General features: G+C 49.7%; 1 protein-coding gene across 1 annotated transcript; it reads right to left on the bottom strand.

Moving 5' to 3' along the window:
• Nucleotides 1–2306: 2306 nt before the first annotated feature.
• Nucleotides 2307–4946, bottom strand: LOC134983395 (oocyte zinc finger protein XlCOF7.1-like; the record flags this gene model as incomplete). The annotated part of the gene is made up of 1 exon (XM_063949092.1): nucleotides 2307–4946. A coding segment is annotated over one exon (1674 nt), but the record flags the coding sequence as incomplete, so codon positions are not given.
• Between the last annotated feature and the right edge of the window lie 56002 nt (nucleotides 4947–60948).

Genomic DNA, 60948 nt, shown 5'->3' with positions numbered 1-60948 from the left:
TGACTGTGCAGCACACTGGGCTGAGCTGAGTGCACACAGACTGAGTCACACTGTGTGACTGACTGTGCTGTGTATCGTTTTTTTTTTCAGGCAGAGAACGGATATAGCAGAGAGAAGTGAACGGATATATTATATTAAATAAAAGTTAACTAGCAACTGCACTGGTCACTGACTGTGGTAAACTAACTCTGTCTGCGACTCTGCACAATCTCTCTCTATCTAATCTATCTATCTCTATTCTAATGGAGAGGACGCCAGACACGTCCTCTCCCTATCAATCTCAATGCACGAGTGAAAATGGCGGCGACGCGCGGCTCCTTATATAGAATCCGAGTCTCGCGATAGAATCCGAGCCTCGCGAGAATCCGACAGCGTCATGATGACGTTCGGGCGCGCTCGGGTTAACCGAGCAAGGCGGGAAGATCCGAGTCGCTCGGACCCGTGGAAAAAAAAGTGAAGTTCGTGCGGGTTCGGATTCAAAGAAACCGAACCCGCTCATCTCTAATAATCACAATCTTGGAAACCCCAAGGGGTCTGAGGGAAGCATACCTCTACAATTGTAATAACACTCCCCCTACTTATATATAAACAAAATATATAAATACCAATACAGGCACCAGGCAATAACAGCTTGTTAATTCTTTTAGCCAGGCATTACCGTTGATGCCGACAGGGCATCGACCGACCGCCGTGTCTCCCCTAGTGTGTTTACTTGTTTTTTTAAGCACACAAAAGTAACCTGTCAATACTTAGTTGTTTGAATCAAGTACCGGCAAGCGTCGGCGAAACCGACAGTTATCCCCACAGGCGCCTTTGACAAAGCCCTCACACCTGTCGACACACGTCGACTAACCAATAGTGGGTAAACAAAACAGGGAAACAGTGTATATATGTATTACAACAAGGATTCTGCGTCCATTATCAATCCTAATGCTGTATGACACCCATACAGCATTAAAACACTCTGTGTACCCCTGTGTCCCCCTTCCTTCTTCTTCCTTCTTAGTATACAGCAAGTCCCGGTGGGGAACTTTGGAAAATGGCGCTGACCCCTCTGTGAGGTCTAAGCTCCGCCCCTTCCCGGCGCACTTAAGCCCTCTCGACAAAAAAATTATATATATATATATATATATATATATATATAAAACCCTATATTGAGCCGGGGGACCCTATACACAGGGAGATTACACCTCTGGGAGGGCAACACAGTCCAAACATTGCGTTTCCCACTGTTTGTTCTTGGCGGGGACAGCAGGGAAAAATGGCGCTGACTCAGTGTGTGAGGCTAAGCTCCGCCCCTCTCGGCGCGCTATAGCCCCCCTGGATCTGAAAACCAAATAGGCCGAGTACTAAATATAGGGTATATATATATATATATATATATATATATATACTCAGCACCATGCTGCTCAGGGCACCCCCCTGCGCGCCGTGCACCCCAGACAACGTTCGGGAAGCGGGAGTTCCGGCGCATCGCGCACCTGCCGCTCTCAGGTGGGTCCTCGTGTGCGGCGCCCGGGAGATCTAACTATCTATGCTGCCCCGGGCGCCACCACATCCCGGCGCCCTGTACCCCATGGCGGCTGACGGGGTCTGTATGTGGAGCCCCCGGCAGCGAGAGTAAGAACTGTTAAAACTGACTCGCTGCCCAGGGCGCCCCCCCCCCCCGCGCGCCCTGCACCCGTATAAGCGGTGGCGGGGAAATAATTAAAGTATACTGGCGGGGGATGAACCACGGTACCTCGGCACCTAAATGCTTTTTTTTTTGCCAGTTGTTCACATTAAGCAGACCAGTAACATGCGCCCAGGGCGCTCCCCCCCCCCCAGCGCCCTGCACCCTGTGAGTGCCGTTGGTGTGTGGGAGCATGAAGAGCAGCACTACCACTGTACTTCCATTACTGAAGTCTTCTGCCGTCTGAAGTCTTCTTTTCTTCCAATACTCACCCGACTTCTTTCTTCTGGCTTCTGTGAGGGGGTGACGGCGCGGCTCCGGGAACAAGCAGCTAGGCGCACCAAGTGATCGAACCCTCTGCAGCTAATGGTGTGCAGTAGCCGAGAAGCAGAGCCTTGAAACTCACAGAAGTAGGTCCTGCTTCTCTCCCCTCAGTCCCACGCTGCAGGGAGCCTGTAGCCAGCAGGTCTCCCTGAAAATAAAAAACCTAACATAAAGTCTTTCAGAGAAACTCAGTAGAGCTCCCCTAGTGTGTGATCCATCACTCCTGGGCACAAAGGCTAACTGAGGTCTGGAGGAGGGGCATAGAGGGAGGAGCCAGTTCACACCCAGTTTAAGTCTTTACAGTGTGCCCAAGCTCCTGCGGATGCGTCTATACCCCATGGTCCTTTTGGAATCCCCAGCATCCTCTAGGACGTATGAGAAATAGAGGTACATTAATGAAAAGCGTGAGTAACAGTCATCAGTCTGCTTGTGAAGGTCTCTAGAGTGGAGGCCTCTTGGACTGTGCAAGGCAGTGAGTTCCATGGTCAGGGCTACAAAGCTAAACATTCAACCCATAAATGAATGACAGGAGATTCTTGGTACTGCTGGTAACAGTCCATCTGTAGAAGCAAGCAAGCAGGGCAGTAAGGAGACAGAAGCTGCTTCTAGTACCTTGGACCATGTAATGTTGAGCTGGGAAAGTCAGTTAGCCAATTATGAAATAGATTTGTCATCTTACAGGCAGCCGGTGAAGGGAGTAGAGAATGGGTGTTATGAGGCAGGAAGGGGCTGGTTAGGTAACAGCTTTGCTGCTGCATTCTGTACTAGCTGCAAGCTCTGTAATTCTTTTGCTGGTAGACCCAGGTAGATGGCATTGCAGTAGTCTATGAACTTCTGAGGGAATCAAGTGCTTGATTCTGGCTATGGTCCACAGATGGAAGAATGAGGATTTGTATGTGGCAGATACCTGATGTCTGTGTCAGCCACATACCAGGACAACACAAAGATTCAGCACATGTTCAGTATTTTCAATTCTGTACACCAAAGCATAAATCCAGATGGTTGGTAAAGTCTTGTCCTTTGTTGGTGAGCTTCTATTATGTTTCACAAAGACTGAGTCACAGCCAACTGGCATCATCCACCCATGGCGCTCAGCTAGACAACCATTTAGGATTGGTATTAGGTTCTCAGTACATGGAGCAAAAAGCAGGTCATCTGCATAGCAGTGGTAGACCAGGCCAATACGTCTGATTATATCACCCAGTGGTAGCATTTATATTGCATAAAGCATAGGAGATAAGGTTGACCCTTGAGGAACATTGCATGACAGTGATAATTATACTCCAGAAGATGTAAATGGTTCCGTATTTGGGTAATGTCTAATATGTTCAACAAGAGCGGATTTATTTCTCTCACAGCATGAAAATGGCTTTTCACCTGTGTGACTCCTCTGATGTGTAACAAGATTTGATTTATATGCAAAACATTTCCCACACACAGAACAGGAATACGGCTTCTCACCTGTATGACTTCTCTGATGTAGAACAAGATGTGATTTCTGTGCAAAACATTTCCCACACTCAGAACAGAAGTATGGCTTCTCACCTGTGTGACTTCTCTGATGTGCAACAAGATCTGATTTCCGTGGAAAACATTTCCTACACTCAGAACAGGAAAATGGCTTCTCACCTGTGTGACTACTCTGATGTGTAACAAGAACTGATTTCTGTGTAAAACATTTCCCACACTCAGAACAGGAATACGGCTTCTCACCTGTGTGACTTCTCTGATGTTTAACAAGATCTGATTTCCGTGCAAAACATTTCCCACACTCAGAACATGGAAATGGCTTCTCACCTGTGTGAGTATGCTGATGAATATCAAAATGTGATTTGAATGCAAAACATTTCCCACACTCAGAACAGGAAAACGGCTTCTCACCTGTGTGACTTCTCTGATGTGTAACAAGATCTGATTTCCGTGCAAAACATTTCCTACACTCAGAACAGGAATACGGCTTCTCATCTGTGTGAGTATGCTGATGAATATCAAGATGTGATTTGAATGCAAAACATTTCCCACACTCAGAACATGGAAATGGCTTCTCACCTGTGTGAGTATGCTGATGAATATCAAAATGTGATTTGAATGCAAAACATTTCCCACACTCAGAACAGGAATACGGCTTCTCACCTGTGTGACTTCTCTGATGTCTAACAAGAACTGATTTAAATGTAAAACATTTCCCACACTCAGAACAGGAATACGGCTTCTCACCTGTGTGACTTCTCTGATGTCTAACAAGAACTGATTTAAATGCGAAACATTTCCTACACTCAGAACAGGAAAATGGCTTCTCACCTGTGTGACTACTCTGATGTGTAACAAGAGCTGATTTCTGTGTAAAACATTTCCCACACTCAGAACAGGAAAACGGCTTCTCACCTGTGTGACGTCTCTGATGTCTAACAAGAACTGATTTACATGCGAAACATTTCCCACACTCAGAACAGGAAAACGGCTTCTCACCTGAGTGACTTCTCTGATGTGCAACAAGAGCTGATTTCCGTGGAAAACATTTCCTACACTCAGAACAGGAAAATGGCTTCTCACCTGTGTGACTACTCTGATGTGTAACAAGAGCTGATTTCTGTGTAAAACATTTCCCACACTCAGAACAGGAATACGGCTTCTCACCTGTGTGACTTCTCTGATGTTTAACAAGATCTGATTTCCGTGCAAAACATTTCCCACACTCAGAACATGGAAATGGCTTCTCACCTGTGTGAGTATGCTGATGAATAACAAAATGTGATTTGAATGCAAAACATTTCCCACACTCAGAACAGGAATACGGCTTCTCACCTGTGTGACTTCTCTGATGTCTAACAAGAACTGATTTAAATGCGAAACATTTCCCACACTCAGAACAGGAAAATGGCTTCTCACCTGTGTGACTACTCTGATGTGTAACAAGAGCTGATTTCTGTGTAAAACATTTCCCACACTCAGAACAGGAAAACGGTTTCTCACCTGTGTGACTTCTCTGATGTGTAACAAGAACTGATTTAAATGCGAAACATTTCCCACATTCAGAACATATCAGTGGCCTCTCACCTGCCTTAGCTGGATGATGGGTAATAAGCTTTGTGTTCTGTGTAAAACATTTGGCATCTACAGAACAGGGAAACTCTGTATCTACTGTCAGAGCTGTAACAGATGCACCAATATCAGAGTGATCAGGAGAACATTCCCCAGGATCAGGGGGATCAGCTGATAGAGCTGGATGTATAATTGGGGTAATGGGGTTATCTCCTGGAGAATCCTGTCTACTGTCATTATCTGTTATTTCAGAATCCTGGGATACCATTAGATGTCCTTCTGAGATATTTCTGCTTGTGTGTCCATCTGCTGGAAATAAAATACATTATGGAAATATAAAATGAGTAGACAAGACCCAGGGTGTTACAGGATACAATATATAATTCTATAACTGACATGTTTTACCTGTAATCATTGCTTTTATGTGTATATAAAAAAAAAAAAAGATAGGATGCTTAGACTGGAGCTTGATCAACACTGAACGCTCATGTGGGATTACTAGAGGCGACATGGACGCTCATGTGGGATTCCTAGAGGTGACATGGACGCTCATGTGGGATTACTAGAGGTGACATGGACGCTCATGTGGGATTACTAGATGTGACATGGACGCTCATGTGGGATTACTAGAGGTGACAAGGACGCTCATGTGGGATTACTAGAGGTGACATGGACGCTCATGTGGGATTCCTAGAGGCGACATGGACGCTCATGTGGGATTCCTAGAGGTGACACGGACGCTCATCTGGGATTACTAGAGGTGACACTGATGCTCATGTGGGATTACTAGAGGCGACATGGACGCTCATGTGGGATTACCAGAGGTGACATGGACGCTCATGTGGGATTACTAGAGGTGACACTGATGCTCATGTGGGATTACTAGAGGCGACATGGACGCTCATGTGGGATTACTAGAGGCGACATGGACGCTCATGTGGGATTACTAGAGGTGACATGGACGCTCATGTGGGATTACTAGAGGCGACATGGACGCTTATGTGGGATTCCTAGAGGTGACACGGACGCTCATGTGGGATTACTAGAGGTGACACTGATGCTCATGTGGGATTACTAGAGGTGACATGGACGCTCATGTGGGATTACTAGAGGTGACACTGATGCTCATGTGGGATTACTAGAGGCGACATGGACGCTCATGTGGGATTACTGGAGGAGACATGGACGCTCATGTGGGATTACCAGGTGACATGGACGCTCATGTGGGATTACTAGAGGTGACACTGATGCTCATGTGGGATTACTAGAGGCGACATGGACGCTCATGTGGGATTACTAGAGGCGACATGGACGCTCATGTGGGATTACTAGAGGTGACATGGACGCTCGTGTGGGATTACTGGAGGAGACATGGACGCTCGTGTGGGATTACTAGAGGTGTCATGGACGCTCATGTGGGATTACTAGAGGTGACATGGTTGTAATAATAAAACACCAAAGAAGAGAAAATGCTGTCCTGCTTGCGCACTAATAAATAATAGGATTTTAATACCTACCAGTAAATCCTTTTCTCTGAGTCCGTAGAGGATGCTGGGGTCATCAATAGAACCATGGGGTATAGACAGGATCCACAGGAGAAATGGGCACTTTAAGACTTTAATAAGAGCGTGAACTGGCTCCTCCCTCTATGCCCCTCTTCCAGACCTCAGTTATAGGAACTGTGCCGAGGGAGACGGACATTAGGTTGGTTTATATGAAAAGAAGAAACCACCTTCGGCAGAAACTGTTGACAAGTTCTCAACTCTGCTCTATCTTCATGGAAGATCAAATAAGGGCTCTTGTGAGACTAGGCCGCCAATTCGGACACCCGCCGTGCAGATGCCAAGGCCAATAAAATTACCACTTTCCAAGTGAGGAATTTCAAATCCACCTTTTGAAAAAGGTTCAAACCAGTGAGATTGAAGGAACTGTAACATCACGTTAAGGTCCCAAGGTGCCACAGGAGGCACAAAAGGAGGTTGGATGTGTAACACCCCTTTTGCAAACGTTTGCACCTCAGGAAGTGAGGCCAATTGTTTCTGAAAGAAAACCGACAATGCAGAAATCTGTACTTTAATGGATCCTAATTTAAGGCCCGCATCCACTCCAGCTTGTAAAAAGTGGAGAAAACGTCCAAGTTAAAAAATATCCGCAGGAGCCTTCTTGGACTCGCACCAGGAAATATATTTCCTCCAAATGTGGTGATAGCGTTTTGCCGTAACATCCTTTCTAGCCTGAATAAGAGTGGGAATGACTTCACTGGGAATTCCCTTCTGGGCTAGAATCTGGCGTTCAACCGCCATGCCGTCAAACGTAGCCGCAGTAAATCTTGATACTGACACGGCCCCTGCTGTAACAGGTCCTCTCGTAGAGGAAGCAGCCAGGGATTTCCTATGCGTAAATCCTGAAGATCGGGATACCAAGCCCTCCTTGGCCAATCTGGAACAATGAGGATCGTCGGAACCTTTCTTCTTCTTATCATTTTTAACACTCTCGGAATGAGAGGAAGTGGAGGGAACACATACCGACTGAAACACCCACGGTGTCACCAGAGCGTCCACCGCTATGGCTTGAGGGTCCCTAATTTTGGAGTTTCTTGTTGAGACGAGACGCCATCATCTCTACTTGGGGAGTACCCCAGCGACTTGTCACTTCTGTGAAGACTTCTGGATGAAGTCCCCACTCTCCTGGATGGAGATCATGTCTGCTGAGGAAGTCTGCTTTCCAGTTGTCCACTCCTGGAATAAAGATAGCTGACAGAGCGCTTAGATGTTTCTCCGCCCAGCGGAGAATCCTTGTGGCTTCTGCCATTGCTGCTCTGCTTTTTGTTCCGCCCCGGCTGTTGATGTAAGTTACTGCTGTTACATTCTCCGACTGGATGAGGACGGGTCGACTTTGAAGAAGGCGTTCCGTTTGTAGAAGGCCGTTGTAAATCGCCCTTAATTCCAGAATGTTTATGTGGAGACAAGTCTCCTGACTTGACCATCTTCCTTGCACCCCAACCCCGGGGACTTGCATCCGTGGTCACTAGAATCCAATCCTGAATACCGAACCTGCGTCCCTCGATGAGGTGAGAACTGTGCAGCCACCACAGCAGTGATATTCTTGTCTTTGAGGACAGGACTATCGTCCGTTGCATGTGTAGGTGGGAACCGGACCACTTGTCCAACAGGTCCCACTGGAATACTCTGGCATGGAATCTGCCAAACTGAATGGCCTCGTAGGCTGCCACCATCTTTCCCAGCAAGCGAGTGCATTGATGTATTGACACTCTGGTTGGTTTTAAGATTTGTTCCCGAGCTTTTTCTACCGGAAGAAAAACTCTCTGTAGTTCTGTGTCCAGATTCATCCCCAGAAACGACAGGCGGGTCGTAGGGATCAACTGAGATTTCAGCAGGTTGAGGAGCCAGCCATGTTGTTGCAACACCTTCAGGGACAGTGCAATGTTCTGTAACAACTTGTCCCTGCATCTGGCTTTCATCAGGAGATCGTCCAAGTATGAGATAATCATGACACCTTGCATGCGAAGAAGAATCATCATCTCCGCCATCACTTTGGTGAAAATCCTCGGAGCCATGGACAGCCCAAACGGCAACGTCTGAAATTGGTAATGACAATCCTGAACCGCAAAGCGCAGGAAGACCTGATGAGGAGGATAAATGGGAACATGTAGGTAGGCATCCTTTATGTCTAAGGAGACCATAAAGTCCCCTTCCTCCAGACTGGAGATCACTGCTCTGAGAGACTCCATCTTGAATTTGAATTTCTGCAGAAAGAAATTTAGGTCTTTAAGGTTGAGGATCGGTCTGACCGAGCCGTCCGGCTTCGGAACCACGAATAAGCTGGAATAAAAGCCTTGTCCCTGTTGCGCAGGGGAACCGTGATAATGACCTGGTTCTGACACAATTTTTGTATTGCGTCGCACACTACCTCTCTGCCGGTCAGAGAAGCTGGCAAGGCTGATTTTAAAAATCGGCGAGGGGGAACGTCTTAAAATTCTAGTTTGTACCCTTCTGACACAATTTTTAAAATCCAAGGTTCCAGGCCCGAGCAAACCCAGACCTGGCTGAAGAGCTTGAGATGTGCCCCAACCGGCGAGGACTCCCGCAGGGAAACCCCAGCGTCATGCAGTGGACTTGGCAGAAGCCGGGGAGGACTTCTGTTCTTGGGAGGCAGAGAAGCCTGGGTTTCTTTTACCTCTTTCCCTGCCTCTAGCAGCAAGGAAGGCAGAGCATCTTCCTCTTCGGTATCTATTGGGCCGAAAGGACTGCATTTGATGATGCGTTTTCTTATGTTTTGGGGGAACATAAGGTAAAAATGACGATTTTCCAGCAGTAGCTGTAGAGACTCGGTCTGTAACCGGTAGGTATTAAAAATAAGATTTTACTCACCGGTAAATCTATTTCTCGTAGTCCGTAGTGGATGCTGGGACTCCGTAAGGACCATGGGGATTAGCGGCTCCGCAGGAGACTGGGCACAAACTAAAGAAAGCTTTAGGACTAACTGGTGTGCACTGGCTCCTCCCATTATGACCCTCCTCCAGACCCCAGTTAGGATACTGTGCCCGGAAGAGCTGACACAATTTAGGAAGGATTTTGAATCCCGGGTAAGACTCATACCAGCCACACCAATCACACCGTACAACTCGTGATACTATACCCAGTTAACAGTATGAAAACAACGAAGCCTCTCAACAGATGGCTTCTCAACAATAACCCGTTAGTTTAACAATAACTATATACAAGTATTGCAGACAATCCGCACTTGGGATGGGCGCCCAGCATCCACTACGGACTACGAGAAATAGATTTACCGGTGAGTAAAATCTTATTTTCTCTGACGTCCTAAGTGGATGCTGGGACTCCGTAAGGACCATGGGGATTATACCAAAGCTCCCAAACGGGCGGGAGAGTGCGGATGACTCTGCAGCACCGAATGAGCGAACTCTAGGTCCTCCTCAGCCAGGGTGTCAAACTTGTAGAATCTTGCAAACGTATTTGACCCCAAACAAGTAGCTGCTCGGCAAAGTTGCAAAGCCGAGACCCCTCGGGCAGCCGCCCAAGAAGAGCCCACCTTCCTCGTGGAATGGGCTTTTACAGATTTAGGATGCGGCAGTCCAGCCGCAGAATGCGCAAGCTGAATTGTGTTACATATCCAGCGAGCAATAGTCTGCTTCGAAGCAGGAGCACCCAGCTTGTTGGGTGCATACAGGATAAATAGCGAGTCAGTTTTCCTGACTCCAGCCGTCCTGGAAACATATATTTTCAAGGCCCTGACTACGTCCAGTAACTTGGAGTCCTCCAAGTCCCTAGTAGCCGCAGGCACCACAATAGGTTGGTTCATGTGAAACGCAGATACCACCTTAGGGAGAAACTGGGGACGAGTCCTCAATTCTGCCCTATCCATATGGAAAATCAGATAAGGGCTTTTACACGACAAAGCCGCCAATTCTGACACACGCCTGGCCGAGGCAAGGCCAACAGCATGACCACTTTCCACGTGAGATATTTTAAATCCACGGTCTTAAGTGGCTCGAACCAATGTGACTTCAGAAAACTCAACACCACGTTGAGATCCCAAGGTGCCACAGGGGGCCCAAAAGGGGGCTGAATATGCAGCACTCCCTTAACAAAAGTCTGAACTTCAGGCAGTGAAGCCAGTTCTTTCTGGAAGAAAATCGACAGAGCCGAAATTTGGACCTTAATGGAACCCAATTTTAGGCCCATAGTCACCCCTGACTGTAAGAAGTGCAGGAATCGACCCAGGTGAAATTCCTCCGTTGGGGCCTTCCTGGCCTCACACCAAGCCACATATTTTCGCCATATGCGGTGATAATGTTTTACTGTAACATCCTTCCTAGCTTTAATCAGCGTAGGAATGACTTCCTCCGGAATGCCTTCCTCCGGAATGCCCTTTTTCCTTTAGGATCCGGTGTTCAAACGCCATGCCGTCAAACGCAGCCACGGTAAGTCTTGGAACAGACAGGGCCCCTGCTGCAGCAGATCCTGTCTGAGCGGCAGAGGCCAAGGGTCCTCTGATATCATCTCTTGCAGTTCTGGGTACCAAGCTCTTCTTGGCCAATCCGGAACCACGAGTATAGTTCTTACTCCTCTCCTTCGTATTATTCTCAGTACCTTTGGTATGAGAGGAAGAGGAGGGAACACATAAACCGACTGGTACACCCACGGTGTCACTAGAGCGTCCACAGCTATCGCCTGAGGGTCCCTTGACCTGGCGCAATATCTTTTTAGCTTTTTGTTGAGGCGGGACGCCATCATGTCCACCTGTGGCCTTTACCAACGATTTACAATCATGTGGAAGACTTCTGGATGAAGTCCCCACTCTCCCGGGTGGAGGTCATGCCTGCTGAGGAAGTCTGCTTCCCAGTTGTCCACTCCCGGAATGAACACTGCTGACAGTGCTAACACGTGATTTTCCGCCCAACGGAGAATCCTTGTGGCTTCTGCCATCGCCATCCTGCTTCTCGTGCCGCCCTGTCGGTTTACATGGGCGACCGCCGTGATGTTGTCTGACTGAATCAGTACCGGCTGGTCCTGAAGCAGGGGTCTTGCTTGACTTAGGGCATTGTAGATGGCCCTTAGTTCCAGGATATTTATGTGTAGGGAAGTCTCCTGACTTGACCACAGCCCTTGGAAGTTTCTTCCCTGTGTGACTGCCCCCCAGCCTCGAAGGCTGGCATCCGTGGTTACCAGGATCCAGTCCTGTATGCCGAATCTGCGGCCCTCTAGAAGATGAGCACTCTGCAGCCACCACAGCAGAGACACCCTGGTCCTTGGAGACAGGGTTATCAACTGATGCATCTGAAGATGCGATCCGGACCACTTGTCCAACAGGTCCCACTGAAAAGTTCTTGCATGGAACCTGCCGAATGGAATTGCTTCGTAGGAAGCTACCATCTTTCCCAGGACTCGCGTGCAGTGATGCACCGACACCTGTCTTGGTTTCAGGAGGCCTCTGACTAGAGATGACAGCTTCTTGGCTTTCTCCTCCGGGAGAAACACTTTTTTCTGGTCCGTGTCCAGAACCATCCCCAGGAACAGTAGACGTGTCGTAGGTGCCAGCTGTGACTTTGGAATATTGAGAATCCAACCGTGCTGTTGTAGCACTTCCTGAGATAGTGCTACCCCGATCAACAACTGCTCCCTGGACCTCGCCCTTATCAGGAGATCGTCCCAGTACGGGATAATTAAAACTCCCTTTTTTCGAAGGAGTATCATCATTTCGGCCATTACCTTGGTAAATACCCTTGGTGCCATGGACCGACCGAACGGCAACGTCTGGAATTGGTAATGACAATCCTGTACCACAAATCTGAGGTACTCCTGGTGAGGATGGTAAATGGGGACATGCAGGTAAGCATCCTTGATGTCCAGTGATACCATGTAATCCCCCTCTTCCAGGCTTGCAATAACCGCCCTGAGCGATTCCATCTTGAACTTGAATTTTTTTATATATGTGTTCAAGGATTTCAAATTTAAAATGGGTCTCACCGAACCGTCCGGTTTCGGTACCACAAACATTGTGGAATAGTAACCCCGTCCTTGTTGGAGAAGGGGCACCTTGACTATCACCTGCTGTGAATACAGCTTGTGTATTGCCTCTAACACAGCCTCCCTGTCTGAGGGAGTCGTTGGTAAGGCAGATTTTAAGAAACGTCGGGGGGGGGGGGGGGGGGAGACGTCTCGAATTCCAGCTTGTACCCCAGAGATACTACTTGAAAGATCCAGGGATCCACCTGTGAGCGAGCCCACTGATCGCTGAAGCTTCTGAGACGGGCCCCCACCGCACCTGGCTCCGCCTGTGGAGCCCCAGCGTCATGCGGCGGACACGGCGGAAGCGGGGGAGGACTTTTGCTCTTGGGAACTGTATGTTGCAGCTTTTTCCCCCTACCTCTGCCTTTGGGCAGAAAGGACGCGCCTTTAACCCGCTTGCCCTTATGGGGCCGAAAGGACTGTACCTGATAATACGGTGCTTTCTTTGGCTGTGAGGGAACCTGGGGTAAAAATGCTGATTTCCCAGCTGTCGCTGTGGAAACTAGGTCAGAGAGACCATCCCCGAACAACTCCTCACCCTTGTAAGGCAAAACTTCCATGTGCCTTTTAGAATCTACATCCCCTGTCCACTGCCGGGTCCATAAACCCATCCTGGCAGAAATGGACTTATTTTAGATGCCAGCCGGCAAATATCCCCCTGTGCATCTCTCATGTATAAGAATGCGTCTTTTATATGCTCTATGGTTAGCAATATAGTGTCCCTGTCTAAGGTATCAATATTTTCTGACAGGGAATCTGACCACGCAGCTGCAGCACTGCACATCCATGCTGAAGCAATAGCTGGTCTCAGTATAATACCTGAGTGTGTATATACAGACTTCAGGATCGCCTCCTGCTTCCTATCAGCAGGCTCCTTTAGGGAGGCCGTATCCGGAGACGGTAGTGCCACCATTTTTGACAAGGTTGTGAGCGCTTTATCCACCCTAGGGGGTGTTTCCCAACGTGACCTATCCTCTGGCGGGAAAGGGTACGTCATTAGTAACCTTTTAGAAATTACCAATTTTTTATAAGGCGAAGCCCACGCTTCTTCACACACTTCATTTAATTCCTCAGATGAGGGAAAAACTACTGGTAGTTTCTTCTCCCCAAACATAATACCCTTTTTTGTGGTACCCGGGGTAATATCAGTAATGTGCAACACATTTTTCATTGCCTCAATCATGTAACGTGTGGCCCTATTGGAAGTTACATTTGTCTCATCGTCGTCGACACTGGAGTCAGTATCCGTATCGACATCTGTGTCTGCCATCTGAGGTAGCGGGCGTTTTAGAGCCCCTGATGGCTTTTGAGACGGCTGGGCAGGCACAGGCTGAGAAGCCGGCTGTCCCATGTCGTCAAACCTTTTATGTAAGGAGTTGACACTTTCATGTAATTCCTTCTAAAGTTCATCCACTCAGGTGTCGACCCTGCAGGGGGTGACATCACATTTACAGGCATCTGCTCCACCTCCACGTAAGCCTCCTCATCATACATGTCGACACAGCCGTACCGACACACCGCACACACAGGGAATGCTCTGACAGAGGACAGGACCCAACAAAGCCCTTTGGGGAGACAGAGAGAGAGTATGCCAGCACACACCAGAGCGCTATATAACACAGGGATCCCACTATAAATGAGTGTTTTTCCCTTATAGCTGCTTATATAATATATACTGCGCCTAAATTTAGTGCCCCCCCTCTCTTTTTTACCCTTTTGTATGCAGGACTGCAGGGGAGAGAGCCAGGTAGCGATCCTTCCAGCGGAGCTGTGAGGGAAAAATGGCGCCAGTGTGCTGAGGGAGATAGCCCCGCCCCTTTTTCGGAGGACTTTCTCCCGCTTTTTCTGGAAATCTGGCAGGGGTTAATTTACACCTATATAGCCTTTTGGACTATATATGGTGTATATTTGCCAGCCAAGGTGTCTTATTGCTGCTCAGGGCGTTCCCCCCAGCGCCCTGCACCCATCAGTGACCGGAGTGTGAGGTGTGCATGAGGAGCAATGGCGCACAGCTGCAGTGCTGTGCGCTACCTTGTTGAAGACTGAGAGTCTTCTGCCGCCGATTTTCTGGACCACTTCTTGCTTCTGGCTCTGTAAGGGGGAAGGCGGCGCGGCTCCGGGACCGGACGATCGAGGTCGGGCCCTGTGTTCAATCCCTCTGGAGCGAATGGTGTCCAGTAGCCTAAGAAGCCCAAGCTAGCTGCAAGCAGGTAGGTTCGCTTCTTCTCCCCTTAGTCCCTCGTAGCAGTGAGTCTGTTGCCAGCAGATCTCACTGAAAATAAAAAACCTAATTCTAACTTTCTTTCTAGCAGGCTCAGGAGAGCCACCTAGTGTGCATCCAGCTCAGCCGGGCACAAAAATCTAACTGAGGTCTGGAGGAGGGTCATAGTGGGCGGAGCCAGTGCACACCAGTTAGTCCTAAAGCTTTCTTTAGTTTGTGCCCAGTCTCCTGCGGAGCCGCTATTCCCCATGGTCCTTACGGAGTCCCAGCATCCACTTAGGACGTCAGAGAAATCCTATTTTCTCATAAGTCCTAAAGGAATCTGGGGATGCTTCAAAACCATGGGGTTTATACCAATGCTCTAGAAAGGGCGGGAGAGTGCAGATGACTCTGCAGCACCGACTGATCAAACAAGAGGTCCTCCTCGGCCAGGGTATCAAACTGGTAAAACTTCACAAAGGTGTTTGAACCCGATCAAGTAGCAGCTCGCCAAAGTTGTAATGCCGAAACCCCTCGGGCAGCCGCCCAGAATGAGTCCACCTTTCTGGTAGAATGAGCTTTCACCGATTTCGGTAACGGTAACCCTGCCGTGGAATGAGCCTGCTGAATCGTATTACAGATCCAGCGCGCAATACTCTGCTTGGAAGCAGGAGCCCCAATCTTGTTGTGAGCACACAGGACAAACAGAGCCTCTGTTTTCCTAATCTGCACCGTTCTGGCGACATAGATTTTCAAAGCTCTGACCACATTGAGACTTCGATTCCGCCAAGGCATCAGTAGCCACTGGCACCACAATAGGCTGGTTTACGTGAAATGAGGAAACCACTTTTAGTAGAAATTGCTGATGAGTTCTCAACTCCGCTCTATCAGCATGGAAGATTAAATAGGGTATTTTGTGAGACAAAGCCGCCAATTCAGAAACTCACCTTACGGACGCCAAGGCCAACAACATGACTACTTTCCAAGTAAGGAATTTTAACTCAACCTTACGTAAAGGTTCAAACCAAGGAGATTGCAGGAACTGCAACACCACATTAAGATCCCATGGTTCCACTGGGGGCCCAAATGGAGGTTGGATGTGCAGCACACCCGACGAAGGTCTGAACTTCCGGAAGGTAGGGCAATTCTTTCTGAAAGAAAATTGATAAGGCCGAAATTTGTTCCGCCCTGGCGGTTTACGTACGCCACTGCTGTTATGTTGTCTGATTGAATCAAGACGGGCAGACCGCGAAGATATTCCGCTTGCAGAATGCCGTTGTAAATGGCCCTTAATTCCAGAATGTTTATGTGCAGACAAGCTTCCTGGCTTGACCATTTTCCCTGAAAGTTTCACCCCTGTGTGACTGCTCCCCAGCCTCGGAGACTTGCATCTGTGGTTACCAGGATCCAATCCTGAATCCCGAACCTGCGTCCCTCCAGAAGGTGAGAACTGTGCAGCCACCACAGAAAGGAGATCCTGGAAGATAGGATTATTTTCCGGTGCATGTCCAGGTGAGACCCGGACCACTTGTCCAGCAGGTCCCACTGAAGCACCCCTGGCATGGAACCTGCCATACAGAATGGCTTCGTAGGCCGCCACCATCTTGCCCAGCAATCGAGTGCATTGAAGAACTGACACTTTTGCCGGTTTCAGAATCTATTTTACCATGTTCTGTATTTCCAGCGCCTTTTCCACTGGAAGAAAAACTCTCCGTAATTCTGTATTCAGAATCATACCCAGGAACAGGGCCGGACTGGGACTAAAAATAGGCCCTGGCATTTTTGAAGCACACAGGCCCACCTCTGTGACTCCTCCCCTTACTATTCCTGACTCCTCCCACTTAGTCGTCTATGTTCTTACAAATATAATTAATATTCTAACAACATACAGGCGTACATCATTCTCTATTAAAATATACTCAACCAGTGGTTGAAGTGGAAATTTGTAAGTGGGGGCAAGGAAATGTGAGGTCTGTAATTAAGCGCGCGCCAAAGGCGCGCGTGCTCCGGAAAAGGGGGCGTGGCCACTGAAAATGGGCGTGGTCACTCAAAAGGGGCGTGGTCTTCCGTGTAGTTTACCACACCATACACCCCTTATACGCATTATGCACCACGATAGTAGGACCCCTTATACGATCTAGTACTGCTGCCCCTTTCACATTATACCACACAGTATGAGCCAAAATTCACATTACAGCACCCGGTATGAGCTGAAATTTACATTATATGCCCCCGATAGTGCAGTGCCAGGTATACAAATGCCCCCACAGTGCCAGGTATACAAATGCCCCCACAGTGCCAGGTATACAAATGCCCCACAGTGCCAGCCAATTGCCCCCACAGTGCCAGGTATACAAATGCCCCACAGTGCCAGCCAATTGCCCCCACAGTGCCAGGTTTACAAATGCCCCACAGTGCCAGATCCACAAATGCCCCCCACAGTGCCAGGTATACAGATGCCCGCACAGTGCCAGGTATACAATTGCCCCCACAGTGCCAGGTATACAATTGCCCCCACAGTGCCAGGTATACAATTGCCCCCACAGTGCAAGGTATACAAATGCCCCCACAGTGCCAGGTATACAGATGCCCCCACAGTGCCATGTATACAGATGCCCCCACACTGCCAGGTATACAGTTGCCCCCACAGTGCCAGGTATACAAATGCCCCACAGTGCCAGCCAATTGCCCCCACAGTGCCAGGTATACAATTGCCCCCACAGTGCCAGGTATACAATTGCCCCCACAGTGCCAGGTATACAATTGCCCCCACAGTGCAAGGTATACAAATGCCCCCACAGTGCCAGGTATACAGATGCCCCCACAGTGCCATGTATACAGATGCCCCCACACTGCCAGGTATACAATTGCCCCCACAGTGCCAGGTATACAAATGCCCCACAGTGCCAGCCAATTGCCCCCACAGTGCCAGGTATACAAATGCCCCACAGTGCCAGCAAATTGCCCCCACAGTGCCAGGTATACAATTGCCCCCACAGTGCCAGGTATACAATTGCCCCCACAGTGCCAGGTATACAGATGCCCCCACAGTGCCATGTATACAGATGCCCCCACACTGCCAGGTATACAATTGCCCCCACACTGCCAGGTATACAAATGCCCCACAGTGCCAGCCAATTGCCCCCACAGTGCCAGGTATACAAATGCCCCACAGTGCCAGCAAATTGCCCCCACAGTGCCAGGTATACAATTGCCCCCACAGTGCCAGGTATACAATTGCCCCCACAGTGCCAGGTATACAATTGCCCCCACAGCAGCCAGTGCTGCAGCTACTTACCGCTGCTGCACTGCTGCTGCTGCTCCTCCTCCTCCTCCGGGCTGTGAGGGACCGGGGTGAGAGCGCCGGGCGCCCGCTAGCACGGCTGTTTCTGGCAGCGTATAGCATTCAAAGCAGCCGCCGGTTCGTGAGCCAATCAGAGCTCGCGGACCGGCGGCTTCTGTTCTGATTGGCTGCCGGTCCGCGAGCTCTGATTGGCTCACGAACCGGCGGCTGCTTTGAAGTCTAATATACGCGCCGCGCCAGACACAGCCGTGCTGGCGGGCGCCCGGCGCTCTCACCCCCGTCCCTCTCCCAACCTGTCAGCTGAGCCTGAGACGCGCTGCCGCCGGTCTGAGCGGCAGCGCGTCTCAGTGACCGCTGGACCGGCCCACGTGGCCATCGGCCCTTCTGGCATCTGCCAGAAGTGCCAGATGGCCAGTCCGGCCCTGCCCAGGAACGACAGGCGTGTTGTCGGATCCAACTGCCGTCACTGAAGTCTTCTGATCTTCCTTTACTCATCCGGCTTCTGTCTTCTGGCTCTGTGAGGGGGGTGACGGCGCGGCTCCGGGAACAAGCAGCTAGGTGCACCAAGTGATCTGAACCTCTGGAGCTAATGGTGTCCAGTAGCCTAAGAAGCAGAGCCCTTAAACGCACAGAAGTAGGTCCTGCTTCTCCCCCCTCACTCCCACGATGCAGAGAGCCTGTAGACAGCAGGTCTCCCTGAAAATTATAAGCCTAAATAAAGTCTTTTTTCGGAGAAACTGTGGAGAGCTCCTAAGTGTATCCAGTCTCGCTGGGCACAGAATCTAACTGGAGTCTGGAGGAGGGGCATAGAGGGTGGAGCCAGTTTACACCCCTTTTAAAGTCTTAAAGTGCCCATGTCTCCTGCGGATCCAGTCTTTACCCCATGGTTCTCAAAGCGTCCCCAGCATACTCTAGGACGTATGAGAAAACTCTCTACATGTGATATTTGTCATGGATAGCCTTGTGTTAGAAACACCCAACTGAGAACAGGGCTGATGACAGAGGAGGCTGTTGGATAAGAGATTGCTGTAGTGACTGAGCAATGAGAATATGTGACTTCTGTAATAATAAGAATTTACTCACCGGTAATTCTATTTCTCGTAGTCCGTAGTGGATGCTGGGAACTCCGTAAGGACCATGGGGAATAGCGGGCTCCGCAGGAGACTGGGCACTCTAAAAGAAAGATTAGGTACTATCTGGTGTGCACTGGCTCCACCCTCTATGCCCCTCCTCCAGACCTCAGTTAGGTACTGTGCCCGGAAGAGCTGACACAATAAGGAAAGGATTTGGAATCCCGGGTAAGACTCATACCAGCCACACCAATCACACCGTACAACTCGTGATACTATACCCAGTTAACAGTATGAATAACAACTGAGCCTCACGAACAGATGGCTCATAACAATAACCCTCCAGCTAGGCAATAACTATATACAAGTATTGCAGACAATCCGCACTTGGGATGGGCGCCCAGCATCCACTACGGACTACGAGAAATAGAATTACCGGTGAGTAAATTCTTATTTTCTCTGACGTCCTAGTGGATGCTGGGAACTCCGTAAGGACCATGGGGATTATACCAAAGCTCCCAAACGGGCGGGAGAGTGCGGATGACTCTGCAGCACCGAATGAGCAAACTCAAGGTCCTCCATAGCCAGGGTATCAAACTTGTAGAATTTTGCAAATGTGTTTGAACCCGACCAAGTAGCAGCTCGGCAAAGTTGTAAAGCCGAGACCCCTCGGGCAGCCGCCCAAGAAGAGCCCATTTCCTCGTGGAATGGGCTCTTACAGATTTAGGATGCGGCAGTTCAGCCGCAGAATGTGCAAGTTGAATCGTGCTACAAATCCAACGAGCAATAGTCTGCTTTGAAGCAGGAGCATGGGTGCATACAGGATAAATAGCGAGTCAGTTTTCCTGACTCTAGCCATCCTGGAAACATAGATTTTTAAGGCCCTGACTACGTCCGGCAACTTGGAATCCTCCAAGTCCCGAGTAGCCGCAGGCACCACAATAGGTTGGTTCAAATGAAACGCTGATACCACCTTAGGAAGAAATTGGGAACGAGTCCTCAATTCCGCCCTATCCATATGAAAAACAGATAAGGCTTTTACATGACAAAGCCGCCAATTCTGATACACGCCTGGCGAAGCCAAGGCCAGAAGCATGACAACTTTCCACGTGAGATATTTTTGCTCTACTGTTTTCAGTGGCTCAAACCAATGCGACTTTAGGAAATCCAACACCACGTTGAGATCCCAAGGTGCCACTGGAGGCACAAAAGGGGGCTGAATATGCAGCACTCCTTTTATCAAAAGTCTGAACTTCAGGCAGTGAAGCCAGTTCTTTTTGGAAGAAAATCGACAGAGCCGAAATCTGGACCTTAATGGAACCCAATTTGAGGCCCATAGTCACCCCTGACTGTAGGAAGTGCAGAAATCGACCCAGCTGAAATTCCTCCGTTGGTGCCTTCCTGGCCTCACACCAAGCAACTTATTTCCGCCATATGCGGTGATAATGTTTTGCGGTCACCTCCTTCGTAGCTTTAATCAGCGTAGGAATGACTTCCTCCGGAATGCCCTTTTCCTTTAGGATACGTTCAACCGCCATGCCGTCAAACGCAGCCGCGGTAAGTCTTGGAACAGACAGGGCCCCTGCAGCAGCAGGTCCCGTCTGAGCGGCAGAGGCCATGGGTCCTCTGAGACCATTTCTTGAAGTTCTGGGTACCAAGCTCTTCTTGGCCAATCCGGAACAATGAGTATAGTTCTTACTCCTCTCCTTATTATCCTCAGTACCTTGGGTATGAGGGTGAGAGGAAGGAACACATAAACCGACTGGTACACCCACGGTGTCACTAGAGCGTCCACAGCTAACGCCTGAGGGTCCCTTGACCTGGCGCAATATCTTTTTAGCTTTTTGTTGAGGCGGGACGCCATCATGTCCACCTGTGGCCGTTTCCAACGGTTCACAATCAGCTGGAAGACTTCTGGATGAAGCCCCCACTCTCCCGGGTGGAGGTCGTGCCTGCTGAGGAAGTCTGCTTCCCAGTTGTCCACTCCCGGAATGAACACTGCTGACAGTGCTATCACGTGATTCTCCGCCCATCGAAGAATCCTTGTGGCTTCTGCCATTGCCACCCTGCTTCTTGTGCCGCCCTGGCGGTTTACATGGGCGACCGCTGTGATGTTGTCTGACTGAATCAGAACCGGTTGGTTTTGAAGCAGGGGTTCTGCTTGACTCAGGGCGTTGTAAACGGCACTTAGTTCCAGAATAGTTATGTGTAGGGAAGTTTCCTGACTCGACCATTGTCCTTGGAAGTTTCTTCCCTGGGTGACTGCCCCCCAACCTCGGAGGCTTGCATCCGTGGTCACCAGGACCAAGTCCTGTATGCCGAATCTGCGGCCTTCGAGCAGAGGAGCACTCTGCAGCCACCACAGCAGAGACACCCTGGCCCTCGGGAACAGGGCGATTAACCCATGCATCTGGAGATGCGATCCGGACCACTTGTCCAACAGATCCCACTGGAAGATCCTTGCATGGAATCTGCCGAAGGGAATTGCTTCGTAAGAAGCTACCATCTTTCCCAGGACTCGCGTGCAGTGATGCACCGACACCTGCTTTGGTTTCAGGAGGTCCCTGACCAGAGATGATAATTCCTGGGCCTTCTCCACCAGGAGAAATATCTTCTTCTGTTCTGTGTCCAGAATCATGCCCAAGAACAGCAGACGCATCGCAGGAATCAGCTGCGACTTTGGGATATTCAGAATCCAGCCGTGCTGATGTAGCACTTCCTGAGATAGGTCTACGCTGACTAGCAACTGCTCTTTGGACCTCGCCTTTATAAGGAGATCGTCCAAGTACGGAATAATCATGACTATCTTCTTTCGGAGGAGCATCATCATTTCGGCCATTACCTTGGTAAATACCCTCGGTGCCTTGGACAAACCAAACGGCAGCGTCTGGAATTGGTAATGACATTCCTGTACCACAAACCTGAGGTACTCCTGGTGGGGTGGATAATTGGGGACATGCAGGTAAGCATCCTTGATGTGCAATGACACCATAAAATCCCCCTCTTCCAGGCTTGCAATAACCGCTCTGAGCGATTCCATCTTGAACTTGAACTTTTTTATATAAATGTTCAAGGATTTTAAATTTAGAAAGGGTCTCACCGAACCCTCTGGTTTCGGTACCACAAACATTGTGGCATAGTAACCCCGTCCCTGTTGAAGGAGGGGTACCTTGATTATCACCTGCTGAAGATACAGCTTGTGAATTGCAGCCAGTACTACCTCCCTTTCTCCGAGGGCAGCAGGTAAGGCTGATTTGAGGTAACGGTGAGGGGGAGTCGCCTCGAACTTCAGCTTGTATCCCTGTGATACTACTTGCAGAACCCAGGGATCCACCTGCGAGCGAGCCCACCGGTCGCTGAAGTTCCGGAGACGCGCCCCCACCACACCTGGCTCCGCCTGTGGAGCCCCAGCGTCATGGGGTGGACTTAGAGGAAGCGGGGGTAGATTTTTGATCCTGGGAACTGGCTGTCTGGTGCATCTTTTTCCCTCTTCCCTTGCCTCTGTGCAGAAAGGAAGCGCCTTTGACCCGCTTGCTTTTCTGTGGCCAAAAAGACTGTTTCTGATAATACGGTGCTTTCTTAGGCTGTGAGGGAACTGAGGTAAAACTTTTTACTTCCCAGCTGTTGCTGTGGATACGAGGTCCGAGAGACCATCCCCAAACAATTCCTCACCCTTATAAGGCAGAATCTCCATGTGCCTTTTAGAATCAGCATCACCTGTCCACTGCCGGGTCCCTAATACCCTCCTGGCAGAAATGGACATTGCATTAAATCTGGATGCCAGCCGGCAAATATCCCTCTGTGCATCCCTCATATATAAGACGACGTCTTTAATATGCTCTATGGTTAGCAAAATAATATCCCTGTCGAGGGTAACAATATTATCTTACAGGGTATCAGACCACCCATACTGAGGCAATTGCAGGTCTCAGTATAGTACCTGAGTGTGTATATACAGACTTCAGGATAGCCTCCTGCTTTCTATCAGCAGGCTCCTTCAAGGTGGCCGTATCCTGAGATGGCAGTGCCACCTTTTTTTGACAAACGTGTGAGCGCCTTATCCACCCTAGGGGATATCTCCCAACGTGACCTATCCTCTGGCGGGAAAGGGTACGCCATCAGTAACTTTTTAGAAATTACCAGTTTCTTATTGGGGGAACCCCACGCTTCTTCACACACTCCATTCAACTCATCTGATGGGGGTACAAAACACTGGCTGCTTTTTCTCCCCAAACATAAAACCCCTTTTTAGTGGTACTTGGGTTAATGTCAGAAATGTGTAACACATTTTTCATTGCCGAAATCATGCAACGGATGCCCCTAGTGGATTGTGTATATGTCTCAACCTCGTCGACACTGGAGTCAGACTCCGTGTCGACATCTGTGTCTGCCATCTGAGGTAGCGGGCGTTTTTGAGCCCCTGATGGCCTTTGAGACGCCTGGGCAGGCGCCGGCTGAGAAGCCGGCTGTCCCACGGCTGTTACGTCATCCAGCCTTTTATGTAAGGAGTTGACACTGTCGGTTAATACCTTCCACATATCCACCCACTCTGGTGTCGGCCCTGCAGGGGGTGACATCACATTTATCGGCACCTGCTCCGCCTCCACATAAGTCTCCTCATCAAACAAGTCGACACAGCCGTACCGACACACTGCACACACACAGGGAATGCTCTGACTGAGGACAGGACCCCACAAAGTCCTTTGGGGAGACAAAGAGAGAGTATGCCAGCACACACCACAGCGCTATTTAATCAGGGAGTTACACTAACAGAACGTGATTTATCCCTATAGCTGCTTTTTATATACAGTTTGCGCATAAATTTAGTGCCCCCCCTCTCTTTTTAACCCTTTGAGCCTGGAAGCTGCAGGGGAGAGCCTGGAGAGCTGTCTTCCAGCTGCACTGTAAAGAGAAAATGGCGCCAGTGTGCTGAGGGAGATAGGCCCGCCCCTTTTTCGGCTGACTTCTCCCGCTCTCATAAGTGTATTATGGCAGGGGATTTTTACACATATATAGCTTATTAGGCTATATTATGTGTTGTTTGCCAAAGTCAAAGTACTCTAATTGCAGCCCAGGGCGCCCCCCCCCCCCCCCCCCCCAGCGCCCTGCACCCATCAGTGACCGGAGTATGTGGCGTGCATAGGGACCAATGGCGCACAGCTACAGTGCTGTGCGCTACCTTAATGAAGACTGGAGTCTTTAGCCGCCGATTTCCAGGACGTTCTTCTTGCTTCTGGCTCTGCAAGGGGGACGGCGGCGCGGCTCCGGGACCGGACGACCGAGGCTGGGCCTGTGTTCGATCCCTCTGGAGCTAATGGTGTCCAGTAGCCTAGAAGCCCAAGCTAGCTGCAAGCAGGTAGGTTCGCTTCTCTCCACTAAGTCCCTCGTAGCAGTAAGTCTGTTGTCAGCAGATCTCACTGAAAATAAAAAACCTAATAAATACTTTCTTTACTAGAAGCTCAGGAGAGCCCCTAGTGTGCAACCAGCTCGAGCCGGGCACAGATTCTAACTTAGGTCTGGAGGAGGGGCATAAAGGGAGGAGCCAGTGCACACCAGATAGTACCTAATCTTTCTTTTAGAGTGCCCAGTCTCCTGCGGAGTCCGCTATTCCCCATGGTCCTTACGGAGTTCCCAGCATCCACTAGGACGTTCGAGAAAATAAGAATTTACTTACCGATAATTCTATTTCTCGTAGTCCGTAGTGGATGCTGGGATTCCGTAAGGACCAAGGGAATAGCGGCTCCGCAGGAGACAGGGCACAAAAAGTAAAAGCTTTAAGACTAGCTGGTGTGCACTGGCTCCTCCCCCTATGACCCTCCTCCAAGCCTCAGTTAGGATACTGTGCCCAGACGAGCGTACACAATAAGGAAGGATTTTGAATCCCGGGTAAGACTCATACCAGCCACACCAATCACACTGTACAACCTGTGATCTGAACCCAGTTAACAGCATGATAACAGAGGAGCCTCTGCAAAGATGGCTCTCAACAATACAAAACCCGATTTTTGTAACAATAACTATGTACAAGTATTGCAGACAATCCGCACTTGGGATGGGCGCCCAGCATCCACTACGGACTACGAGAAATAGAATTATCGGTTAATAAATTCTTATTTTCTCTGACGTCCTAAGTGGATGCTGGGACTCTGTAAGGACCATGGGGATTATACCAAAGCTCCCAAACCGGCGGGAGAGTGCGGATGACTCTGCAGCACCGAATGAGAGAACTCCAGGTCCTCCTCAGCCAGGGTATCAAATTTGTAGAATTTTGCAAACGTGTTTGCCCCTGACCAAGTAGCTGCTCGGCAAAGTTGTAAAGCCGAGACCCCTCGGGCAGCCGCCCAAGATGAGCCCCCCTTCCTTGTGGAGTGGGCATTTACAGATTTTGGCTGTGGCAGGCCTGCCACAGAATGTGCAAGCTGAATTGTACTACAAATCCAACGAGCAATCGTATGCTTAGAAGCAGGAGCACCCAGCTTGTTGGGTGCATACAGTATAAATAGCGAGTCAGTTTTCCTGACTCCAGCCGTCCTTGAATATATATTTTTAGGGCTCTGACAACGTCTAGCAACTTGGAGTCCTCCAAGTCCCTAGTAGCCGCAGGCACCACAATAGGTTGGTTCAGGTGAAACGCTGACACCACCTTAGGGAGAAACTGGGGACGGGTCCGCAGTTCTGCCCTGTCCGAATGGAAAATCAGATATGGGCTTTTGTAAGATAAAGCCGCCAATTCTGTCACTCGCCTGGCCGAGGCCAGGGCCAACAGCATGGTCACTTTCCATGTGAGATATTTCAAATCCACAGATTTGAGCGGTTCAAACCAATGTGATTTGAGGAATCCCAGAACTACATTGAGATCCCACGGTGCCACTGGAGGCACAAAGGGGTGCTGTATATGCAGTACTCCCTTGACAAACGTCTGGACTTCAGGAACTGAAGCCAATTCTTTCTGGAAGAAAATTGACAGGGCCGAAATTTGAACCTTAATGGACCCCAATTTGAGGCCCATAGATACTCCTGTTTGCAGGAAATGCAGGAATCGACCCAGTTGAAATTCCTCCGTCGGGGCCCTCCTGGCCTCACACCACGCAACATATTTTCGCCAAATACGGTGATAATGTTGTGCGGTCACCTCCTTCCTGGCTTTGATCAGGGTAGGGATGACTTCCTCCGGAATGCCTTTTTCCTTCAGGATCCGGCGTTCAACCGCCATGCCGTCAAACGCAGCCGCGGTAAGTCTTGGAACAGACAGGGTCCTTGCTGAAGCAGGTCCCTTCTTAGTGGCAGAGGCCATGGGTCCTCTGTGAGCATCTCTTGAAGTTCCGGGTACCAAGTCTTTCTTGGCCAATCCGGAGCCACGAGTATAGTTCTTACTCCTCTCCGTCTTATAATTCTCAGTACCTTGGGTATGAGAGGCAGAGGAGGGAACACATACACTGACTGGAACACCCAAGGTGTTACCAGAGCGTCCACAGCTATTGCCTGAGGGTCCCTTGACCTGGCGCAATACCTTTCTAGTTTTTTGTTGAGGCGGGACGCCATCATGTCCACCTTTGGTTTTTCCCAACGGTTCACAAACATGTGGAAGACTTCCGGATGAAGTCCCCACTCTCCCGGGTGGAGGTCGTGCCTGCTGAGGAAGTCTGCTTCCCAGTTGTCCACTCCCGGAATGAACACTGCTGACAGTGCTATCACATGATTTTCCGCCCAGCGAAGAATCCTTGCAGCTTCCGCCATTGCCCTCCTGCTTCTTGTGCCGCCCTGTCTGTTTATGTGGGTGACTGCCGTGATGTTGTCCGACTGGATCAACACCGGCTGACCATGAAGCAGAGGACTTGCTAGGCTTAGAGCATTGTAAATTGCCCTTAGCTCCAGTATATTTATGTGAAATGAAGTCTCTAGGCTTGACCACACTCCCTGGAAATTTCTTCCCTGTGTGACTGCTCCCCAGCCTCGAAGGCTGGCATCCGTGGTCACCAGGACCCAGTCCTGAATGCCAAATCTGCGGCCCTCTAGAAGATGAGCACTCTGCAACCACCACAGAAGAGACACCCTTGTCCTTGGAGACAGGGTTATCCGCTGATGCATCTGAAGATGCGATCCGGACCATTTGTCCAGCAGATCCCACTGAAAAGTTCTTGCGTGGAATCTGCCGAATGGAATCGCTTCGTAAGAAGCCACCATTTTTCCCAGTACCCTTGTGCATTGATGCACTGACACTTGGCCTGGTTTTAGGAGGTTCCTGACTAGCTCGGATAACTCCCTGGCTTTCTCCTCCGGGAGAAACACTTTTTTCTGGACTGTGTCCAGAATCATCCCTAGGAACAGCAGACGTGTCGTCGGACTCAGCTGCGATTTTGGAATATTTAGAATCCACCCGTGCTGTCGTAGTACTACTTGAGATAGTGCTATTCCGACCTCTAACTGTTCTCTGGACCTTGCCCTTATCAGGAGATCGTCCAAGTAAGGGATAATTAAGACGCCTTTTCTTCGAAGAAGAATCATCATTTCGGCCATTACCTTGGTAAAGACCCGGGGTGCCGTGGACAATCCAAACGGCAGCGTTTGAAACTGATAGTGACAGTTCTGTACCACGAACCTGAGGTACCCTTGGTGAGAAGGGCAAATTGGGACATGGAGGTAAGCATCCTTGATGTCCAGAGACACCATATAGTCCCCTTCTTCCAGGTTCGCTATCACTGCTCTGAGTGACTCCATTTTGAATTTGAACCTTTGTATGTAAGTGTTCAAGGACTTTAGATTTAGAATAGGTCTCACCGAGCCGTCCGGCTTCGGTACCACAAACAGTGTGGAATAATACCCCTTTCCCTGTTGTAGGAGGGGTACTTTGATTATCACCTGCTGGGAATACAGCTTGTGAATGGCTTCCAATACCACCTCCCTGTCGGAGGGAGACGTTGGTAAAGCAGACTTCAGGAACCGGCGAGGGGGAGATGTCTCGAATTCCAATCTGTACCCCTGAGATACTACCTGCAGGATCCAGGGGTCCACTTACGAGTGAGCCCACTGCGCGCTGAAACTCTTGAGACGACCCCCCACCGTACCTGAGTCCGCTTGTAAAGGCCCCAGCGTCATGCTGAGGACTTGGCAGAAGCGGGGGAGGGCTTCTGTTCCTGGGAAGAGGCTGCCTGCTGCAGTCTTTTCCCCCTTCCTCTACCCCGGGGCAGATATGAGTGGCCTTTTACCCGCTTGCCCTTATGGGGACGAAAGGACTGAGGTTGAAAAGACGGTGTCTTTTTCTGCTGAGAGGTGACCTGGGGTAAAAAGGTGGATTTCCCAGCTGTTGCCGTGGCCACCAGGTCCGATAGACCGACCCCAAATAACTCCTCTCCTTTATACGGCAATACTTACATGTGCCGTTTGGAATCCGCATCACCTGACCACTGTCGTGTCCATAAACTTCTTCTGGCAGAAATGGACAGCGCACTTACTCTTGATGCCAGGGTGCAAATATCCCTCTGTGCATCTCGCATATATAGAAATGCATCTTTTAAATGCTCTATAGTCAATAATATATTGTCCCTGTCCAGGGTATCAATATTTTCAACAACACAAGACAGAGAAAGATTGTCTCTTTGTTGGCGCACTCGAGGGAAGAAGAATAAATTTGTTTGTATTTATAATATTGTTAAAAGATAACTTTTATTAACATCATTTTAAAATAATGCAATTGAGAAAAATAAATGTGAGCAAATATGTGCAAAAATCTGTGGTTTCCGTGAAATAATTCACAAATATAAAGAAAAAAATGATTGAAATAAATGAAAAAGAAATTTATATATAATCTATAATAAAAAACTGTTACACAATGCTTGGTTTTTGTTTTTATAATAAAAAACTGTTACACAATGCTTGATTTTTGTTAACTTAATTGGATATACATTTCTGGATCGTGAGTGAATAGGTGGTAATTATATGTGGGTTAAGGTTATTTATGTATCGTTTTCCCAGGTTGATTCTGGATATAAATAATCAATTATATGTAATTTTCATAATTCCGTGGCTCCTGAATTCCCCACTGATTTCATATAATTAATTATACCCACTTTGTAGTCCACTTTATCATACAAATGAGGTATTTACATTCACTCACGTGTGGATGGGGGAGAGTTCGAGTTATAGGTAATAAACCTATCTGATCAAATATTGACTGCACATAAGATTTATTGGAGAGTATTCATATCTCTATCCATAATTTAGTGCAATCAATAGGCAGCAGTCTGTGATACGGACTCTAAATTTGGCAATGTGCACCATCTGTGTCTGACATGTATTCATCAAACTCAGGGTGTGTATTTCGGTAGCAAGCTCTGTAGTTGGCAATATTCAACAAATCAGAAAATTAGTATCAGAGCTGCAGTAAATATAGAGCTTACACTAAGTTCCCATTTGGATTATATCCAGGGAACATTCCATATCATGCCGTATATCTATTAATGAATGGTCCCTGTGCATGTATCACTGTGAGTCATATTCCACTGTTATTAGTGGGAGTGCATTTTGGATTTACTAGGGGTCATTCATGTCTCTATCTGTAGTTAAGTACAATCATGGACAGCAGTCTGTGATGCAGACTTTATGTTAAACAATGTGCACCCTCTGTGTCTAAATTATATTCTTTAAACACGGCGTGTGTATTCAGGCTGCAAACTCCGTGATTAACAGTGTTAATACAATCATAGACAACAGTCTATGATGCAGACTTTATGTTTAACCATGTGCACCCTCTGTATCTTAATGGTATTCATTAAACACAGTGTGTGTATTCAGGCTGTAAGCTCCGTGATTGACAGTGTTGCCCCGATCAAGAATTGGTAACTGGAACTACAGTGGATATACAGCTTGCCCAAAGATGCCATTTAGATTGTATCAAGGGAACATTCCATATAATTATTGTTTCCCACGATAATCATATGGTTTACCAGGGTACTATTTGTCGGTCAATTTGTATAATATTACTGCCGGTCTAAGTATTTCTGGTTGTACGGGAATCAATATATCCCGTGCTATATATCAGTTAATGAGTGGTTCCTGTGTTTAAATCACTGTGAGCCATACCCCATTATTGCTGGTGAGTGAAAGCTCTAAAAAAAGGGGCTTAATGCCTGATGTAAGGATCATAGATTGTAACAAATTAATTAGATAAGCATGAAGTTTTAACCCACACCGGTGGAGATAAATGACACGGATCCTATGATATATTCAGATAGGGTTAATTCATGCCTAGCATATGTATTCAGATAGAGACGCCTTTAACATCGGTTAGTGTTTGATCCAGATAGATTTGGATCGGCTAATCACCGTCTCAGACACTCAATACTCCCAAAATGCTCCCTGGATTCTATGGCTCTAACTGCACTGTTCTGTCTGTAGCATGATTCCTACTTAACATTGCCCTATGTTCTATGACTATTGACTGCGCTGATAGGTATATTATATTATAACATCCCTACTTAACATTGCCTATCTAATATTTCTAACTCCTTCGCTCTCCTATCCCCATTTTCCTATATTGAGATCAAGCCATTGTCATTTGTGTGAACAGTTGGATGAGCATGTTAGCAACGCTCAGAAACGCTGACGTGCACGTTTCGCAATTGCTTTAACTAGGCGAACCCGATTGTCCAGTCCCGGGTCCTTTTAACAGTGCCAACAGCCTATCCCGAATTACTTCCCCCATCACATGATCTATGATGTATCGCGGGCTGCAATGAGCCGCATACGTCATGTGGAAGGAATCCCGGTGAACCGCATGATCCATCGTCATGATATCACGTGGTGAGTATACCCCGATCGCTCGTTCTTACGGGCGCTCTGTTCCACGCGAGGGACATCCCCTATTCTCAGTAAATGTATTGACTGTCACTGCTAAATTCCATTGTGATAAGGGCAATACATTTGGAAATTTTCGCCAGTGACATGGTAAAATTTTTTTTATATATATATATATAAATTATTGATAGGGTGAGAGTGAAATTAAAAGAGAGTGTACAAATGAAACTGAATAAATATAATAACGAAGATGAATAAAATAAAAATAAAATGAAAATAAATAAAATAAGTTAAATAATTGGATGGAAATGTCGTGACGTGTGAAAAAATGTCATTGGTGACTCTTGGGTTACAGAGTGATAAATGATGATATTGCAGTAAAAAAATAATAAATAGAGGGAATCCATTATAATAATGTGAATGTTGAGTGATAGTGAATAGATGTGACATATTGAGGTGCAATGAGAGAAAATGAAAAACTGTTTGTGAGTACAAATATTAAATACATGTGAAGCACACGAAAACTAATAAAACTGATAAAAATAGTGAACCAAAGTGTATCCATTACTCAAAAATGTGTTGTGCATCTTTAATATTAATCTAATTATTATATAGATTGTGTCTTTTAAATACTCACAAGATTGAAAATTAAAAAGGAAAAAATTGTAACAAAACTTGTTATTTGCTATAATAGTGGATCCCGAATCCACTAATAAAATTTGTACAGAGGTCGCGTTAAGGTGTCACCGGGACAGTAAATATTCCAAATATATAACAATGGTATATGGTTAGGAAAACATGGTAAAAAGGAGGGGGAAGAAAGAGAAAAATTGGGAAGGGCTGATGGGGTTACTGCTGGATGCGTGTAATCGTAGACATAATGTCATGTTTTTGGACCTAGATGGGTACGATATTAAATATAGAGACCTATCAATGGTCGCACACATATTTGTTGATTATTCTAATGTATATGTTTATTTTCACTGGTGTATGAATACACTGGACAGTTGTTGAGCTATTTTCCCCCTAGCAGCTAAAGATGGCTGCATATTATATGGAGGGAGAGATAAGGAGAAAACAAACAAGCTCGGGAGGAGAAAGAGAAGGAAGAGGATGGATACAGTTACACTAGAGTCAGTGTCAACTACTTGATATATAGTTGAATTATTTAATTTTACAAATTACACATAAAACGGGTAATTAATCATAATGAGTAAGAGAATTGAAAAATATTTCATTCCGAAGTAAATGAATAAAAGGAACAAGGAAGATTATTGAGATCATCCCCCTAAAATGCATTTTATATAGAGGGTACACGTCACTTCTCTTTCTCCTTAGACACCTTAACGCGACCTCTGTACATTCCCAACAAATTTTATTAGTGGATTCGGGATCCACTATTATAGCAAATAACAAGTTTTGTTACAATTTTTTCCTTTTTAATTTTCAATCTTGTGAGTATTTAAAAGACACAATCTATATAATAATTAGATTAATATTAAAGATGCACAACACATTTTTGAGTAATGGATACACTTTGGTTCACTATTTTTATCAGTTTTATTAGTTTTCGTGTGCTTCACATGTATTTAATATTTGTACTCACAAACAGTTTTTCATTTTCTCTCATTGCACCTCAATATGTCACATCTATTCACTATCACTCAACATTCACATTATTATAATGGATTCCCTCTATTTATTATTTTTTTACTGCAATATCATCATTTATCACTCTGTAACCCAAGAGTCACCAATGACATTTTTTCACACGTCACGACATTTCCATCCAATTATTTAACTTATTTTATTTATTTTCATTTTATTTTTATTTTATTCATCTTCGTTATTATATTTATTCAGTTTCATTTGTACACTCTCTTTTAATTTCACTCTCACCCTATCAATAATTTATATATATATAAAAAAAATTTACCATGTCACTGGCGAAAATTTCCAAATGTATTGCCCTTATCACAATGGAATTTAGCAGTGACAGTCAATACATTTACTGAGAATAGGGGATGTCCCTCGCGTGGAACAGAGCGCCCGTAAGAACGAGCGATCGGGGTATACTCACCACGTGATATCATGACGATGGATCATGCGGTTCACCGGGATTCCTTCCACATGACGTATGCGGCTCATTGCAGCCCGCGATACATCATAGATCATGTGATGGGGGAAGTAATTCGGGATAGGCTGTTGGCACTGTTAAAAGGACCCGGGACTGGACAATTGGGTTCGCCTAGTTAAAGCAATTGCGAAACGTGCACGTCGGCGTTTCTGAGCGTTGCTAACATGCTCATCCAACTGTTCACACAAATGACAATGGCTTGATCTCAATATAGGAAAATGGGGATAGGAGAGCGAAGGAGTTAGAAATATTAGATAGGCAATGTTAAGTAGGGATGTTATAATATAATATACCTATCAGCGCAGTCAATAGTCATAGAACATAGGGCAATGTTAAGTAGGAATCATGCTACAGACAGAACAGTGCAGTTAGAGCCATAGAATCCAGGGAGCATTTTGGGAGTATTGAGTGTCTGAGACGGTGATTAGCCGATCCAAATCTATCTGGATCAAACACTAACCGATGTTAAAGGCGTCTCTATCTGAATACATATGCTAGGCATGAATTAACCCTATCTGAATATATCATAGGATCCGTGTCATTTATCTCCACCGGTGTGGGTTAAAACTTCATGCTTATCTAATTAATTTGTTACAATCTATGATCCTTACATCAGGCATTAAGCCCCTTTTTTTAGAGCTTTCACTCACCAGCAATAATGGGGTATGGCTCACAGTGATTTAAACACAGGAACCACTCATTAACTGATATATAGCACGGGATATATTGATTCCCGTACAACCAGGAATACTTAGACCGGCAGTAATATTATACAAATTGACCGACAAATAGTACCCTGGTAAACCATATGATTATCGTGGGAAACAATAATTATATGGAATGTTCCCTTGATACAATCTAAATGGCATCTTTAGGCAAGCTGTATATCCACTGTAGTTCCAGTTACCAATTCTTGATCGGGGCAACACTGTCAATCACGGAGCTTACAGCCTGAATACACACACTGTGTTTAATGAATACCATTAAGATACAGAGGGTGCACATGGTTAAACATAAAGTCTGCATCATAGACTGTTGTCTATGATTGTATTAACACTGTTAATCACGGAGTTTGCAGCCTGAATACACACGCCGTGTTTAATGAATATAATTTAGACACAGAGGGTGCACATTGTTTAACATAAAGTCTGCATCACAGACTGCTGTCCATGATTGTACTTAACTACAGATAGAGACATGAATGACCCCTAGTAAATCCAAAATGCACTCCCACTAATAACAGTGGAATATGACTCACAGTGATACATGCACAGGGACCATTCATTAATAGATATACGGCATGATATGGAATGTTCCCTGGATATAATCCAAATGGGAACTTAGTGTAAGCTCTATATTTACTGCAGCTCTGATACTAATTTTCTGATTTGTTGAATATTGCCAACTACAGAGCTTGCTACCGAAATACACACCCTGAGTTTGATGAATACATGTCAGACACAGATGGTGCACATTGCCAAATTTAGAGTCCGTATCACAGACTGCTGCCTATTGATTGCACTAAATTATGGATAGAGATATGAATACTCTCCAATAAATCTTATGTGCAGTCAATATTTGATCAGATAGGTTTATTACCTATAACTCGAACTCTCCCCCATCCACACGTGAGTGAATGTAAATACCTCATTTGTATGATAAAGTGGACTACAAAGTGGGTATAATTAATTATATGAAATCAGTGGGGAATTCAGGAGCCACGGAATTATGAAAATTACATATAATTGATTATTTATATCCAGAATCAACCTGGGAAAACGATACATAAATAACCTTAACCCACATATAATTACCACCTATTCACTCACGATCCAGAAATGTATATCCAATTAAGTTAACAAAAATCAAGCATTGTGTAACAGTTTTTTATTATAAAAACAAAAACCAAGCATTGTGTAACATTTTTTTATTATAGATTATATATAAATTTCTTTTTCATTTATTTCAATCATTTTTTTCTTTATATTTGTGAATTATTTCACGGAAACCACAGATTTTTGCACATATTTGCTCACATTTATTTTTCTCAATTGCATTATTTTAAAATGATGTTAATAAAAGTTATCTTTTAACAATATTATAAATACAAACAAATTTATTCTTCTTCCCTCGAGTGCGCCAACAAAGAGACAATCTTTCTCTGTCTTGTGTTGTTCTGTATCTTATTGTCTATGGCGGCACCCCCTATGATGAATGGTGATTTATTCCTTGTAATCACAAAATTAGGGGAAACTTCTATCATAAATGAGTCGAAATCATTCTAGTGCAGAGGACATCCCCGTTCCCCATCCCCTTGCATATCAATATTTTCAGTCAGGGACTCCGACCAAGCTACCCCCGCACTGCACATCCAGGCTGAGGCGATTGCTGGTCGCAGTATAACACCAGTATGTGTGTATATACTTTTCAGGATATTTTCCAGCTTTCTATCAGCTGGTTCCTTGAGGGCAGCCGTATCAGGAGACGGTAACGCCACTTGTTTTGATAAGCGTGTGAGCGCTTTATCTACCCTAGGGGGCGTTTCCCAGCGCGCCCTAACCTCTGGCGGGAAAGGGTATAATGCCAATCATTTTTTAGAAATTAGCAGTTTTTTATCGGGGGAAACCCACGCTTCATCACACACCTCATTTAATTCATCTGATTCAGGAAAAACTACAGGTAGTTTTTTCACACCCCACATAATACCCCTTTTTGTGGTACTTGTAGTATCAGAAATATGCAAAACCTCCTTCATTGCCGTGATCATGTAACGTGTGGCCCTACTGGAAAATACGTTTGTTTCTTCACCGTCGACACTGGAGTCAGTGTCCGTGTCTGTGTCGACCGACTGAGGTAACGGGCGCTTTAGAGCCCCTGACGGTGTTGGAGACGCCTGAACAGGCACTAATTGATCTGCCGGCTGTCTCATGTCGTCAACAGTCTTTTTCAAAGTGCTGACGCTATCACATAATTCCTTAAATGAGACCATCCAGTCAGGTGTCGACTCCCTAAGGGGTGACATCACTATTACCGGCAATTGCTCCGCCTCCACACCATTTTCCTCCTCATACATGTCGACACACACGTACCGACACACAGCACACACACAGGGAATGCTCTGATAGAGGACAGGACCCCACTAGCCCTTTGGGGAGACAGAGGGAGAGTTTGCCAGCACACACCAGAGCGCTATAATATGTATAGGGACAACCTTATATAAGTGTTTCTCCCTTATAGCTGCTATGTAGTTTATATATGCCAAATTAGTGCCCCCCCCTCTCTTTTTTACCCTGTTTCTGTAGTGCAGGACTGCAGGGGAGTGTCAGGGAGACGTCCTTCCAGTGGAGCTGTGAGGGAAAATGGCGCTTGTGTGCTGAGGAGATTGGCTCCGCCCCCTTCTCGGCGGCCTTTTCTCCCGCTTTTTACAGAAAAACTGGCAGGAGTTAAATACATCCATATAGCCCAGGAGCTATATGTGATGTATATTTTGCCAAAAAAAGTGTTTATATTGCGTCTCAGGGCGCCCCCCCCCCAGCGCCCTGCACCCTCAGTGACCGGAGTGTGAAGTGTGCTGAGAGCAATGGCGCACAGCTGCAGTGCTGTGCGCTACTTTTACTGAAGACAGGACGTCTTCTGCCGCCGATTTCTGGACCTCTTCTGTCTTCTGGCTCTGTAAGGGGGCCGGCGGCGCGGCTCCGGGACCCATCCATGGCTGGGCCTGTGATTGATCCCTCTGGAGCTAATGTCCAGTAGCCTAAGAAGCCCAATCCACTCTGCACGCAGGTGAGTTCGCTTCTTCTCCCCTTAGTCCCTCGATGCAGTGAGCCTGTTGCCAGCAGGACTCACTGAAAATAAAAAAACCTAAGTCTAAACTTTTACTCTAAGCAGCTCAGGAGAGCCACCCAGATTGCACCCTTCTCGGCCGGGCACAAAATTCTAACTGAGGCTTGGAGGAGGGTCATAGGGGGAGGAGCCAGTGCACACCAGCTAGTCCTAAAGCTTTTACTTTGTGCCCAGTCTCCTGCGGAGCCGCTATTCCCCATGGTCCTTAAGGAAGTCCCAGCATCCACTACGGACGTCAGAGAAAAGTGTTTATTACTCACCTGTGCTGATATCTGTAGGAATCTCCTCCTCCTTACACTGCTGATCACCCCTCACATACGTCTCTTCTTCTTCCTCTATATTTTCTGCCTTTATATCAGTCACATACGTCTCTTCTTCTCCCTCTGTATCTTCTGCCTTTGTATCAGTCACATACGTCTCTTCTTCTCCTTCTATATCTTCTGCCTTTATATCAGTCATATACATCTCTTCTTCTCCCTCTATATCTTCTGCCTTTATATCAGTCACAAACGTCTCCTCTTCTCCCTCTATATCTTCTGCCTTTATATCAGTCACATACGTCTCTTCTTCTTCCTCTATATCTTCTGCCTTTATATCAGTCACATACGTCTCTTCTTCTCCCTCTATATCTTCTGCCTTTATATCAGTCACATACGTCTCTTCTTCTTCCTCTATATCTTCTGCCTTTATATCAGTCACATATGTCTCTTCTTCTACCTCTGTACCTTGTATTTTAATATCAGACAGATGTTGTGCCTAAAAAACAAACAAACAAACAAACACTATAATGACATTTGCATACAGTCAGATTAAACTGAGGTGAAACAGTATAATATCAGTGTACAAGACACAGATCCTCTACAGATCATGTAGTTACAGTCACTTTGGTGTATGGGTGAGACCCTAAATCCCACCTACCTGATCCTCCTGTGGGATCCTGTGATTCTCCTCTGTACAATCCTGGGAATACAGAGGACGGGGACATCTCTCTGGGGTATCTCTGTTACTGGGTCCATCTGTAGGAGACACACAGTGACTGAGTACAGTGTATATATGTGATTATCAGATGATGTGTGTATATAGGGGGCCCCCATACCTGTTCTCCCCTGTACAATACATGACAGTCTCCTCTTACCCAGTGATGTGAGGGGCCGGTGATTCTCCATCATCACGTCCTTGTACTGACCCCTGTGTTCCTCTATATACTCCCCCTCCTGCATGGAGACATAGACAGTGACATCCTGACACCTTATTGGAACCTGACACACACAGTGATACAGTCATCACCCAGACACATCCCCTGGTGTTACTGTATAATGTCCCATTCCCAGCAGTCACCTCTCTAGTCATCATCCAGACACGTCCCCTGGTGTTACTGTATAATGTCCCATTCCCAGCAGTCACCTCTCCAGTCATCACCCAGACACATCCCCTGGTGTTACTGTATAATGTCCCATTCCCAGCAGTCACCTCTCCAGTCATCACCCAGACACATCCCCTGGTGTTACTGTATAATGTCCCATTCCCAGCAGTCACCTCTCCAGTCATCACCCGGACACGTCCCCTGGTGTTACTGTATAATGTCCCATTCCCAGCAGTCACCTCTTCAGTCATCACTCAGACACGTCCCCTGGTGTTACTGTATAATGTCCCATTCCCAGCAGTCACCTCTCCAGTCATCACCCAGACATATCCCCCGGTGTTACTGTATAATGTGCAATTCCCAACAGGCACCTCTCCAGTTATCACCCAGACACATTCCCCGATGTTACTGTATAATGTCCCATTCCCAGCAGTCACGTCTCCAGTCAACGCCCAGACATGTCCCCTGGTGTTACTGTATAATGCCCCATTCCCAGCAGTCACCTCTCCAGTCATCACCCAGACACATCCCCTGGTGTTACTGTATAATGTCCCATTCCCAGCAGTCACGTCTCCAGTCAACGCCCAGACATGTCCCCTGGTGTTACTGTATAATGCCCCATTCCCAGCAGTCACCTCTCCAGTCATCACCCAGACACATCCCCTGGTGTTACTGTATAATGTCCCATTCCCAGCAGTCACCTCTCCAGTCAACGCCCAGACATGTCCCCTGGTGTTCCTGTATAATATCCAATTCCAAGAAGTCACCTCTCCAGTCATCAAGCAGACATGTCCCCCGGTGTTACTGTATAATGCCCCATTCCCAGCAGTCACCTCTCCAGTCATCACCCAGACACATCCCCTGGTGTTACTGTATAATGTTCCATTCCCAGCAGTCACCTCTCCAGTCAACTACCAGACACGTCCCCTGGTATTACTGTATAATGCCCCATTACCAGCAGTCACCTTTCCAGTCATCACCCAGACACACCCCCTGGTGTTACTGTATAATGTTCCATACCCAGCAGTCACCTATCCAGTCATCACCCAGACACATCCCCTGGTGTTACTGTATAATGTCCCATTCCCAGCAGTCACCTCTCCAGTCATCACCCAGACACGTGCCCTGGCGTTACTGTGTAATGCCCCATTCCCGGCAGTCACCTCTCTAGTCATCACCCAGACACATGCCCTGGTGTTACTGTATAATGTCCCATTCCCAGCATTCACCTCTCCAGTCAGCAGCTGAATGATCTTGTTGGTGAGTTCCAGGATCTTCTGGTCACTGTGTCTCTCATGTATCAGTGAGTGAGGTGGAGGCACCGTAATGGGGCTCTGGGTTCTGCTTAGTCCTTCTGACAAACAGGGACGGCTGCTGGGTGTCTCACACTCATTGGATGTCTTCTTCACTACTGTGCAATCCTGCAAAATGGGGAAGGCATCAATATCACTATAAATACTGCCAGATCCCCTCACCTCCCCAGTCATGTCCCTGTATTATCACTATAGATATAAGTGATGTCACAGTGACACTCCCAGATCCCCTCACCTCCCCAGTCATGTACCTGTATTATCACTATAGATATAAGTGATGTCACTGTGATGCTCCCGCATCCCCTCACCTCCCCAGTCATGTCCCTGTATTACTATAGATATAAGTGATGTCACTGTGACGCTCCCAGATCCCCTCACCGCCCCAGTCATGTCCCCGTATTATTACTATAGATATAAGTGATGTCACTGTGACACTCCCAGATCCCCTCACCTCCCCAGTCATGTCCCTGTATTATTACTATAGCTATAAGTGTAGCTCCCTAGTATGATGCTATGATTTGTACGAGTGTAAATAAATGAAATTTATATGGTAGTTATATGCCCTTGAGGGTGATCCTATTTCAATGCACCCTGTACTATGGGATCAGCGGGACAGTGGGACTAGATGGGCACGAGGGGACTGGAGAAAATTCTTCTAGAAGCCCCCGCGCCAGGACAAAGTGGTGTTCGCGTGCTGGTGGAGGAAGATACAGCGTCCGAGGAGAGAGACCATTAACTGGAAAAAGGACTGACCGGTAAACGGAGTTTAGAGGCTGTGTGGTGCAGAGAGCGGAGAACGGGTGGTAGCGGGTGAGGTCCTGAGTCCCTGAGCCTGGCCTGAACTGGTGGTGTAACGGCGGCCTGACTACGAGCAGGGGCAGCTCAGCAGAAGAAACGGGGAGTGACCTGACCATGGAGACAGGAGATTTGGTCGCGCTGCACCGACCGAGCGTACCAGCGTACCGCTAGTTAGCGACAGAAAGTGACAGCTCCTCTAGGGTCACTGGGTGTCCCATTATACATAAGCAGTGGTGGCGGACAGTGAAAGACGTGCCCATCAGGTGGGTGGTCCTACGCAGTACAAGAGGAAAGAGTCGCAGCCTACGAAACGGGGGATGTGATACAGGAGGCGGCCAGCATTGCTCAGTAAGGAGGAGGCAGAAGATATGGGGGGAGTAACGGCTGGACATCCAATTCGCATGAGTCATAAGTGAAATTCCACCCCAGCACTCCGTACATGCCCAAGGAATGTTAATGGGATTTGGAGCAGCCCTAGGTGTAATATAGGGACGAACGCTGTGCACACACCCCTTAGTCCCGCTGCTGCGGAACCCGTAGTGAGACTGCTATTCATATACAGATAGGCCGGCACCATCTACGGTATCTGCGAAACCCATAGTGAGACTGCTATTCATATACAGATAGGCCGGCACCATCTACGGTATCTGCGAAACCCATAGTGAGACTGCTATTCATATACAGATAGGCCGGCACCATCTACGGTATCTGCGAAACCCATAGTGAGACTGCTATTCATATACAGATAGGCCGGCACCATCTCAGGACACAGTTGTGCACGCGCGCGTGGGGGCAGGACACAGTTGTGCGCGCGCGGGGGCAGGACACAGTTGTGCGCGCGCGGGGGCAGGACACAGTTGTGCGCGCGCGGGGGCAGGACACAGTTGTGCGCGCGCGGGGGCAGGACACAGTTGTGCGCGCGCGGGGGCAGGACACAGTTATATACACACGCGCGCGCGGGGGCAGGACACAGTTATATACACACGCGCGCGCGGGGGCAGGACACAGTTATATACACACGCGCGCGCGGGGGCAGGACACAGTTATATACACACGCGCGCGCGGGGGCAGGACACAGTTATATACACAAGCGCGCGCGGGGGCAGGACACAGTTATATACACACGCGCGCGCGCGGGGGCAGGACACAGTTATATACACACGCGCGCGCGGGGGCAGGACACAGTTATATACACACGCGCGCGCGCGGGGGCAGGACACAGTTATATACACACGCGCGCGCGGGGGCAGGACACAGTTATATACACACGCGCGCGCGGGGGCAGGACACAGTTATATACACACGCGCGCGGGGGCAGGACACAGTTATATACACACGCGCGCGCGGGGGCAGGACACAGTTATATACACACGCGCGCGCGGGGGCAGGACACAGTTATATACACACGCGCGCGCGGGGGCAGGACACTGTTATATACACACGCGCGCGGGGGCAGGACACAGTTATATACACACGCGCGCGCGGGGGCAGGACAGTTATATACACACGCGCGCGGGGGAAGGACACAGTTATATACACACGCACGCACGCGCGGGGGGGCAGGACACAGTTATATACACACACGCGGGGGCAGGACACAGTTATATACACACGCACGCGGGGGCAGGACACAGTTATATACACGCGCACGCGGGGGCAGGACACAGTTATATACACACGCACGCGGGGGCAGGACACAGTTATATACACACGCACGCGGGGGCAGGACACAGTTATATACACACGCACGCGGGGGCAGGACAGTTATATACACACGCACGGGGGGGCAGAACACAGTTATATACACACGCACGCGGGGGCAGAACACAGTTATATACACACGCACGCGGGGCAGGACACAGTTATATACACACGCACGCGGGGGCAGGACACAGTTATATACACACGCACGCGGGGGCAGGACACAGTTATATACACACGCACGCGGGGGCAGGACACAGTTATATACATACACACGCAGGTCACAGTTATATACACATGCAGGGGCAGGACACAGTTATATACACACGCACGCGGGGGCAGGACACAGTTATATACACACGCACGCGGGGGCAGGACACAGTTATATACACACGCACGCGGGGGCAGGACACAGTTATATACACACGCACGCGGGGGCAGGACACAGTTATATACACACGCACGCGGGGGCAGGACACAGTTATATACACACGCACGCGGGGGCAGGACACAGTTATATACACACGCACGCGGGGGCAGGACACAGTTATATACATACACACGCAGGTCACAGTTATATACACACGCGGGGGCAGGACACAGTTATATACACGCGGGGGCAGGACACAGTTATATACACACGCGGGGGCAGGACACAGTTATATACACACGCGGGGGCAGGACACAGTTATATACACACGCGGGGGCAGGACACAGTTATATACACACGCGGGCAGGACACAGTTATATACACACGCGGGCAGGACACAGTCATATACACACGCGGGCAGGACACAGTTATATACACACGCGGGGCAGGACACAGTCATATACACACGCGGGGGCAGGACACAGTTATATACACGGGGGCAGGACAGAGTTATATACACGCGGTCAGGAAACAGTTATATACACACACGGGGGCAGGACACGGATATATAAACACGCGGGGGCAGGACACAGTTATATACACACGCGGGGGCAGGACACTGATATATACACACGCGGGCAGGACACAGTCATATACACACGCGGGCAGGACACAGTTATATACACACGCGGGGCAGGACACAGTCATATACACACGCGGGGGCAGGACACAGTCATATACACGGTGGCAGGAAACAGTTATATACACACACGGGGGCAGGACACGGATATATAAACACGCGGGGGCAGGACACTGTTATATACACACGCGGGGGCAGGACACTTATATACACACGCGAGGGCAGGACACTGTTACATACACACGCGAGGGCAGGACACTGTTACATACACACGCGAGGGCAGGACACTGTTACATACACACGCGAGGGCAGGACACTGTTACATACACACGCGGGGGCAGGACACTGTTACATACACACGCGGGGGCAGGACACTGTTACATACACACGCGGTGGCAGGACACTGTTACATACACACGCGGGGGCAGGACACTGTTACATACACACGCGGGGGCAGGACACTGTTACATACACACGCGGGGGCAGGACACTGTTACATACACACGCGGGGGCAGGACACTGTTACATACACACGCGGGGGCAGGACACTGTTACATACACACGCGGGGGCAGGACACTGTTACATACACACGCGGGGGAAGGACACTGTTACATACACACGCGGGGGAAGGACACTGTTACATACACACGCGGGGGAAGGACACTGTTACATACACACGCGGGGGAAGGACACTGTTACATACACACGCGGGGGAAGGACACTGTTACATACACACGCGGGGGAAGGACACTGTTACATACACACGCGGGGCAGGACACTGTAACATACACACGCGGGGGCAGGACACTGTTACATACACACGCGGGGGCAGGACACTGTTACATACACACGCGGGGGAAGGACACTGTTACATACACACGCGGGGGAAGGACACTGTTACATACACACGCGGGGGCAGGACACTGTTACATACACACGCGGGGGCAGGACACTGTTACATACACACGCGGGGGCAACACACGCGGGGGCAGGACACTGTTACATACACACGCAGGGGCAGGACACTGTTATATCAACACGCAGGGGCAGGACACTGTTACATATACACGCGGGGGCAGGACACTGTTACATACACACGCGGGGCAGGACACTGTTACATACACACGCGGGGCAGGACACTGTTATATATACACGCGGGGCAGGACACTGTTATATATACACGCGGGGCAGGACACAGTTATATATACACGCGGGGCAGGACACAGTTATATATACACGCGGGGCAGGACACAGTTATATATACACGCGGGGCAGGACACAGTTATATATACACACGGGGCAGGACACAGTTACATACACACGCGGGGGCAGGACACAGTTACATACACACGCGGGGCAGGACACAGTTATACACACGCGGGGCAGGACACAGTTATACACACGCGGGGCAGGACACAGTTATACACACGCGGGGCAGGACACAGTTATATATACACGCTGGGGCAGGACACAGTTATATATACACTCGGGGCAGGACAGTTATATATACACGCGGGGCAGGACACAGTTATATATACACGCGGGGCAGGACACAGTTATATATACACGCGGGGCAGGACACAGTTATATACACACGGGCAGGACACAGTTATATACACGCGGGAAGGACACAGTTATATACACACGCGGGGGCAGGACACAGTTATATACACACGCTGGGGCAGGACAGTTATATATACACGCGGGGCAGGACACAGTTATACACCGCAGGGGCAGGACACAGTTATATACACACGTGGGGGCAGGACACAGTTATACACACGCGGGGCAGGACACAGTTATACACACGCGGGGCAGGACACAGTTATATATACACGCTGGGGCAGGACACAGTTATATATACACTCGGGGCAGGACAGTTATATATACACGCGGGGCAGGACACAGTTACATACACACGCGGGGGCAGGACACTGTTACATAGACACGCGGGGGCAGGGCACTGTTATATACACACGCGGGGCAGGACACTTATATATACATGCGGGGCAGGACACAGTTATACACACGCGGGGCAGGACACAGTTATACACACGCAGGGGCAGGACACAGTTATACACACGTAGGGGCAGGACACAGTTATACACACGTAGGGGTAGGACACAGTTATACACACGCAGGGGCAGGACACTGTTATATACACACGCGGGGGCAGGACACTGTTATATACACACGCGGGGGCAGGCCACTGTTATATACACACGCGGGGGCAGGCCACTATTATATACACACGCGGGGGCAGGACACTGTTATATACACACGCGGGGGCAGGACACTGTTATATACACACGCGGGGGCAGGGCACTGTTATATACACACGCGGGGGCAGGACACTGTTATATACACACGCGGGGGCAGGACACTGTTATATACAAACGCGGGGGCAGGACACTTATATACACACGCGGGGGCAGGACACTTATATACACACGCGGGGGCAGGACACTTATATACACACGCGGGGGCAGGACACTGTTATATACACACGCGGGGGCAGGACACAGTTATACACCCGCGGGGCAGGACACAGTTATACACACGCAGGGGCAGGACACAGTTATACACACGCAGGGGCAGGACACAGTTATACACACGCAGGGGCAGGACACTGTTATATACACACGCGGGGCAGGACACTGTTATATACACACGCGGGGGCAGGCCACTGTTATATACACACAAGGGGGCAGGCCACTGTTATATACACACGCGGGGGCAGGCCACTGTTATATACACACGCGGGGGCAGGCCACTGTTATATACACACGCGGGGGCAGGCCACTGTTATATACACACGCGAGGGCAGGCCACTGTTATATACACACGCGGGGGCAGGCCACTGTTATATACACACGCGGGGGCAGGCCACTGTTATATACACACGCGGGGGCAGGCCACTGTTATATACACACGCGGGGGCAGGACACTGTTATATACACACGCGGGGGCAGGACACTGTTATATACACACGCGGGGGCAGGACACTGTTATATACACACGCGGGGGCAGGACACTGTTATATACACACGCGGGGGCAGGACACTGTTATATACACACGCGGGGGCAGGACACTGTTATATACACACGCGGGGGCAGGACACTGTTATATACACACGCGGGGGCAGGACACTGTTATATACACACGCGGGGGCAGGACACTGTTATATACACACGCGGGGGCAGGACACTGTTATATACACACGCGGGGGCAGGACACTGTTATATACACACGCGGGGGCAGGACACTGTTATATACACACGCGGGGCAGGACACAGTTATACACACACGCGGGGCAGGACACAGTTATACACACACGTGGGGCAGGACACAGTTATACACACACGCGGTGCAGGACACAGTTATACACACACGCGGGGCAGGACACAGTTATACACACACGCGGGGCAGGACACAGTTATACACACACGCGGGGCAGGACACAGTTATACATACACGCGGGGCAGGACACAGTTATATATACACGCGGGGCAGGACACTGTTATATACACACGCGGGGGCAGGACACTGTTATATACACACGCGGGGCAGGACACTGTTATATATACACGCGGGGCAGGACACAGTTATACACACGCGGGGCAGGACACAGTTATACACACGCGGGGCAGGACACAGTTATACACACGCGGGGCAGGACACAGTTATACACACGCGGGGCAGGACACAGTTATAGACACGCGGGGCAGGACACAGTTATACACACGCGGGGCAGGACACAGTTATATATACACGCGGGGCAGGACACAGTTATATATACACGCGGGGCAGGACACAGTTATATATACACGCGGGGGCAGGACACAGTTATATATACACGCGGGGGCAGGACACAGTTATATATACACGCGGGGCAGGACAGGACACTGTTATATACACACGCGGGGCAGGACACTGTTATATATACACGCGGGGCAGGACACAGTTATACACACGCGGGGCAGGACACAGTTATACACACGCGGGGCAGGACACAGTTATACACACGCGGGGCAGGACACAGTTATACACACGCGGGGCAGGACACAGTTATACTCACGCGGGGCAGGACACAGTTATATATACACGCGGGGCAGGACACAGTTATATATACACGCGGGGGCAGGACACAGTTATATATACACGCGGGGGCAGGACACAGTTATATATACACGCGGGGGCAGGACACAGTTATATATACACGCGGGGCAGGACACAGTTATATATACACACGGGGCAGGACACAGTTATATATACACGCGGGGCAGGACACAGTTATATATACACGCGGGGCAGGACACAGTTATATACACACGCGGGGCAGGACACAGTTATATACACACGCGGGGCAGGACACAGTTATATATACACGCGGGGGCAGGACACAGTTATATATACACGCGGGGGCAGGACACAGTTATATATACACGCGGGGCAGGACACAGTTATATATACACGCGGGGCAGGACACAGTTATATATACACGCGGGGCAGGACACAGTTATATATACACGCGGGGCAGGACACAGTTATATATACACGCGGGGCAGGACACAGTTATATATACACGCGGGGCAGGACACAGTTATATATACACAGGACACAGTTATATATACACGCGGGGCAGGACACAGTTATATACACACGCGGGGCAGGACACAGTTATATACACACGCGGGGCAGGACACTGTTATATACACACGCGGGGGCAGGACACTGTTATATACACACGCGGGGGCAGGACACTGTTATATACACACGCGGGGGCAGGACACTGTTATATACACACGCGGGGGCAGGACACTGTTATATATACACACGGGGCAGGACACAGTTACATACACACGCGGGGGCAGGACACAGTTATATACACACGCGGGGCAGGACACAGTTATATACACACGCGGGGCAGGACACAGTTATACACACGCGGGGCAGGACACAGTTATACACACGCGGGGCAGGACACAGTTATACACACGGGGGGCAGGACACAGTTATACACACGGGGGGCAGGACACAGTTATATATACAAGTGGGGCAGGAAACAGTTATAAACAGGGGGGGGCAGGACACAGTTATACACAGGCGGGGCAGGACACAGTTATACACAGGCGGGGCAGGACACAGTTATATATACACGCGGGGGCAGGACACAGTTATATATACACGCGGGGGCAGGACACAGTTATATATACACGCAGGGCAGGACACAGTTATATACACACGCGGGGCAGGACACAGTTATACACACGCGAGGCAGGACACAGTTATACACACGCGGGGCAGGACACAGTTATACACACGCGGGGCAGGACACAGTTATATATACACGCTGGGGCAGGACACAGTTATATATACACTCGGGGCAGGACAGTTATATATACACGCGGGGCAGGACACAGTTACATACACACGCGGGGGCAGGACACTGTTACATACACACGCGGGGGCAGGGCACTGTTATATACACACGCGGGGCAGGACACTGTTATATATACACGCGGGGGCAGGACACAGTTATATATACACGCGGGGCAGGACACAGTTATATATACACGCGGGGCAGGACACAGTTATATATACACGCGGGGCAGGACACAGTTATATATACACGCGGGGCAGGACACAGTTATATACACACGGGCAGGACACAGTTATATACACGCGGGAAGGACACAGTTATATACACACGCGGGAAGGACAGTTATATACACACGGGAAGGACACAGTTATATACACACGCGGGGGCAGGACACAGTTATATACACACGCTGGAGCAGGACAGTTATATATACACTCGGGGCAGGACACAGTTATACACACGCGGGGCAGGACACAGTTATACACCGCAGGGGCAGGACACAGTTATATACACACGTGGGGGCAGGACACCGTTATACACACGCGGGGCAGGACACAGTTATATATACACGCTGGGGCAGGACACAGTTATATATACACTCGGGGCAGGACAGTTATATATACACGCGGGGCAGGACACAGTTACATACACACGCGGGGGCAGGACACAGTTATACACACGCGGGGCAGGACACCGTTATACACACGCGGGGCAGGACACAGTTATATATACACTCGGGGCAGGACAGTTATATATACACGCGGGGCAGGACACAGTTACATACACACGCGGGGGCAGGACACAGTTATACACACGCGGGGCAGGACACCGTTATACACACGCGGGGCAGGACACAGTTATATATACACGCTGGGGCAGGACACAGTTATATATACACTCGGGGCAGGACAGTTATATATACACGCGGGGCAGGACACAGTTACATACACACGCGGGGGCAGGACACTGTTACATACACACGCGGGGCAGGGCACTGTTATATACACACGCGGGGCAGGACACTGTTATATATACACGCGGGGCAGGACACAGTTATACACACGCGGGGCAGGACACAGTTATACACACGCAGGGGCAGGACACAGTTATACACACGTAGGGGCAGGACACAGTTATACACACGCGGGGGCAGGACACTGTTATATACACACGCGGGGGCAGGACACTGTTATATACACACGCGGGGGCAGGACACTGTTATATACACACGCGGGGGCAGGACACTGTTATATACACACGCGGGGGCAGGACACTGTTATATACACACGCGGGGGCAGGACACTTATATACACACGCGGGGGCAGGACACTGTTATATACACACGCGGGGGCAGGACACTGTTATATACACACGCGGGGGCAGGACACTGTTATATACACACGCGGGGGCAGGACACTGTTATATACACACGCGGGGGCAGGACACTGTTATATACACACGCGGGGGCAGGACACTGTTATATACACACGCGGGGGCAGGACACTGTTATATACACACGCGGGGGCAGGACACTTATATACACACGCGGGGGCAGGACACTTATATACACACGCGGGGGCAGGACACTTATATACACACGCGGGGGCAGGACACTGTTATATACACACGCGGGGGCAGGACACAGTTATACACACGCGGGGCAGGACACTGTTATATATACACACGGGGCAGGACACAGTTACATACACACGCGGGGGCAGGACACAGTTATATACACACGCGGGGCAGGACACAGTTATATACACACGCGGGGCAGGACACAGTTATACACACGCGGGGCAGGACACAGTTATACACACGCGGGGCAGGACACAGTTATACACACGCGGGGCAGGACACAGTTATATATACAAGTGGGGCAGGAAACAGTTATATATACAAGTGGGGCAGGAAACAGTTATAAACAGGGGGGGGGCAGGACACAGTTATACACAGGCGGGGCAGGACACAGTTATACACAGGCGGGGCAGGACACAGTTATATATACACGCGGGGGCAGGACACAGTTATATATACACGCGGGGGCAGGACACAGTTATATATACACGCAGGGCAGGACACAGTTATATACACACGCGGGGCAGGACACAGTTATACACACGCGAGGCAGGACACAGTTATACACACGCGGGGCAGGACACAGTTATACACACGCGGGGCAGGACACAGTTATATATACACGCTGGGGCAGGACACAGTTATATATACACTCGGGGCAGGACAGTTATATATACACGCGGGGCAGGACACAGTTACATACACACGTGGGGGCAGGACACTGTTACATACACACGCGGGGGCAGGGCACTGTTATATACACACGCGGGGCAGGACACTGTTATATATACACGCGGGGGCAGGACACAGTTATATATACACGCGGGGCAGGACACAGTTATATATACACGCGGGGCAGGACACAGTTATATATACACGCGGGGCAGGACACAGTTATATACACACGGGCAGGACACAGTTATATACACACGCGGGAAGGACAGTTATATACACACGGGAAGGACACAGTTATATACACACGCGGGGGCAGGACACAGTTATATACACACGCTGGAGCAGGACAGTTATATATACACTCGGGGCAGGACACAGTTATACACACGCGGGGCAGGACACAGTTATACACCGCAGGGGCAGGACACAGTTATATACACACGTGGGGGCAGGACACCGTTATACACACGCGGGGCAGGACACAGTTATATATACACGCTGGGGCAGGACACAGTTATATATACACTCGGGGCAGGACAGTTATATATACACGCGGGGCAGGACACAGTTACATACACACGCGGGGGCAGGACACAGTTATACACACGCGGGGCAGGACACCGTTATACACACGCGGGGCAGGACACAGTTATATATACACGCTGGGGCAGGACACAGTTATATATACACTCGGGGCAGGACAGTTATATATACACGCGGGGCAGGACACAGTTACATACACACGCGGGGGCAGGACACTGTTACATACACACGCGGGGGCAGGGCACTGTTATATACACACGCGGGGCAGGACACTGTTATATATACACGCGGGGCAGGACACAGTTATACACACGCGGGGCAGGACACAGTTATACACACGCAGGGGCAGGACACAGTTATACACACGTAGGGGCAGGACACAGTTATACACACGTAGGGGCAGGACACAGTTATACACACGCGGGGGCAGGACACTGTTATATACACACGCGGGGGCAGGACACTGTTATATACACACGCGGGGGCAGGACACTGTTATATACACACGCGGGGGCAGGACACTGTTATATACACACGCGGGGGCAGGACACTGTTATATACACACGCGGGGGCAGGACACTGTTATATACACACGCGGGGGCAGGACACTGTTATATACACACGCGGGGGCAGGACACTGTTATATACACACGCGGGGGCAGGACACTGTTATATACACACGCGGGGGCAGGACACTGTTATATACACACGCGGGGGCAGGACACAGTTATATACACACGCTGGAGCAGGACACTGTTATATACACACGCGGGGGCAGGACACTTATATACACACGCGGGGGCAGGACACTTATATACACACGCGGGGGCAGGACACTGTTATATACACACGCGGGGGCAGGACACAGTTATACACACGCGGGGCAGGACACAGTTATACACACGCAGGGGCAGGACACAGTTATACACACGCAGGGGCAGGACACAGTTATACACACGCAGGGGCAGGACACTGTTATATACACACGCGGGGCAGGACACTGTTATATACACACGCGGGGGCAGGCCACTGTTATATACACACGAGGGGGCAGGCCACTGTTATATACACACGCGGGGGCAGGCCACTGTTATATACACACGCGGGGGCAGGCCACTGTTATATACACACGCGGGGGCAGGCCACTGTTATATACACACGCGGGGGCAGGCCACTGTTATATACACACGCGGGGGCAGGACATTGTTATATACACACGCGGGGGCAGGACACTGTTATATACACACGCGGGGGCAGGACACTGTTATATACACACGCGGGGGCAGGACACTGTTATATACACACGCGGGGGCAGGACACTGTTATATACACACGCGGGGGCAGGACACTGTTATATACACACGCGGGGGCAGGACACTGTTATATGCACACGCGGGGGCAGGACACTGTTATATACACACGCGGGGGCAGGACACTGTTATATACACACGCGGGGGCAGGACACTGTTATATACACACACGCGGGGGCAGGACACTGTTATATACACACGCGGGGGCAGGACACTGTTATATACACATGCGGGGCAGGACACAGTTATACACACACGCGGGGCAGGACACAGTTATACACACACGCGGGGGCAGGACACAGTTATATACACACGCGGGGCAGGACACAGTTACATACACACGCGGGGGCAGGACACTGTTACATACACACGCGGGGGCAGGGCACTGTTATATACACACGCGGGGCAGGACACTGTTATATATACACGCGGGGCAGGACACAGTTATACACACGCGGGGCAGGACACAGTTATACACACGCAGGGGCAGGACACAGTTATACACACGTAGGGGCAGGACACAGTTATACACACGTAGGGGCAGGACACAGTTATACACACGCGGGGGCAGGACACTGTTATATACACACGCGGGGGCAGGACACTGTTATATACACACGCGGGGGCAGGACACTGTTATATACACACGCGGGGGCAGGACACTGTTATATACACACGCGGGGGCAGGACACTGTTATATACACACGCGGGGGCAGGACACTGTTATATACACACGCGGGGGCAGGACACTGTTATATACACACGCGGGGGCAGGACACTGTTATATACACACGCGGGGGCAGGACACTGTTATATACACACGCGGGGGCAGGACACTGTTATATACACACGCGGGGGCAGGACACAGTTATATACACACGCTGGAGCAGGACACTGTTATATACACACGCGGGGGCAGGACACTTATATACACACGCGGGGGCAGGACACTTATATACACACGCGGGGGAGGACACTGTTATATACACACGCGGGGGCAGGACACAGTTATACACACGCGGGGCAGGACACAGTTATACACACGCAGGGGCAGGACACAGTTATACACACGCAGGGGCAGGACACAGTTATACACACGCAGGGGCAGGACACTGTTATATACACACGCGGGGCAGGACACTGTTATATACACACGCGGGGGCAGGCCACTGTTATATACACACGAGGGGGCAGGCCACTGTTATATACACACGCGGGGGCAGGCCACTGTTATATACACACGCGGGGGCAGGCCACTGTTATATACACACGCGGGGGCAGGCCACTGTTATATACACACGCGGGGGCAGGCCACTGTTATATACACACGCGGGGGCAGGACATTGTTATATACACACGCGGGGGCAGGACACTGTTATATACACACGCGGGGGCAGGACACTGTTATATACACACGCGGGGGCAGGACACTGTTATATACACACGCGGGGGCAGGACACTGTTATATACACACGCGGGGGCAGGACACTGTTATATACACACGCGGGGGCAGGACACTGTTATATACACACGCGGGGGCAGGACACTGTTATATACACACGCGGGGGCAGGACACTGTTATATACACACGCGGGGGCAGGACACTGTTATATACACACGCGGGGGCAGGACACTGTTATATACACACGCGGGGGCAGGACACTGTTATATACACACGCGGGGGCAGGACACTGTTATATACACATGCGGGGCAGGACACAGTTATACACACACGCGGGGCAGGACACAGTTATACACACACGCGGGGGCAGGACACAGTTATATACACACGCGGGGCAGGACACAGTTATATACACACGCGGGGCAGGACACTGTTATATACACACGCGGGGGCAGGACACTGTTATATACACACGCGGGGGCAGGACACAGTTATATATACACGCGGGGCAGGACACAGTTATACACACACGCGGGGCAGGACACAGTTATACACACACGCGGGGCAGGACACAGTTATACACACACGCGGGGCAGGACACAGTTATATACACACGCGGGGGCAGGACACAGTTATATACACACGCGGGGCAGGACACTGTTATATACACACGCGGGGGCAGGACACAGTTATATACACACACGGGGCAGGACACTGTTATATACACACGCGGGGGCAGGACACAGTTATATACACACGCGGGGCAGGACACAGTTATATACACACGCGGGGGCAGGACACAGTTATATACACACGCGGGCAGGACACTGTTATATACACACGCGGGGGCAGGACACTGTTATATACACACGCGGGGGCAGGACACAGTTATATATACACGCGGGGGCAGGACACAGTCATATACACACGCGGGCAGGACACAGTTATATACACACGCGGGGCAGGACACAGTCATATACACACGCGGGGGCAGGACACAGTCATATACACGGTGGCAGGAAACAGTTATATACACACACGGGGGCAGGACACGGATATATAAACACGCGGGGGCAGGACACTGTTATATACACACGCGGGGGCAGGACACTTATATACACACGCGAGGGCAGGACACTTATATACACACGCGAGGGCAGGACACTGTTACATACACACGCGAGGGCAGGACACTGTTACATACACACGCGAGGGCAGGACACTGTTACATACACACGCGGGGGCAGGACACTGTTACATACACACGCGGGGGCAGGACACTGTTACATACACACGCGGTGGCAGGACACTGTTACATACACACGCGGGGGCAGGACACTGTTACATACACACGCGGGGGCAGGACACTGTTACATACACACGCGGGGGCAGGACACTGTTACATACACACGCGGGGGCAGGACACTGTTACATACACACGCGGGGGCAGGACACTGTTACATACACACGCGGGGGCAGGACACTGTTACATACACACGCGGGGGCAGGACACTGTTACATACACACGCGGGGGCAGGACACTGTTACATACACACGCGGGGGAAGGACACTGTTACATACACACGCGGGGGAAGGACACTGTTACATACACACGCGGGGGAAGGACACTGTTACATACACACGCGGGGGAAGGACACTGTTACATACACACGCGGGGGAAGGACAATGTTACATACACACGCGGGGGAAGGACACTGTTACATACACACGCGGGGCAGGACACTGTTACATACACACGCGGGGGCAGGACACTGTTACATACACACGCGGGGGCAGGACACTGTTACATACACACGCGGGGAAAGGACACTGTTACATACACACGCGGGGGCAGGACACTGTTACATACACACGCGGGGGCAACACACGCGGGGGCAGGACACTGTTACATAAACACGCAGGGGCAGGACACTGTTATATCCACACGCAGGGGCAGGACACTGTTACATATACACGCGGGGGCAGGACACTGTTACATACACACGCGGGGCAGGACACTGTTACATACACACGCGGGGCAGGACACTGTTACATACACACGCGGGGCAGGACACTGTTATATATACACGCGGGGCAGGACACTGTTATATATACACGCGGGGCAGGACACAGTTATATATACACGCGGGGCAGGACACAGTTATATATACACGCGGGGCAGGACACAGTTATATATACACGCGGGGCAGGACACAGTTATATATACACACGGGGCAGGACACAGTTACATACACACGCGGGGGCAGGACACAGTTACATACACACGCGGGGCAGGACACAGTTATACACACGCGGGGCAGGACACAGTTATACACACGCGGGGCAGGACACAGTTATACACACGCGGGGCAGGACACAGTTATATATACACGCTGGGGCAGGACACAGTTATATATACACTCGGGGCAGGACAGTTATATATACACGCGGGGCAGGACACAGTTATATATACACGCGGGGCAGGACACAGTTATATATACACGCGGGGCAGGACACAGTTATATACACACGGGCAGGACACAGTTATATACACGCGGGAAGGACACAGTTATATACACACGCGGGGGCAGGACACAGTTATATACACACGCTGGGGCAGGACAGTTATATATACACGCGGGGCAGGACACAGTTATACACCGCAGGGGCAGGAAACAGTTATATACACACGTGGGGGCAGGACACAGTTATATACACACGCGGGGCAGGACACAGTTATACACACGCGGGGCAGGACACAGTTATACACACGCGGGGCAGGACACAGTTATATATACACGCTGGGGCAGGACAGTTATATATACACGCGGGGCAGGACACAGTTACATACACACGCGGGGGCAGGACACTGTTACATACACACGCGGGGGCAGGACACTGTTATATACACACGCGGGGCAGGACACTGTTATATATACACGCGGGGCAGGACACAGTTATACACACGCGGGGCAGGACACAGTTATACACACGCAGGGGCAGGACACAGTTATACACACGTAGGGGCAGGACACAGTTATACACACGTAGGGGCAGGACACAGTTATACACACGCGGGGGCAGGACACTGTTATATACACACGCGGGGGCAGGACACTGTTATATACACACGCGGGGGCAGGACACTGTTATATACACACGCGGGGGCAGGACACTGTTATATACACACGCGGGGGCAGGACACTGTTATATACACACGCGGGGGCAGGGCACTGTTATATACACACGCGGGGGCAGGACACTGTTATATACACACGCGGGGGCAGGACACTGTTATATACACCCGCGGGGGCAGGACACTTATATACACACGCGGGGGCAGAACACTTATATACACACGCGGGGGCAGGACACTTATATACACACGCGGGGGCAGGACACTTATATACACACGCGGGGGCAGGACACTGTTATATACACACGCGGGGGCAGGACACAGTTATACACCCGCGGGGCAGGACACAGTTATACACACGCAGGGGCAGGACACAGTTATACACACGCGGGGCAGGACACAGTTATACACACGCAGGGGCAGGACACTGTTATATACACACGCGGGGCAGGACACTGTTATATACACACGCGGGGGCAGGCCACTGTTATATACACACGAGGGGGCAGGCCACTGTTATATACACACGCGGGGGCAGGCCACTGTTATATACACACGCGGGGGCAGGCCACTGTTATATACACACGCGGGGGCAGGCCACTGTTATATACACACGCGGGGGCAGGCCACTGTTATATACACACGCGAGGGCAGGCCACTGTTATATACACACGCGGGGGCAGGCCACTGTTATATACACACGCGAGGGCAGGCCACTGTTATATACACACGCGGGGGCAGGACACTGTTATATACACACGCGGGGGCAGGACACTGTTATATACACACGCGGGGGCAGGACACTGTTATATACACACGCGGGGGCAGGACACTGTTATATACACACGCGGGGGCAGGACACTGTTATATACACACGCGGGGGCAGGACACTGTTATATACACACGCGGGGGCAGGACACTGTTATATACACACGCGGGGGCAGGACACTGTTATATACACACGCGGGGGCAGGACACTGTTATATACACACGCGGGGGCAGGACACTGTTATATACACACGCGGGGCAGGACACAGTTATACACAAACGCGGGGCAGGACACAGTTATACACACACGCGGGGCAGGACACAGTTATACACACACGCGGGGCAGGACACAGTTATACACACACGCGGGGCAGGACACAGTTATACACACACGCGGGGCAGGACACAGTTATACATACACGCGGGGCAGGACACAGTTATATATACACGCGGGGCAGGACACTGTTATATACACACGCGGGGGCAGGACACTGTTATATACACACGCGGGGCAGGACACAGTTATACACACGCGGGGCAGGACACAGTTATACACACGCGGGGCAGGACACAGTTATACACACGCGGGGCAGGACACAGTTATACACACGCGGGGCAGGACACAGTTATACACACGCGGGGCAGGACACAGTTATACACACGCGGGGCAGGACACAGTTATATATACACGCGGGGCAGGACACAGTTATATATACACGCGGGGCAGGACACAGTTATATATACACGCGGGGGCAGGACACAGTTATATATACACGCGGGGGCAGGACACAGTTATATATACACGCGGGGCAGGACAGGACACTGTTATATACACACGCGGGGCAGGACACTGTTATATATACACGCGGGGCAGGACACAGTTATACACACGCGGGGCAGGACACAGTTATACACACGCGGGGCAGGACACAGTTATACACACGCGGGGCAGGACACAGTTATATATACACGCGGGGCAGGACACAGTTATATATACACGCGGGGGCAGGACACAGTTATATATACACGCGGGGGCAGGACACAGTTATATATACACGCGGGGGCAGGACACAGTTATATATACACGCGGGGCAGGACACAGTTATATATACACGCGGGGCAGGACACAGTTATATATACACGCGGGGCAGGACACAGTTATATATACACGCGGGGCAGGACACAGTTATATACACACGCGGGGCAGGACACAGTTATATATACACGCGGGGCAGGACACAGTTATATATACACGCGGGGGCAGGACACAGTTATATATACACGCGGGGGCAGGACACAGTTATATATACACGCAGGGCAGGACACAGTTATATATACACGCGGGGCAGGACACAGTTATATATACACGCGGGGCAGGACACAGTTATATATACACAGGACACAGTTATATATACACGCGGGGCAGGACACAGTTATATACACACGCGGGGCAGGACACAGTTATATACACACGCGGGGCAGGACACTGTTATATACACACGCGGGGGCAGGACACTGTTATATACACACGCGGGGGCAGGACACTGTTATATACACACGCGGGGGCAGGACACTGTTATATACACACGCGGGGGCAGGACACTGTTATATATACACACGGGGCAGGACACAGTTACATACACACGCGGGGGCAGGACACAGTTATATACACACGCGGGGCAGGACACAGTTATATACACACGCGGGGCAGGACACAGTTATACACACGCGGGGCAGGACACAGTTATACACACGCGGGGCAGGACACAGTTATACACACGCGGGGCAGGACACAGTTATACACACGGGGGGCAGGACACAGTTATATATACAAGTGGGGCAGGAAACAGTTATAAACAGGGGGGGGGGCAGGACACAGTTATACACAGGCGGGGCAGGACACAGTTATACACAGGCGGGGCAGGACACAGTTATATATACACGCGGGGGCAGGACACAGTTATATATACACGCGGGGGCAGGACACAGTTATATATACACGCAGGGCAGGACACAGTTATATATACACGCAGGGCAGTACACAGTTATATACACACGCGGGGCAGGACACAGTTATACACACGCGAGGCAGGACACAGTTATACAAACGCGGGGCAGGACACAGTTATACACACGCGGGGCAGGACACAGTTATATATACACGCTGGGGCAGGACACAGTTATATATACACTCGGGGCAGGACAGTTATATATACACGCGGGGCAGGACACAGTTACATACACACGCGGGGGCAGGACACTGTTACATACACACGCGGGGGCAGGGCACTGTTATATACACACGCGGGGCAGGACACTGTTATATATACAGGCGGGGGCAGGACACAGTTATATATACACGCGGGGCAGGACACAGTTATATATACACGCGGGGCAGGACACAGTTATATATACACGCGGGGCAGGACACAGTTATATATACACGCGGGGCAGGACACAGTTATATACACACGGGCAGGACACAGTTATATACACGCGGGAAGGACACAGTTATATACACACGCGGGAAGGACAGTTATATACACACGGGAAGGACACAGTTATATACACACGCGGGGGCAGGACACAGTTATATACACACGCTGGAGCAGGACAGTTATATATACACTCGGGGCAGGACACAGTTATACACACGCGGGGCAGGACACCGTTATACACACGCGGGGCAGGACACAGTTATATATACACGCTGGGGCAGGACACAGTTATATATACACTCGGGGCAGGACAGTTATATATACACGCGGGGCAGGACACAGTTACATACACACGCGGGGGCAGGACACAGTTATACACACGCGGGGCAGGACACCGTTATACACACGCGGGGCAGGACACAGTTATATATACACGCTGGGGCAGGACACAGTTATATATACACTCGGAGCAGGACAGTTATATATACACGCGGGGCAGGACACAGTTACATACACACGCGGGGGCAGGACACAGTTATACACACGCGGGGCAGGACACCGTTATACACACGCGGGGCAGGACACAGTTA

Source organism: Pseudophryne corroboree, assembly GCF_028390025.1.
Source record: "Pseudophryne corroboree isolate aPseCor3 chromosome 3 unlocalized genomic scaffold, aPseCor3.hap2 SUPER_3_unloc_14, whole genome shotgun sequence".
Taxonomy (NCBI): Eukaryota; Metazoa; Chordata; class Amphibia; order Anura; family Myobatrachidae; genus Pseudophryne; species Pseudophryne corroboree.
This window is presented reverse-complemented; position numbering and strand designations above follow the sequence as displayed.